This window comes from Dermacentor albipictus, chromosome 1 (genome assembly GCF_038994185.2).
Source record: "Dermacentor albipictus isolate Rhodes 1998 colony chromosome 1, USDA_Dalb.pri_finalv2, whole genome shotgun sequence".
NCBI lineage: Eukaryota > Metazoa > Arthropoda > Arachnida > Ixodida > Ixodidae > Dermacentor > Dermacentor albipictus.
Genome location: NC_091821.1, coordinates 110,022,146 through 110,083,093, shown reverse-complemented (window position 1 = coordinate 110,083,093; position 60,948 = coordinate 110,022,146). Strand labels below are relative to the sequence as shown.

The 60,948-nt window shown below is 46.6% G+C and overlaps 1 protein-coding gene and 1 long non-coding RNA gene across 2 annotated transcripts; both read right to left on the bottom strand.

The window, feature by feature from the left end:
* Window positions 1-4,542: 4,542 nt before the first annotated feature.
* LOC135907716 (uncharacterized) lies at window positions 4,543-18,455 on the bottom strand. Its single transcript, XM_065439431.1, has 2 exons — window positions 18,301-18,455; window positions 4,543-5,112 (listed from the first exon to the last, which is right to left on the bottom strand). Exons 1-2 carry the CDS (start codon window positions 18,313-18,315, stop codon window positions 4,582-4,584), a joined length of 546 nt encoding a protein of 181 aa, XP_065295503.1. The 5' UTR covers window positions 18,316-18,455; the 3' UTR covers window positions 4,543-4,581.
* Window positions 18,456-27,846: 9,391 nt separating this feature from the next.
* Window positions 27,847-49,808, bottom strand: LOC135907738 (uncharacterized). The gene is made up of 3 exons (XR_010566101.1): window positions 49,621-49,808; window positions 44,839-45,032; window positions 27,847-28,097 (listed from the first exon to the last, which is right to left on the bottom strand). It is a non-coding gene; the product is annotated as an uncharacterized lncRNA (long non-coding RNA).
* Window positions 49,809-60,948: the final 11,140 nt, after the last annotated feature.

The following is a 60,948-nucleotide window of genomic DNA, read 5'->3' as shown; positions in this document are numbered from 1 at the left end:
ACTTCCCAATAATCCTAACTACGCCGAAACAAGATCAACTTCCCCCGCAGGTCCCTCGGTGGAAGGTTGACTCAGCCGATCGGGAACAGTATCGAACTCTTACACACATGACCTGGTCTGAGATGTCCGGTATAACCATAGATGGCGATGTTGCATATTTTACAGCTTTTATACTTGATGCCGCATGTAAATGTATTACTCAAGCGAGCGGCATGGGTTCCAAACGGCGTGTTCCCTGGTGGAACGATGCATGTAGGCAAGCACGGAGGAACCAGAACAAAGCGTGGGCGATGCTTCGCGATTCTCCAACAGCAGAAAACCTGGAAAACCTTAAACATGTCAAATCCCAGGCGAGGAGAACGCGCCGACAAGCAAGATGAGAGAGTTGGGCGAAGTATATATCAAGCATCAACTCGTACACAGACGAGAGGAAATTATGGAATAGAGTGAGAAAAGTCAATGGGCAACAAACATATTCCCTGCCTTTAGTAAATAGCCACGGAGAAAGCCTGGAAGATCAAGCCAACTTTCTTGGTACACACTTTGAACACATATCCAGCTCCTCGCACTACTCCGAAACATTCCTAAATTACAAAACACGAATAGAGAAGCAAAAGTTAGAAAGAAAATGAGCAAAAAGTGCGGCGTACCACGAACCATTCTGCATAACAGAACTGCAAGCAGCTCTGAAATGTTGTAATACATCCGCCCCAGGTTCAGACCGCGTAATATATGAGATATTAAAACAACTACCATCCGAAACACAGAAAACCCTCCTTTCCCTTTACAACGTTATATGGTTTTCCGGCGAGATCCCCTCTGCTTGGAAGGAGGCTATAATAATTCCAATTCTGAAGCACGGAAATGATCCTTCCTCTGTAACAAGTTACAGACCTATAGCACTAACAAGTTGTCTCTGCAAAGTATTCGAAAAAATGGTTAACTGTCGCCTACTACACTTCCTCGAGTCAAACAAATTGCTCGACCCATACCAGTGCGGGTTTCGGGAGGGTCGATCCACCAGTGACCATCTCATACGTATCGAGGCACGTATCCGTGAAGCTTTTGTCCATAAGCAGTTTTTCTTATCAGTATTCCTCGATATGGAGAAAGCCTATGATACTACGTGGCGGTTCGGGATATTGAGAGACCTCTCACACTTAGGTATACGCGGTAATATGTTCAATGTTATAGAAAGTTATCTGTCTAATCGCACATTCCGCGTTCGAGTGGGCAATGTTTTGTCGCGGAAATTTGTACAGGAAACTGGAGTGCCGCAGGGTGGTGTGCTTAGTTGCACGCTCTTTATTGTAAAAATGAATTCTCTTCGTCTACACATACCACATAACACCTTCTATTCAACATATGTTGACGACGTACAGATAGGATTTCAATCAAGTTCTCTTGCAATCTGTGAGCAACAGGTCCAGCTAGGTCTTAACAAGGTCTCCAAATGGGCTGATGAGAACGGGTTCAGATTGAACCCACAAAAAAGCACTTGTGTGATTTTCTCTAGAAAAAGAGGCCTGCACCCTGATCCTGAAATTGTGTTGCATGGTGAGCGTCTGCCTGTAAACAGGGAACATAAATTTTTAGGCATAATTTTAGACGCGAAATTAACCTTTGTACAGCACATAAAGTATCTTAAAAACAAATGTATGAAAACAATGAATATCTTAAAGGTGCTCTCACGCACAACCTGGGGCAGTGATAGAAAATGTCTCATGAACTTGTATAAAAGCCTAATACGCACACGACTAGACTATGGAGCCATAGTCTACCAGTCGGCTACTCCAACTGCTCTAAAGATGCTAGACCCTGTCCACCACTTAGGAATTGGCCTGTCCACAGGCGCCTTTAGAACCAGCCCAGTGGAAAGTCTGTACGCTGAATCGGATGAATGGTCACTTCAACTGCAGAGAACATATACATCTTTCATGTATTTTCTTAGAGTGAACGGAAACAATCAGCACCCCGCGTATTACATCATAAACGATTTGTCCAGTTGTCAACTGTTTCGCAACCGTCCCACAGTGGCAAAGCCTTTCTCACTGCGTGTTAGAGACATAGCTGAAGAAACAAGGGTTCCCCTGCTTGAATACCACCTTATGTCCCCTGCTATACGGCCCCCACCGTGGCAGTGGCAACCAATAGATTGTGATACATCCTTCGTAGCTGTTACAAAGCGCGCGCCTCTCGCGCACATACGAATGTACTTCCTGGAATTACAGCACAAATACTCCTGTCCTGAATTCTTTACAGACGCATCAAAGTGTAATTCTGCCGTATCTTACGCAGCAGTCGGTCCATCCTTTTCGGATACCGGCGTTCTGCACACGAGCACAAGTATCTTCACAGCGGAGGCCTACGCGATATTGGCTGCCGTTAAACACATTAAAGAATTGAATATCCCAAAGGCAGTTATATATACAGACTCTTTGAGCGTCGTAAACGCATTGAAAACTGTCAAGAAATATCAAAATCCTATAATTGTATCTCTCTGTTCAGCATTATGCACCACCTATGCGTCCAAGCAGCATATCGTAGTATGCTGGGTGCCGGGGCACCGCGAGATTGAAGGAAACGTGCTGGCTGACCAGCTAGCCACATCCGTCCACGCGAACGCTGCAGACACTTCCACGACTGTCCCTGTAATGGAGCTTAAGCCGTCCCTAAGGAAAACGCTCAGGGCTTATTGGCAGCGGTTGTTGGATAAAGAAACAGATAAACTGCATACTTTCTTATTACGCTCATTGATTTGAATTACATTACGAATTACCGTTATTCTAAAGACTAGCGCAAAAAGGAGGGACAAAGACAGAGTAGACGACAGGACGACGCTAACCGCTCGTCCTGTCCTGCGCTAGTCTTTAGAATAATGATGACACACCAACTAGCCCAGCTTTCTGCCTTGAACGAATTACCGCTTTCAAAAAAGCAATGATATTACTTTACGATTGCTTCAAAGAAGTTTTCATGCAAACAAGAAGCAAAAAGCAAAGTATAAAGGGACGCCAACCTTTCTTCAAGGTATCGTACACTTGCCAACATTTCATGCCCTCCCCATGCATGTGCCTCCACGACACCTCACGACACTACCAACGTTCTGGCGCCGTACACAGCTTACTGGTACATATTTAACGCAATTAATAAATTACTTTAGCCATTAAATTACAGACACCAAATAATTCGCATTACTAAATCACTAGACAACTAATTCATCACAAATTACTGAAAAAGTATTTCAATTACTGTAAGTAATCCAACGGTTGTCATGTTTGCTGATATGCATGATATGCTGAAATTCATGACATCCATGCCTTGCACTCTTTCAGGTTCTAGCAGAGCACCTTGAGAACCGAACCCCTGATAAACCTGTTCCACTACCATCACCAATCGAAGAGTTTGAAGCAGCCAGTGTGACACAGGCAGATAATGTTGAAGAGTTTGAAGTAGCCAAACGCGGCACTTATGTTCGCGATTGTGTATCAACACGCAAAAAACCACGGAACTTTAGACAAGCAGCGGCAAGGTGCATGACATCGCGGAACTGCACCCGTGTTTACAATCTAGTGAGATGTTAGTGCTTCGGCATTCTTCCAGCAGCAAGTTCCAGTTCCCAGTGACACTTTAGCGCGTTTTTTCACCCGTCATTGGAACATGCAGCTACATGAAAATACATATGTACCGGCTAAGATTTCCAACGCGCGAGAAGGTGCACACATCGCTCTCGCTGTTGGCACACTCAACATCGTCGTTGCCCCCGTTGCCGTCATTGTTTTCTGTATCGGCTGTCGGTTCGAACATGTACGGCGAAAATACAAGCTCTCCGAGAAAGCGAGAACGTTCCATAATGCTTACAACTCAGCTGTGAAGCCAGAACAGAACAGCGTGCTACGCTCTGAAACGGCGGCGCCGACCGGCGATTCCCGTGAATGAAGTCAAAGCGGTCCCGACCAATCACGCGCAACAGCGGTCATAATCCCGAACATATTTCTCATATCGCAGGACAAGCGGTTTAATCATGTTCAGTTTATTTGTATAGTGTAGGCGTGAGTTGCATTGTGTAAGGATGTTGTAGCATATGTGTTGCGGTGATGACTGAATTCTTAGTACGTAGGAAAAAGTGAGTAATGCTCTGCGCTGCTGTAAGGAGGGTTCATTACACCCGACGTACAAACTTTGAATAGGTGAAGTTCTGTAGGCTCCGCTTGCCAGTCGCAGTCCAAGGTTATGTACTGGATCAAGTCGTTGGATGTAGGACTGTCTGGCTGAGCCGTAAACCACGGAGCCGTAATCTAAAAGGCTACGCACGAGACCGGTAAATGCGTAAAAGGCACGTTTGGTCGGAACCCCGGTGCTTATGAGATAAAACTTTCAGGATATTCAATGCTTTATTTGCTTTAATCTTTAGTGTTTTTATGTGAGTTAGGAAGTTAAGTTTGGTATCAAAGGTTACTCCTAAAAACAAGGCATGGCAAGATGAAAACCGCTTGTGACCGCACGGACGTGGTGGTACAGCTGCCAGATGGAGTGATGCGGTGATAATAAATAATTTTTTATTGTGGATGCACGCAGCGGTTAGCGCCCACCGTAGCCGGGCGCAGCCACGAAACCCGCCTGCTGCTGTCCTTGCTGCTGGAACTTGCCGGCCGAGTGCTGGTTGAAGCCGCCCTGGAAGCCTCCCGTGCCCGAGCCGTATCGATTGAAGCTGGTCTCCTCGAATCCCATCTCGGTGCGGTAGCCTTTGGTCTCGCGGAATCCCTGCACGTTCTTGTACTTGTCCTGTCCCTCGAAGGCCTGGCTGCCCTGGTTGAAGCCCTGCGCGGCCTGTTGGTAGCCGTGCTGTTGGCCGCCCTCCACATGGCCATAGTGGGCGCCGCCCAGCGGCACCTGGTGCCCGCCGTGGTTGTGCTTGTGGCCTCGTAGAGGAGAGCCGATGCGGCTGGGCCGTTTGTTGTGCAGGTGCCTGAGCAGTTTGCCCAGGGTTCGCCCTTCGACGCCTTCCTCCTGACCGGCTTCTGCGGCGGCAGGAGAGGGTGGCGCTGGCTTTACGGGGTCGGCGGCTTCCGACCAGCAGGCGACTGCGGCCACGAGGGCAACCATAAGAACCTACAATACACGTAGCGTATTTAGTCAATTGTAGATGGTCTCACAGAGTGCCAATTTGGCCCGGTTGGTACATATATACAGGGTGTCCCAACTTAAAAGATTAAAACTCCCAAGATTAAAAAAAACGAAGCCGTTTATGGCTAGGCTTCCGTACATTTTACGTGAGCGTGTGCAAAATCCTGAAGATAGTGGTGAAAGGGTACAAACGCAATCGCACATACCACTGTAGGACTCCGGGTGGTGGGCTCCGGGACCTGTAACTCGCCTTTGAACTACCCTCGTCACACCTGGGACCCAATGAGGTCCCAGGCACAAGGGCAAGAGCAGAACGATTTTTATTACGCGATTTACAAACATCATAATCATTGGGTTACAAAAACTAAAGCGATAACAAGCTAAAAGTGTATACAATAAAATCCAAACAGAATGTCTAAAAGAATGTAGTTAGTAGTGTTAGTAATTAAAAGGTTAAAACTGTAAAGGTGTAAACAATGATTATCTTAAAAAAACTATAAACATATTAAGATGGGCCAATAGGGGTTACTACGATCGGATCTTGGCCCAAAAGGCCGACCCGCGTCGGCCATGTCTACGTTCGCACCGCACTCTCTTCGTCGGCGCTCCATGCGTTTGCGTATCTAGTTTTTTTTTCTTTCGGCTGTCCTATGGTGGCGGCCCCGTCGAAACGTTCACCAGGGAGCCTACACACAAGCGCTGTTTTAGCGTGGGGACACCCTTTGTAAGGGTACTTGTCGCCGCCAGCGGGTTAAACTTTCTGACAAATTATAAGATGTGGTCGACAAAATGGCGAAAGACCAGCCGACAGACCATGTTTCCCGCAACCCTCTGTGATGGGAAACTCGGGAAACTGAAAAAGATTTAAGATAAAGTTTGGCTTCAGCAGCCAGAGACATAAAGCATATCTGAGCGCAATACACGGCACGTCTACGTTTTAGTTTACCAGGCTAGTAACCACAGTCGTTATTACAGCACACTTCGAAAAACACCCCTCATGTATTACGTACAAGTGGAAGGCAACGGCAGTGCTTCATTGAGTTCAAATTCTTGGCGTGAGATAATACTGCCACGAGCACGCTACCGTGCCTTATAACTTGGTATTGTATACGTGTCCACGACATGCAATAGAAAAAAAGAAATTTGATGTGTTAAAATAAAAGGAAAATGCGTTTAGTACAATAAAGATGTGTGCAGGTTTCGTGTGAACATCGGTAAAAACTAATAAAAGAAATTTAATTGATCGCGTGCCAGCATGGGTAGATCAGAGCATGACAAAAAATAACAGGAATGCGTCATGACTTCTTGCGAGATTGGGGACCAATATGGCTGCTCACCAAATTTGGCGGTAAAACTCTATTTTATCACCACACACAGGTATGTCTTGATGTAGACGTTCTCGAAAACCGTGTTGTAGATACGTCAGCCTTACTGGTTCCCCCAGCGCGCCGGCCGCGCGCGTTCCAATAATGTGTCGTGGGATGCGATAACGGCGTCATTTCTACCTGACCGCCTACGCGACTTCATGTGGCGTCTAAGGTGGCAAATGCTTCCAACTCGTGACAAGCTAGAGCGGCGGGGCGTAGTCCCATCTTCGCTGTGTCCCAATTGCCCCCTTCAAAAATCCAATAAACATGTGCTGCTGCAATGCGTCGTTGCCAGATTATTTTGGAGGGCCGTGCATACCGGTTTCCGCGGCCTTGGAGTTAACCGCTTTATTACATCTGGTCGCTGCTCACGTGGCCGCGTTGCGAGACTTTTAATTGCTCCAGAGGCCTTTTGTCTATGGCGTAACCGGTGCGAGGCAGTTGCCGTGGGGCATCGTCGCCGCGCTCTGTTCCCACTTCTGGGGAGGCTCTACTCTGAGCTACTGTCGTTTCTGTCGGGGGAGTTGTTCTTCCTTGGAGAAGAAGAGTTCCTTCGACAGTGGTCATGTAGTTTCCTGTCGGTGGCTGATGGACGCGTATGGATGAATTTTGGACCAGCCTGGTTCTTGTAGCCAGGCCATCAGAAGTATTCACTGAATGTGCATAGAATACAGGTGCCCGTGATTTCTCTATGTGTGTGCTCTCGTATACATGAATATTTTTGTATTTACGCATTTCATAGCATAACTTCAAACTTATGTAAAGTGCCCCTGTCACATCATCATCGTACATAGCCATTGTGTCATCATTTTAGACATCATTTTATACATGTGACAATTAGTTTATGTGTAACTCTGCCTTTCGTTGGGTCTGTGTGGTTATATGTTAGTGAGTGAGGACTCGGACACTACTTTGAAAGCACTCCATCTATACAATGCTTCGTTTTGTATATATGTTATCTTTCTGGTGGAATTGTGCCGTGTTTGTCACTCAGTGTTCGTATCATCTCTTGTTGAAGTAAACTTTTTCTAAATACAAATAACGGTCACAATTTTGATGTCGTTACCACCCTGAAACGGGCCTTGCATGTAGGTTCCCTAAAGATCACACGTGGCTAGTTTCCTGCGGCTCCTCGGGGCGGCGGTCCTGTCGACCACGCCAATGACGAAAATTTGGAGGACGCTTAAGCTTCGCCTTTAAGAGTGGAACGCGAAAGCATTCAAAGGTCTCTGACTGCTTCTCACGCTTCCCGGCAACTGCAGCGTATGTAACCGTAATGTTTACGGGGAAACGCTTGCGGCGAACGCTATGCACGAAGACGGGCTTTCTGTTCGAAACGCGGCCTCTTGCATGGGCCGCGAGGCGGGCGCCGGCGTGCATAGATGGCGGACGCCGTCTCTTGTCTGTGCTTTGTAGAAACGCTGGAAAAGAGGTTTGAGTTTTCGCGTAACAGGATTATGTTTTCTCGTATATTCAAATTACAGTCCAAGAGCTATCATGTCTGTAGGTTGTGTGTAAGTCGTAGTTTACGTTTGTTACACGTATTTTACCTTGAGAAATGAAATTATTTCAGTGAATTCCTTGCGTCACATGACCACACATGTGTTCACATGTGTGGTACAAAAATCTTTTTACCGATGCGACATCCGACAGCGGACGCCGACGTCAGCTTTTCTACGACACGGGCTCCTTAACGCTATCACGTTAATAAATGTGTGTGCGTACCTTTCGTGACGATTACCACCGATCGAGACAATAAATGAGTTCGTACCTTTGTTCAAAATTCTGTGTCACCTCTGTATCGTGTGTTAAAGAGCTTCGCTGGTCATCCACCCCACAGAGTGGAACGGCTCCTCTTCATTTCTTTTTTACTTTCCGCCTACTGATATAATGAGTCTTAATTAATCAACTTCTCAAATAGTATAATTAGATGCAAAGTGTAAATGAGAAAACTGTACAGCAAATGAAAATCATGCAGATCCCACGCACTGTGGGAGTCGATGTAAGCGAAGCTTTCTGTGCTGTTTGCTTTGATTGACGATAATTAGCGGTGATGTTGACGGCGAATGTTTAATTTCTTCAATGTGTTGTCTAGCACAAGAGCGGTGAGTTTACGTTAAACGTTACCTTGCGTGCACCACTGCTGTTTGTCTGCGTAGTACACAAAACACAAAGGGCGAGGCATTTGCTTGAGGCGTTGCTTTGCGCCATATAACCTCTGAGAGGGTTGAGCATTGTCATTGCCTCACATGGCACGTGCATCGCATCGTGGCAGAAGCATTAAACTGGTATTAGATTATGGGGCTGTAGGCGCCAAAACCACAATCGGATTATGAGGCAGGCCGTAGTGGCACACTCTGGGTTAATTTTGGCACCGCGGTGTTCTTTAACGTGTCCCTAAATCAAAGTGCGCAAGCGTTTTTTATTTCGCCACGTCGATATGCGGCTGCCGCGGTCGGGATCAAATCCCCGACCTCGAGCAATTCCATAGCGGCAAAGCTACCGCGGCGGGCACAGAAGTGTTGATTTGACGCGCGACCTTCCGCTGTGTCGCCTAGACCTTGTGGTGCACTTTAATTAATGCGGTTCTACTTCTGCACGCCCAGCATAACTTGTCCGCTAGACATATTAGCGTGGTTTTATTTTTGACAAATAGCAAAAACGCACCGTACCGTCCCTTGAACTTAAGTTTATCCAGCGTTTCCTTGCCTTCTCACGTCACCTTTTCCCTATCCCCCCGTGAGTGGCAAGGTCACTCGCTTCGCGACTGCGTCTGTTCTACCCATTCTCTGCCTCCTCTCTCCCCTCCTTTCATCCATTATAGCTAGCTTCCGTCTGGACTTGCACGTTGGTAGAAAGGTAAGCGCTTGCTTAGGGGGTCACGGATAATTACAGCTGTCAAAAGACTACTGTGGTGACGACTCGAGAGCTCCACAGGGCATTGTGAACATTCGACGCGGTGCGGTCCAAACGATTTCCTCGCGTCTCTTTTCTTCTCTACCACACTCCTGACTGACACCCCCCGACGCCGTATGCCGGACAGCAGCAGCCACAGCAGCAGCAGTAGGAAAGTCGAAGGAAAAGGTAAAGGAAGCTTCGTTTAAAAATTCCCGGTACAGCTTTCTGTCACTCAATATGTGCTACATAAATGTGTTTTTCCGAGCGTGAAAGAAGCCCGCGAATACACGCAAAGTGCCTCGAGCGGGCTTCTTTCACGGCCGCAAAAAACACATTTATGTAGCACGTACTGAGCAACAGAAACTTGTATCGGGAGTTTTTCATGTTGCTCTACAAATTTCTCATTGACACTTTTCATTCAATTATAGTATTTGAGAAGTTGCTTATTAATTAAGCATAATTATGTAATTAGGCGGAATGCAAGAATATGAATGGATGGATGTATGGTGTTTATTGGCACAAGGGCCAGGTATGGCCAAAGAGCGCCAGGTCCGTGGTGATGAGTTCGCAATGTAGTTATGAGTTCTATGAGGTTGATGTGACGTGGCTGTAAAGGCGCCTTAAAATAGTCACTCTAGAGCGCGTAAAATCTATCTGTAGTAAGATTATCTCGATGACAAATGACGTTCTATGTACAATAAAATCCATCGTGAAAGAATGATGCAATATAGAAAATATGTTAGATGGTAAAATTACCTGGAACACTACTGCCTCGCCAGAGCCCTTGAAACACAAGGGCCTAGAGGCATGTGCTATACGAAACAGCTATCACAGCGGCATCCTCTCAAGAGAGGAGACACTACGAATGTGTGGGGCTAATAACATGTAATAAAACATCTTTCAGGAAGTCTAGGACTGCGTTGATGTCAAAGAGCGGTTCTGGGCCAAGTAACATTGCAGGATGAAGGGGGATGTGCTGCCTGTATGCTAGGGAACAATGTTTCTTTCTCTCAGACTCGGCTTTCCGACACTCCAGGATTACATGGAGGACGGTCAGCCTCTCCCCGCATCTACCACATGTTGAAGGATCATTTCCAGTGAGTAAAAAGTTATGCGTGCCAAATATGCGTCCTATTCTGACACGACAGAATAGACATCTGTTCGCCGTGATATTGTTACGGAGGGCCGAGAACCTAACTGTGGCTTTATCACGTGCAGTTTGTTATTTATTTCTGCGTCCTACATGCGTTGCCAGTGGTTCGTAGTTTTTTTCTTAAGAAGGGATTCATGTATGTGGCAGGGACCGAAGCAGTAGCATGCAATGAAATTCATGTGGCCATCTGGTCCGCTAGAACGTTACCCTCGATGCCCCTATGGCCAGGCACCCAACATATAATCACATGTTGGTTAGATATATATGCTTTGCACAGGACGGAATAGAGTTAATTAATTACTGGATTTTTGTGCTTACAGAATTACATCAAGGCCTTCACAACACTTAGGGAGTCCGTATATATAACTGATTTTTGGAGTTTTGGTTTCCTTATATGCTTCACTGCCGACAATAGTGCGCAGGCTTCAGCCATAAAGATACTTGTTTCCGGGTGCAGTACATCGGATTCCGAGAAGGATGGACCGACGGCTGCACAGGACACTCCGGTTTGTGACTTGGAAGCATCTGTGTAGAACTCTGTGCACGACTGCTTATACTGAAGTTCTAGGAAATGCATTCGGATTTCGACCTATGGCGCGTGCTTTGTAACTTTTAGAAAAGATACGTCACATTCTATCACCTTCCACTCGCAAGGAGGTAAAAGCTTGGTTAGGTGCATTAAGCGATGTTCGAGGAGTGGAACTTGCATTTCATCGCTAAGCTCCTTCGCACGCAGCGAGAAAGGCTGTCTTATAGAGGGACGATTGCGGAAAAGTCTAGCACACGTCATGTCGTTAACGTTATTAGAACATGGATGTTCAAGGTTAGAGTGCACTTTAAGGAAATATGTAAAGCTGATGTATGATCTCTGCAGGTGGAGCGACCACTCATTCTATTAGGCATATAAGATTTCAATCCGGCTCGTTCTGAAAGCGTCAGTGGCTAAGCGGATACCTAGATGGTGGACAGCATCTAACATCTTTAGCGCGCTCAGGGCGGCAGAGTTATATACTACGGCACCATAATCCAATCATGACCGAATTAGGCTCTTAGGCTCTTAAACACTTTCTGTCACTACCCCATGTAGTCTGAAATATAAGTTTCAATAAGTTCATTGTTTTTAGACATCTTTCTTTAACATATTTAATGTATGGAATGAAAGTGAGCCTATAGTAAAGTATAACAACTAGAAATTTGTGCTCTTTGTTGACTGGTATTTGTTGTCCACACAGTTCTAAGCAAGGATCCAGAACCAGGCCTCTCTTTCTTGTAAAAAGAACGCAAGAACTTTTGTGAGGATTGATTTTAAATCCATCTTTCTCTGCCCACTTTGACACTTTGTTCAAGCCATGCTGTACCTGTCTCTCGCACACTGCGAGGTTACAGAATTTGAAACCTATTTGAATGTCGTCCACGTAGACGGAATAAAAAATGGTCGGTGGTAATGAAGCACGAAGTGTTGTCATCTTAACAATAGAGAGTGTGCAGCCGAGCGTGCCTCCCTGGAATACACCAGTTTCCTGTATAAAAGGACGTCCGTGACTGTACATTGCCGATTTTTACTTGGAAGGTACGATTGGACAAATAGCTTTCTATTAGATTTAGCATATTGCCATGAATGCCCATTTCTGACAAGTCTCTCAAGATTCCGTAGTGTCAAGTTGTGTCGTACGCCTTCTCCATATCGAGGAATATGGATAAGAAAAACTGTTTGTGTACAAATGCGTCACGGATATTTCCTTCAATACGTACAAGATGATCGGTTGCGGAGCACCCTTGTCTGAAGCCACACTGATAGGGATCAAGCATTTTGCTCATTTCAAGGAAATGGATGAGTCGCCGATTAATCATTTTCAAATACCTTACAAAGGCAACTTCTGAAGGCGATCGGGCGGTAACTTGCCACTGAGGAAGGATCTTTGCCTTGTTTTAAAACAGGAACCACAATGGCTTCTTTCCATGCAGTTGGAAGGTATCCTGCAGCCCAAATGGTGTTGAAAATTGTGAGTAGTGTAACTTGCGTGTCATTGTGTACGTTTTTGATACCTTCATACATGATTCGGTCAGATCCCGGTGCAGAGCTCTTGCCATGCGATCAAGGCAGCTCTCAACTCGGCAGTACTAAAAGGACGATTGTATGGCTCATTATGTCAGCATTTTCTTATGTATGGCTTGCATTCTTCTATGTGTTCATATCTGAGAAAGGATTTTGAAGAATGTGTTGAACTTGACACGCTCTCAAAGTGCTCCCCAAGTGAGTCTGCCCGATCTTTCAGTGTATCGCCTTGTGTCTTTACCAAAGGGAGTGAATATGTTTGTCGCCCTCTTATCCTATTAACCCTGTTTCAGACTTTGGCCTCATCTGTATACGAGTTGATACCCGATAAAAACTTCTGCCAGCTCTCTCTTCTGGCCTGTCGGCGTGTTCTTCTGCCTCGGGATTTTACTTTCTTAAAGTTAATAAGATTCTCCGCAGTGGGAGAGGCTCGTAGCAACCCCCAAGCTTTGTTCTGTTTCTTACGAGCGGTCCTACATTCGTCGTTCAACCACGGTACACGCCGTTTGCATGCCAAGCCACTTACTTCAGATGTGCATTTCGATGCGGCATCTATAATGAATGCTGTAAAATACTCCACAGCAGCATCAATTCCTAACGAAGACATGTGAGCTCGTGAGATAGTAGTGAGATTTCGGAAGTTCTCCCAATCGGCTGTATCAATCTTCCACCTAGGAGCCAGTGGTGGATATCCATTTTCTTTAGATGTTCTTAGCAGTATGGGGAAGTGGTCGCTCCCGTAGGGATTGTTGGTAACTTCCCATTCAAGTTCAGGCAGTATTGACGGGGAAGCTATGCTAAGGTCAATTGAAGAAAAGGTTTTGTTTGCAAGACAGTAATATGTGGGTTCCTTCTTATTCAGAAGGCACGCACCAGAAGAAAAAAGGAACTGTTCAACAAGATGACCTCGCGCATCTATACGAGAGTCGCCCCACAGGCAGGTGTGCGCATTGAAATCGCCAAGAACAACATAAGGTTCTGGCAATTCATCTATAAAGGACTGAAACTCATGTTTGTTTAATTTGTAATGTGGGGGTATGTAAAGCGAGCAAATGGTGATGAGTTTGTTTAGGAGAACAACTCGAACCGCCACTGCTTCAAGGGGCGTGTTTGCAACTGTAAACGTTGATAGGCAATGCTTTTATGAATAACAATGGCAACACCGCCCGATGATGCGATAGCGTCATGGCGATCTTAACATACTGTCGGAGAAAGTTTGTGTGTTTTGATTTTAAGTGTGTTTCCTGTAAACACAGCACTTTTGGATTGTGTTCGTAGATAAGTTCTTGCACATCATCAAGGTTTCTAAGAAGACCTCTGATGTTCCATTGAATGATTTGTGTATCCATATTGAAAGTAAGTTAGTGCTGTGTGTACAGAAACAGAAGTGATGCCTTAGATTACAGAGCTCTTTGCAGGCCCTGTAACGGGGGTTTTGTATGTTCTGGAGCGTTCGAGGGAGTCTCGCCGCTCCTTAGGCGCTTGGTGCGCCGTGGGGATTGGTGTAGTGTCCATTGCCTCTTGTGAGGCGCCGGACGCGCGCTTTGCGAGCGAGAAGTTATCCGAGAGAGTCCCGCCTTGGACGGCAAGACCCCTGTGCCCACCAGCCCGGAGGTCGATGGCGCTGCCTTTGGGTCTGAGCTGCGCCGGCTGTTGCCAGCGCTGGAAGGGGCCGGGGAGGTTCGGGCAGCTTTGGCTGCGCCCACCTTCGGGGCCGCTATCGGTCCTGTGGGATCGCTGTGTGTAGCGCAGGTTGCCGCAGATAACTTTTGTGAAGCCGGCAACCCAAGGGTAGCCTGGCCTGTTTGCTGGTTGGATCGAGTAGTCGTACGTATACTTCCACCCTGGGAGCAGGAGCCAAAGGTGCCAGCTCGCTGCACGCGGGCTGGGCACTTGACATTGGCCGCTGCGACGCTGCCCCCCGACGCGCCGCATCAGCATAAGGTCTGCTGTGGAAAGGTGGGCATCTTTTACGGGCTTCTTTAAACGAGATGTTTTCTTTGACTTTGAGCGTGATTACATCTTTTTCTTTCTTCCACTTCGGACAGGAGCGTGAGTAGGCTGGATGGTCACCACTGCAGTTCACACAGTAAGGTGTGCCACTACAGTTGTCGGAGGGGTGGCCCTGGACTCCACACTTTGCACAAGTTATTTGACCACGACAGCTCTGCGAGCCATGGCCGAACCTTTGACATTGTAAACACCGTCTAGGGTTGGGGATATATGGTCGGACAGTTAGCCTTATGTATCCTGTTTCAATGGTTTCCGGCAGAACGCTAGATGCAAATGTTAGGACAAGGTGTTTGGTGGGAGGAGGAGGAGAGGTCGGCCTGGAGAGAATGTCTCTAGCCTGCTACTCCTCACTGGGGAATGGGGAAGTGGGAATTTCTTTGTTGTCCCGTCTTAAGATAATACGCTTTACATTGATTACATTTTGGTATTTCCACCCTTCCAAAAGTTCAGCTGCAGTCAAATCCTGGAGGTCTGCCGCTGACACGACTCCGCGTGAGCTATTCATTGTTCGGTGTTGTATAACAGAAACAGGTATGTTACCAAATGTCACAAGACTGCCTAGCTCTCGTACTGATGTTTCTGAGGGATCTCAAGAAGAAAGTCTCCGCTAGCCATTTTCGTTACTTTATAACCTGACCCTATGGCTTCGGCTAAAGATTTTGCAACTATGAAAGGAGAAATGAATCTGGCCTGTTTTTCAGAGTTCTCGCTGTGTACAACATGGCATTTCGGATAGGTCTCTCTTGTTCGGTTGAAGCATGTGCTTAGGTCATCGGTCATCGACTCCCGCGAATGCACGCAGAGTGCCTCGAGCGGCCAGTCGCGCGGCAATTTTGCGTGCATTTGCGGGCTTCTTTCACGCTCGGAAAAAAACACTTTGATGTAGCACGTATTGAGCAACAGAAGGTTGTATTGGGAGTTTTTCATGTTGCTCTAGAATTTTCTCATTGACACTTTTCATTCAATTATCATATTTGAGAAGATTATAAATAAATAATACTAATTGTCTAATTAGCAGGAATGAAAAACGTAATTTGAGTATCTCCGAGCGACGGCAAACAACCTTACCTTGGTTCTGTCCAGCTACGTGACATTTGCGTATTTTCAATTCTTGGTGCATGATAGCTGGGACACCCTGTACGTAGAGCAAGTGCCTGATGACAGCGTCCCTACAGAATCAAGTCTGCGATTGTTCGCCACAGTTTAGGACTTGTTGGCTTAGACTGCAGTACATTGTAAACTCTGAAGTTTGGCAGGTCTGAACGGGCCGAGAGCATTTCATCATATACACGTGTTGTGCTCGTTGAAGGAGGTGGCAGCGTAATACTACTGCACCGCACATGCTTTTAAAGGAATGCAAGTATGGTGAGACTAGAAAATAATAATTCGCTTTCCTTAAATCGAGAGAACAAACTCGTCGGCTGCCCATAAGCGATGCATATTCTTATTGAATCAATGTGAATTAGTCAACAGAAGTTACCTGACCCATGCGTTCGCTCAGTGCCCTTGCGCAACAACTGCGCCTCTCCTGCAGTAGAATCATTCAGAAAAAATATTTGCATCAGTTTTCTTCCCCTTAAGCTCCAATAAAGAATTTTATTCCTTGTATTTGAATAAAACCGAATATTCTTCAGATGGATAGTGAATTCTCGAATCGGATCGAATAGCAAGAAGTATTCGATTCGTGTTCGAAATTTCCAATATTCGCACACTCCTATTTAGACTGCAATGTAGCACTTTCTTACTAACAAATGATTAACCATAGCCAAGTAGACGCTGCTAAAGTTCATGAAGTCACGGCAGTGGAAACTCTCGTTTTCTTCCATTAAACCTGCTCTCACGGTAGGAGTGGCGGCTTTTCTATCATAGAAGCGTAATTTACTAACGCAGCTTAACCTAATGTTCATATTTAGTGTAGTATGGGGGAGATCATGTGCCGGCTGCTAAGCAAGCACACGACGTCAATTATGGATACTGTCGCAGCTGCCGGCCCTCAATTCTGCAACGCCTGCCTCCGAGCGCGTGGTATCTTCGTTGAGCAGGCAACTCACCGTTGCCTCTCTTGTCAGAATTGTACTTACGCGCCCGTCTCACTCTTTCACCAGTCTTTTTTTTTTTCTCTCAGCGTTGGCTGCGTTTGAGTACGGCGGATGAAAGTGCTAACGCTGGCTATACTAGACATTATATATATGCTACAAATTTCATAGCAGGAAAGCATAAAGATAATTAGATGTGGTTGAAATTGAAATGCAGAAAACAATGAGGGAAAAGAGAAGATGAAAGGGGACGAGAAGATAACTTGTCGCCGATGGGAGACAAACCCATAACCTCACACAAATATATATATATATATATACATATATATATATATATATATATATATATATATATATATATATATATATATATATATATATATATATATATATATATATATATACGGTATTTCAACACTTTCAAAAATTCTTAGCAGTTGCCTGCGGCAGATAGCGCAATTCTTGTTCATGAGGCGGTCTACTCGAAGCGGCGGACACTACTTGCACAAGAAATTGAAATGTATAATCGACTTCTATGTTTTTAACTCATTACCTTATGGCCCACGTTGCAATTTACAAATTCTATCCGTGGAGTTCGCGATGCGGATCCACTTGGAACGAATTCTCAGGATGACACCAGTTTCAAGATATTAGTTCCCGAACGTTGCGCAGAAATGCATTAGCGTTCCAGCTACTTCTGTGCTTGAATGCATAAAACGACGTTTTGTTAAGAAAGTAACTGAAACGCGAGTGCATTTCTCCGCAAAGTTCAGGAATTAATATCTCAGAACTGGTATCATCCTGAGAATTCGTTCCAAGTAGATGCGAACTCCACTGCTAGAATTTGTAAATTGCAACATGGGCTATAAGGTAATGAGTTCAACACTTTATTAGTAAATGTTTGTTAATTACTCGATTATGCATTTCAATTTTCTTGCCCAAGTTAATGTCCGCCTCTTCGAGTAGACCAGCTCATGAACTAGAATTGTGCTATCTGCCACAGGCAACCTTTAAAAATTTTTGAAGTGTTCGCTGAAACACTCTGCATATGAATGCGTACAAAAGCAAGATACTAGTCAGGGGGTACAACTAAATTACAATAAAGATAAGATAGCGGACAAAACGCTACATGTTCCTTAATTATCCTGCATGAGCTCAAATATTGAACGACGTCCTTCGTGCAGAGTGCTTGCGTTTCCTTTTGTGTTATCAGTGAATGCCAAGCACCGTAATATGGCATCTGTTAAAAAATAATAAACATTTAGTGAGATCATGTCGAAGCTTCAGGCGCCGCAAAGTTCCTTCCAAATTCTGTTCACATTTAGTGTGCTTGTTACTTTCTTACTCTTCCGTTCAAATCTACTTTTAAAGCTATTTAAGCTTTTAAAGCTGTGGGGCTAGCCACTTTTAAGTGGCCAGCACAGCTGCTTCGCGACTCCAGCCCGTCGGTTTTCGGGGCTGTACCAAGTACCAGAAGTTCGAAACTCCCACCGATACTTGCCACCCTAATGCCAGCTCGAGAGCCCAAGCTTCTTCCCTAAATCTATATACTTTAATGCCACTCAATGCGCTCTCTGCCTGCAGTGCTGGACATCGCGTTCAGCGCTGGAAGCGGCGGAGAGCTTATGCAAAACCGCCAAGCGAACTCACCGTTCTGCCGTTCATCGTGAAGAGTCCTGCTCGCTGAAGACCAATCCTTGAAGTGCGTTTCTTCGCGCTATCCCCGCGGGCGAGACGGTGTGTTGGACACGTGCCGCATCTTTCATTATAAGCCGTCCATGTTCGAACCGGTTCGGAAGCGCCGGAGGAAGACCTTCAGGCGCCCCGTCAAGGTTGAATGGTGTAAACGGCTTACTCTCCGCCTCGTATTTTCGCCGCTCCATCCAATCCCCCGAAGAAACATGCCATTCCGCGCGCACCCACGAAGCCACCGGGAACGCTTGCGACGGCACTTCACGTCCCTCACTTGACGGTATTTGCGCAACACTTATGGCAGCTCACGGGCGGCCTCTACTCCTCGGACTCTCGTTTTCGCGACACGGTCTGGCGTCATAAACGTATGCGTCAAAACTAAACACGCAGTTTCTTCGTCTGAGTCACGATGGGTAACGACGGGTCGCTCGTTTGTTCCGCGGAAGGGTTTTCTTTGAGAATATTCATGGCGTGATGTCTTCTTTCCTGGTAAAAACGAGGCGGAAAACAAGTAAACATAGGAGCGTACTTTCTCGTGCTTACAAATTGTCGCGAAAGCGAGCAGATTGCTCGAAGCAAGAGCGCGGGGTTCGGGGGAAAAAGAAAGAAAACGCGCGCAGGGTGAATGGGAAGAGGGGCGTCGTTTGTTTTTTAACTGTAATGTTCAATTTATTCATTTATTTATTTATAGTGCTGCCGCTCACGATTGATAGCGTTAGTATTGCTCAAATTAGAGGCACAATTTTAAAAAATACCCGTCTCCACTGTGCAGGATGATTTCCCTTAATGACGCTGACTGGACAGTGCAGCAGCCCTGTCTGTGGCTGATGTAACCTCTTCTCGTACCACCTCGCCCTTTTCTTCCACAAACTTACCAGGAGCTTCCGATCCTTCTACCCACAGCACACGCAACAGCCACGGCATGTTACTCTGTAGCATGGTAGAAGAAAACTTTATTCACCTTCGACTCTAGTGTGGGACGTCTTTGTGAAGGTGGCGTTCTCTGGTGCTGGAGGGCCGGCGACGATCAGTGCCATCCTTTCGCGTACAGACGCTGTCAGGCTTTGCTTCTTCACTCGTATCGCCGCACCCTTTGTGGTAACTCGGTAGCTATGGCGTGGCGCTGCTGAGCTCGAGGTCACGGGTTCGATCCCAGCCGCAGCGACCACATTTCGATGCAGAAGCGCTCGTGTACTCAGGTGCATGTTGAAGAACCCAAGGTCGTCAAAATTAATCCACAGTCCCCCCCTTCAGCATGGCTTATAATAATATTGTTCTTGCACATAAAACCCCAGAATTGAGTTATTTAATTATAGCCTTGCACGCAGCACTGATATATTTAATATAAACGCTTTTCGCGGAGCAGTTTGCTCTAGAGGAACGAGACGGCGGTTTCCACTGCGCGCTGCACGTTGCCTCTGCGAAAGCGCGCGAGTAGAAAACCATTGCCCCTGCTACTGCGCGATCAGCTGTAGGAAATGCAACTGGGTGTTCGCTAATGCACTTTGATCCATTCATGCTGCAAATGCCAAATGTGGAACGGTAGAGAGAAGGTGTGTGCAGTGGTTGGCTGTGAAAACCACCTTAAAGAAAGGAATTGCGCTAAAAAAGATACGGACGAGTAAGGACATGGACGGGCGCAAACTCGCGACTGATTTTATTCAGAAAGAACATACATATATATATACCTAAATTTTTATTCAATCATTGCCTATGCGCACATGCCAAGAACGTTTTCTCTTTCTTATACAAATTGATACTAGAATCGCTTACGTATTTATCACCTGACTTATCAATGTAGAAAGCCTCTGCGAGTTCACGTGCTACCTGGTTACGACTGCGCCTTAAGATTTTGGTTCTAGCCAGCAAAGGCTGGCATGCTTTATCAGGCGTAGCCAAAGGGCATGCGCCGCAATGTAAGGGCAAATTTCACCCTTTTTCGTTAACCATAGAAAGCTTATGTTCCCTTAGTCGTTCATTTATACAACGGCCCGTCTGCCAATGTAAACTTTTCCACATGTCAGGGGAATTTCATACACAGCCCCGACCGAACACCTGACAAACTGGTTACCGTGCAAGAGACCTTACCTGTCTTTAAACGACACGGGAGGGGTCTAACCTTCACCCACGAATTACCTGAACAAGATAGATTGCAGTTTTGAGATATTAACATCACTTTAACACCAGATCACACGTGTTGGATGTACTCACCACGAGCCCGGAAAGACCTGTTGCCTTTTGAGTCCGCTCATTCTAAGACGGTAAAACGCGCCATTGTTATGCTGTGCCTGAAGGAAGCCCTGCAGAAATCATGTGTTCACCTGGTAAAGGACAGCCTCAACAATCAGATTGGCAGGTTACAAAGGGCTGGTTTTCCCGTTTCCGTCGTGGCTGCTGTGGCAGAGAAGCTTCTGCAAAGCTTGAAACCTAGAACACCTCAAGAAGGTGGCGGTCAACCGAAGACCAGACCGGCGGTTCTCCCCTATATTCATAGGGTCTCCCACAACCTAAAGAATGTAGCCAATCGCTACGGTGTGCCGGTGGTATTTTCTGCCCCGCGCAAGTTGGCCTCTTTGTGCCCCCGCATTGTCTCCGGCGAGGAATGCGTGCGAGACTGCACGAAACGTCACGCCACCCAGTTTGTCAGGTGTTCGGTCGGGGCTGTGTATGAAATTCCCCTGACACGTGGAAAAGTTTACATTGGCCAGACGGGCCGTTGTATAAATGAACGACTAAGGGAACATAAGCTTTCTATGGTTAACGAAAAAGGGTGAAATTTGCCCTTACATTGCGGCGCATGCCCTTTGGCTACGCCTGATAAATCATGCCAGCCTTTGCTGGCTAGAACCAAAATCTTAAGGCGCAGTCCTAACCAGGCAGCACGTGAACTCGCAGAGGCTTTCTACATTGATAAGTCAGGTGATAAATGCGTAAGCGATTCTAGTATCAATTTGTATAAGAAAGAGAAAACGTTCTTGGCATGTGCGCTTAGGCAATGATTGAATAAAAATTTAGGTATATATATATGTCAGGTCTTTCTGAGTCAGGTCTTTCTGTTCTTTCTGCATAAAATCAGTCGCGAGTTTGCACCCGTCCATGTCCTTACTCGTCCGTGTCTTTTTTAGCGCAATTCTCTTCTTTAAGTATGTACGACCGACTCGCCCAACAACGTGCTCTCCTGAAAACCACCCTTCGCAATGCACGGCTTTCCTCGAGGATAGAAAATTCACTCTTCCGTTGTATCTCTAACCCACAAAGGAAGTACTTCAAACCCGTAACATCGACAAGAGTGAGCACCACTCGTTCCCCATTGACAAAGAGAGTAGCGCTGCTTCCTGGCATAGTAAATTTCTCGCATGTTATTACCGCATATCTACCCCATCTCACACGCCCATACTTACGCCCGTTCTATCGACAACCTATCAAGAATAGCTAAAGGGGCGCACACTTAAATCAATGCGGCGAAGCGCGCGTGATAGCGACTACACCGAATACACACGAATGTTCATGGCTGAATGTTTGGTCCACAGAGTAAGCGAGTGACAAGCGATAATACGTATTCGCTACAAGCTATTACATAGTACAGAACAGCTATGTTCCAAGCCTTGTGCGCAGCAAGAACAACCCTATTCGACTGAGCAAACCCGCGAGCGATTAGGCAGCGAATAAACAATCAGATAGTGACCGCACCAAGGAATTTTGCTGAGTCAGAAACATGACAAGCCGCTGCTTCAGAGTGTTAGCCAAATAAAGAACCAAAAGAAAAAACACACTGTTCCTTATTTAATTGATAAGCGGAAAGTTTGAACAGCTTGGCATACATTTGTAGTCCCGATTCTAGTGCAAGCACCCTATACGCTGCTCGCGCCGTTTGGACGATGCATAACGAGCTCCGAAAGTGCTTACATGTCCTCTGAAGCTGCGTGGCCAAATCTTCGTGTCATACACCCAATCACCTTCTGCGACATTCGCCGAAATAGAGGTTTGGTGAGCCGTACGGAGGCGTCATATAGATGCATTGTAAGCACAGAGGAAACGGAGGCAAGCAATGGACGCGTCACCACGTGATCAAGCAAGGCGGCGCCCACGGTATCGCCGTGAAAAGAGCCTATACCGTATGCGTTGTTTTTTTTTCTTTTTTGGCCATACAATATTTTTATAAACCACCTAGGATAATTATAGTCATTGAGCTGGAATACTCAAAGAGGCGGACATTACTTGCACGAAAACTCGAAATATATAGTCGAGTAATTAACAAAAAATCACGAATTAACTTCTTAAGTAACTGCTTTACGGCACATTTCGCAATTTACGAATTGCAGCCGGTGAGTTTGCAAGGTATATCCAGTTGGGAGGAATTTTCAGGATAACACCAGTTTCGAGATATTCATTCCCAAAGGCTGCGATGAAATACATGGGCGTTGCAGTTTACTTTTGCGTTTCGATGCATAAACCACTGGTTTGTTAAAAAAAGTAAGTAGAAAAATATAGTATTCTTAGCGCAAGTTTCATGGTGCATGTGTAGAGAACCGTTAAATCCTTAGAATTCGTTCCAAGCGGGTATGCTTTCCAAGCTCATCGGCTAAATACACAAATTCCAATACATGCCGTGAAGTAATCTTTTTAAAATTTAGTTGGTGAATTTTCGTTAATTATTCGATTATACATTTCGATTTCTCGCGCATGTACGTCACTTCAAATAACCCATCTCAAGGATTGCAATTGCGCTATCTGCTACAGACGATCAAAAAAAAAAAAAACTTCTGTATGGCTTAAAAAATAATAATAAGCACCCCGTATAGAGATCTAAGAGATGTAGCCTCACTTAAGGGCAGAGTTCCGTAAGTGTCTCGGCAAATGACATGGAGGATAAGTACTCTTGAATCAGGCAGCGAATCTTTCACGTCGTTTCATTCCAAGGGGTGAAAGAAGTTCTTTGGGGGATGCGTATTCACGATATTTGCGACTTCATGTTGAGTTTATTTGTTATTAAGCTAATATCATACACGTAAGCACGTTCCCACGTTTCGAAAAACCTCGTAACTTCGCATAAGCAGCTGGCCTCCGTAAAATACAGTGTAACTACGAAAAAAAATATATTTTCTCCGGTCCTTCGCCGACAGCATATAAAAATGATGTCGTTCCCGAAATGGCGCCATGCGGTCAGTCCTCCTATTTGTTCCTCTCTGCACTCCCGCACCTATAGTTCGTCTGAAACACGCGTGCACGCTTAATAGGTGCCTTGCGTGTCAACCGGACTTAGGTTGGATACGGACGCAAAATCGCAATCATTTCGCCCTTGCTGCGCACACGGAGTACGCACTGCGTCCCCTTTGTTTCCGACTACGTAGAGGCGCGGAATAACCACTATGGGCTCAAACGACCTGGGATATCCCGCATGCCTCTCCAAAATGGACCTTCGATGGCCCGCAGTATACGGGCGGCGAGACGAGCGCCGCACCTATTAAGAAAGCGAGCAAGAAAGCAAAGCTGACTCTGAGCTTCGAGAGAGTTCGGGGAAAGGATATAGTGGCAAGGCAATGGCTGTTTCAACGCAAGAAGAGAAACAAGCGTTCTATCCAGCCCATCGCCTGGTGCGCACTCAATACCGGGAAGCTGACCCCACGTTCATGAAACTACTATACGATTTGGAATGAAGTGCTGCGAAGTTCTTGCAGGCTGCGGAAAAAATATTAGCTCCCTGTTATTGGACCCTGCAAACTCTGTATTCTATGATATATATATATATATATATATATATATATATATATATATATATATATATATATATATATATATATATATATATATATATATATATATATATATATATAGAGAGAGAGAGAGAGAGAGAGAGAGAGAGAAAGAGAGAGAGAGAGAGACTGCCTGCGGGAAGAACCGACGTTCGTTGTATTTCCTCTTACCGCAAAGAAGGGGCTCCTACTAGCGACAAAAGCAGAAAGTCTCGGCTCGACGGCGAGACGCACTGGTACAAGAAATGTTTCATCGTTCCGCTCGGTACAAACCGTGAAGCGACAGAAAGCACTGAGCTCAGCGGTGGAAATGGGCAAGTAATTACACCGGCTCCCAAGAAATGACTGAAATACAGTTTTGCATTCCTGTCATGTTTAATTTCAGCTTTCAATTACATTCGCATTTCATGTAGGCAATCATACGCGCAATCTGTTCAGACCCGTAGCCAGTGGCTAGTTCTAATTAGGTAGAATTTATATTCATGCGCTTAATTAACAAGATCCTAAAGCAAGTGGACAAATCAGCCTACTTAACGTTTACTTATGTAGCAATAATCTAAATATGAATTAAATATAACCACAGAAAGACAACGAAAAGCGCCACCAAGCTTTCTAAAGAAAGAAAATAAAACAGCTAAACGAAACATGAAATAAAAGTTGGCGAATACAGAGTGCACGAAAAGAATAAACATACATAAATGAGTAAAAGAAACATTCAAGAGAGTCCACAAATAACGTGAAACCATTAATACCAGAGCGGCCAATTCACATACACGAGGACCTCAGACGAGTCCCGAAACACATAGAAAGTTATAGGGAAAAGGAATCAGCATCAGTTGTATGTTGAAATAAACTTGATTTGATTTGAAAAAAAAATAATCATAAGGAAAACATAGAGAAGAAAGCCTGGAATCATAAATAGGCCCTCGGTGTACTCCTGTGCATATGAACTGAATAGAATGCGTAATGCCGTTTGTTATTGCTTCCTGCCGACGACCGTTTATTTGTCTAGGAAACAAATAGGAGGTACGATAAATTGTTGCGGCACAAAAATCACAGTGTTGCCCCTATATTAAGTGTACACCGTGATCTACAGCATCGAATTTCTTCTGCAGGTATTGGAATGCCGCTGTCCCCTGTAGGTTGTGACCCAACCCTGTGTCTATCTTTCCATTAGAAATAACGCTGCTGATGCTATTGAGAGATGTGCATGGAACCCAACGAACTCAATCACGCTGTTGAGGGCATGTTGAACTTATCTAAACATTCTTGCATTGGTGTTGAAACTTTTTCTAGGGCAATGCTAATCGAAACTGGTCTGATCCGCACCTTTATATGCTAAAACGATTTTAACTATTCCAGCCCATTCAGTCCCGATTTATGATGCACTGTCAATAAATTTGTCAAATTTACATAATATTATTCAAAGTTGCTGGAGACTCGACTAAAAGAAAGTCAGTATGGTAGTATGAACCTTGGTGCATTTCTAGTGAGTCCTCGCAAATAGAGTAATTAAATTTCTATTTATTGTATAGTCAAGCTTGCCCATTTCTTCATTAAAATATTGGAATCACAGGCCCAAAGTATATGCACTCATTAATAATCCGGTACAGACATTGCGAGGAAGAAAAATCTATTTCTTCACTATTGCACGGCGCGTCGAACACGCCGGCAAGCACAGTAGTGTATTTAGCACAGTGGTCTGTGTAGCAATACTCTGTAGTCAGAAGTGCAACACCGGGGCTTCGAGGAACGCCGTATTAGAAGGCTTCGGATTTACTCTGACCACCGGGTACGCTGTTTTTGCATTCCGCCCACACCGGAATGCGGCAGCCACGGCCGTTACTCGAACCTGCGACCTCGTGTTCGGCAGCAGCAGCACAACGACAGGACCACTGAGCCATAGTGGCGGGTCGCGTGCTTCTATTGCGTTCATTATATGCGCAGTTATCGCTCTTTATCGGTTTGTCCATCCGTGTCAAACCATTATGAACCGTGAACGTACTTGGGCAGCGACTTAGTGTGGAACCGCCACGCGGGCGGCACATTGAAAGCGATCTGCGATGCCGACAGAGTGCCGACTGCTCATAGCTTTGCGCGCTGTGTTCTCGCCGCTTAGGCTACCTTGCGAGGGCCCCTGCAGGTGGATTGAGCGGCTCTGTGCACGTACCTTATTTGGAGAAGGACTTGCAGCACTTTCCTCTCGAAGAGGCGATCTCGGGTCCAGTGGAATGTTTCGCAACACTCGTGCGACCGCTTCGCACCGCGTAGACGCGCGCTCAGGAGCCACAGCTGGATGTTGCGACATGCAGTACCGGCGACCTTGAACGCGCGACCGCTGATAATTAACGCTTTGAAAATAGCACTTTTTAACCTATAGGTGTACTCTCAACGGTTTGTTCTAATATCTCCAGCATAAATGCGCAAAGCTTCAAGATAAAACGTTTAGCTGTTTACTTACAGCAAGTCAGTAACAATCATGCAATTTAATGCACTATTTGAAGGAGCGTTTTCAGGCTTCAATGGTGATTTGGAAATTATCTACGGTGCACTTTCAGTGCACCTACAACTTTGAGGTTTATCGGGAAAGTTCCCCGAATACACATTTTATTCCCACCAAGCTTCACCTCTACACGCCCGACAGTTTTGAAATGACGCGCTGTTGGAGCTACAAAGCGGAATTAGCAAAACTGGTTACTTCCCCACACTAAGCTTAGTTAGCACATCATATTATAAGATGGCCCCAAAGTCATGTTTGACATCCCCTCCAATTTTCATTGTGCTAGCTCTGATATGTTATGTCTGATAAGACCTGTTGAATGCAAGGTCCAGGTTTAGTGAACAATCCACACGCGTTAACCATGCGAGCATAGGCTAAAAACCGCGAGGCACCGAGAAACTATAGTCACTCGGCAGAAGGCGTTTTCGCGAGATGCGTATACGATTCGCTTAAACATCACAACCGACATGGCGCATGTTGTTGACTCCTTGTTCACTATTATTATTATTATTATTATTATTATTATTATTATTATTATTATTATTATTATTATTATTATTATTATTATTATTATTATTATTATTATTATTATTATTTCCAGTAGTAGTAGTAGCATCGAAGTGCCTTCCCTGCGTGATGAGCTCGCCACGTATAGCGCAAGCCGTTTTCGTCTATATTTCCCCTGGCTGTGCTGCCGGTCCACCCGTCCAAGGCAACTTACGCTGCGACCGCCCGGACTATACTTCGCCGGTTAAAGGTGCCTTACGACCGAAGGCCATTTTTGAAGCCAGGCTCTTTCCTGTAGCTGATACGATCGTCTGCTGGTGGTGGTGAAAAACATTTATTGATGAGAAGGCCAAAAGTAAAAAAAAATTAAAAAATTAAAAAGCAGCGTTGTGGGCGGCCTTCAGGCTGCCGGTTGTGGCGTCCAGGCCATGCTCAACTGACTGCGCACCTCTCAAGCGGCGGAGCACGGCCCATTGCCTTCCAACGCCCCAAGACGAGGCATGATTAGTATGCCTCGTTCCACGTGCGCGCCGATGAACGAACATTTCTGCGCCTGCAGGACCGAGCAACCTCTTTGCCCTTCAGAACCTCAGCGTGTGGCCTAGGAAACTTTGAATGACCTGAAAATGAAAGAGCCATTTGAATTACCTCTCCGCGACAGTCTGCTTCACGCAAGGGATTTGGAATGCCTGATCATGAATATAAATCGTAATTCTTACTATCAAAATGTTCGCGGTCTGAGGACAAAAGCTAATGAATTTCGTTGCAATTTATTTTCATCAGCTTCTATATTAGTTTTGACAGAGACGTGTATTTCTTCCGATATATCCTCATCGGATTATTTTCTCCCTAACTATAACGCCTACAGCAGCTACCGTGACAGCAAGGGTGGTAAGAGCATCGGAGGAGGAGTCCCGATCGCTGTTCGTAGTACGCTTGCGTGCTACGGCGCGCCGACTTGGAATCCATGCCCGATCTGTATGGGAAGGTCTGTCCTGCGGCGGGAGAGAACACATACTATTAGGGAAATTTTGCATATCACCCTCTACGAATCCATCTTCATTCCACTAGCATCTACAATCAATTGAGAACATCATCACTTCCCACCCTCAGCATAACTTTGTAGTACTGGGAGCTATTAATGTATTCCTGGAGTACAATGGGACAACCTGTCGATATCTCAACTTAACAACTATATTACACACAAAGGATCCACTCACCTTCATTTTAGTTCTTTCAACAACCTTTTAGCGTTTGAGCACGTGCCGAACTCGCATGGCAACATATTGCAGTTATTATTTGTCGGACATGAAAAGCGTATACGTGTCTCCCATAATGGCAGAAAAGCCCACAAAAGAGTGAAGAGCAGATCTGAAAAGTGGAAAGCTGAATTCAAGGAGTACCGATACCTCAGTAAGAAACTATAAGGGCCGTGATCACACTACTGCATTAGCTCTGTCGATAATGATTTTAAAAAAAGACCTAGAAATATCTGGAAATATGTGCAACTGAGGTCGACGCCAAAGAAGACACATACTGTCTCTCTGTTGACAAGCAGTCCTGAAACTATCGACGATGTCTCAAATGCGTTTGCACACTTTCAGTCACTTCGTCTGACCTGCCGCTGCAGTGGTGATGCGCCAAGCACTGCCTCCATTAGTGAAGAACTTATCGCCAGAAGCATTCGCAGCGCAAGACCATCGCTGTCATGTGGCCCTGATGGCATTCCTATGGCTTTATTTAAATAATTCAGTTATGTACTTATAGTCCAATGCTAACTTGCATGTACACCTGCCTCAGAACACGAACATGTCCTATACCATGTAAAATCTCTCATGTTACCCCCGTCCACAAATCTGGCTCGTCTGCTACCGGCCTACTATATACGAGGTGATCACTTTTAAGTTTTCCGGAATTTTTCAATATCGCCTGTGGCAGACGGCATATTTCTTCTCCTTGAGCTGAATTATTCGAAGAGGTGGACATTACTAGCACGAGAAATCGAAACAACTACCGTATTTAGCTAATTAGCAAACATTCACTAATTGTCTTCTTTAATAATTCCTTTACGGCACATATTCCAATTTGCGAATTGTAGCTGGTGAGCTCCCAAGACGTATACACTTGAAATGAATCTCCAGGATGACATTAGTTTCGAGATATTATTTCCCAAAGTGTCAGACGAAATACATGGGCGTTCCGGATACTTACGTGCCTCAATGCAATGAAGAGCGTTTTGATAAAAAGTAAGTGGAATAACAGTGAATTTTTACGGTGAGCTTGATGGCGCATGTCTCCAATTTGGTGCCGTTCTGGGAATTCATTCAATGTGGATACATCTTACAAACTTTCCGGATACAATTCCTAAATTGCAATATGTGCCCTAAAGTAATTAATTAAGAAGTTAATTAGTTATTCTTTGTTTTTCATAAGTTGAATATGAGTTCCGATATCTTTGTGCAAGTATAATATCCGTCTCTCTGAATAACCCAGCTCAAGGACTAGAATTATATTATCCGCAACAGGCGATTTCTAAAATTCTGGAAAATTTAAAAATTATGTCTGCGCTGCATTTAAGTGTATGTACTGCATCCCCTGCTTTCCGTTAGTGCTAAAACCATGTTCATAGTTGAACAGCATGGCTTTGTACCAGGGTGCCCCACAACAACAAACATGGTTACATTTATGACTTATGCTTTCAGTGTGGCACATATATCGAGCATCGCACGCGTAATGCGAAGATGTGGGGTCGTTACCTACCTGCGGCAAGTTGTTTTTTCATCCACTTTCATTGCCATTAATTTATCATTTCTTTATTTCAATTAGTAAGTACAGGTAATTTCCCCTATGTTGTCATTGCGTCTTTGTTTCTTGGCTTCTCGTAATACGATTAATAAAGATCAGGCCCCTCGGTTAACCCCCTTTCTTCTAGTTCAGTGTGGTACATGTTAAGGTCCAATTAAAGTAAGGTGCAATTAATTTGACGTGAGTAAAGCGTCTGATGTAATTTGCCATGAGCTCCTCATTACAAAGCTCACGCAAATGGACATACTTTCTTCCATCACTGCTCCGGTTTCAAATTATCTAAGCAATAGATCGCGTTCCGTCGGCATTAATGGACAGCTGTTAGCTACGAGGTCACCATCGGAGCTCCTCTAAGATCCGTTCTTGGCACTCTTGTTACGTTTTGTAAATGATATTTCGTCAGCAATTCAACACTCTTCATTCCTCTTATATATGCTGACTACTTTAAGCTATTCAAGACTGTCGACAGTGTTCACTGCTGCGTTTACATGTGGGGTTTGGAGTGATCTCAGTGGTTGCGGGACGTCATTGCGTTTCCGAGAACTTCACGTCCCTCTCCTCCCTACCTGGGCGGGATGGCAGCGGGTCATAAAACATTGACACTCGGCTGTCGTCCCGCCCACGGGGAGCTCAACGGGCTGCCCCCATTGGCTGAATTCTTGGCGGGATTCGGGCCCTTGCTAGCGCGCGCGCAACACGTGTGCACGTGTTCCTCTCTGCCGGCGGCGGCCCCCCTTGTCGGCCGACTTTTCGTCGGGGCCCCGCTCGACGCGCGCGCACACCTGCGCGCTGCACTGAAGCTCGTGGTGATCAGAGCGCGGCGTGGGAGACCGCAACCTCCAAAAAGGCACTTTATTTTCTTACTCTCAAACTGGTGCAGAGACCTATTAGCTGCACTCTTATATGCTTTAAGTTATAAATGCTCAAATGCTTTAAGCTATACGCGGCAAACACACCGTGTGCAACGTTCATACAACCTTCGTGATGTTCTATCGCCCAGGGTCGGTGAAGTGAAGGTTCTTGGTGTGTAATTCGAGAAAACGCTGTGCTTTTCTTCTCACGCTAAATATGTGACATAACGTGCCCTTGCACTCTTGGTATTGTTTGTCGGAATATCGCACAACTCCCATGCTGTCTTTCTGAAATTGTGTTCTACTGTATACTGAGGGTCTTGAGTATGCCTCTGTTTGGGGCGGAGCGTGCAGATGTAATTATCACCTCGTTAAACGCGTCCAAAATAAATATATATTTATTTTCAAGCACCAATTTCGCCGTTCTGGTAGTCCAGCCCTCTGATACACAGGGTGCCTCTGAGTCTCCGAAGACTTTGAGTAATATTTAAAGATAGGACGGTTGCTTCGGAGACATACAGTCAGTGGTGGCGACCATGGGGTGACGGGGGATACGTGGTAATGAATCGCTAATTAACAAAAAATATTAATTACATATGCGAGCTGCCTTCCCGCGCGCCTAGTGTTGTAGGTCACGTGGTTTGAGTTTTGGAGGCGTGTCACAGTTGAAACGATGAAGCGAGCCGCATCACGGAACGTTCACTTTGGGCGCTCGTCATCACGCCAGCGTTGTGAGAGCCAATGCTCGCGTTCATCGACTGAAATTACAAACATTACTTTGTGTAATCGTCTAGTATGCCTTACTGCTGCTCTCAATGCTTCGCCTTTCGAGCGAAACTCTGTCTTCATTATCAGTTGTTATTTTTATTTGTTGTTGTTTGTTCTCGTTGTTGTTGTTGCTGCTACTGTTGCGGCGTGCATGTGGCAGGACGTGTTACGAGCATCTGTACAGTGCACTGAGAACTTGTACAGGCAGCGATGGGAAAGCAGTCGCGTATAGGGCTCCTAGTCGAGGACTTTATACGTGGAGCCTGCTGACCGCTAATCTTTCTGAAGCTCGGCATGACCAGGTGTCCTTGTACTCGGTGTAAAGTGCCCAGCAAAAGGTGGGACAAGTCTTAGCTTGTTCTGGCTACAACGTTGGCGCAGCTGAGACAAACGACGGGCCCGAAAAAGGTATACGGCGGAATACGACCACTGCGTGCTCGGCATATAATGGATGAAAACTATCGGTTCTTGTGCTGTAAAGATAAAAAAAAAAGAAAACTTCTGTTAGCAAGAGCGCACACAAGCTACTAAACACGTACGATGAGGAAAACCTAGAGCAAGGCATCGCAAAATAACAAGCTACACACTCGTTCGTGCTGACGACCGAAATACGAAAAATCAGCGAGTATGTGAAAATACGTGAAAGTGTATAAAGCGGCGAAACTGCCCGCAGAAGCCGAGGGAAAGTCGGTTATCTTTCTGTCATTTGTGTACGCCAGTCTTGCTGCTTGAAAATGCGTACGAAGACTCCAAGAGGCGGGTCGTCGCCGCATTTGGTATGGATGGCACATTGAGGTACAAACATTTTCAATGGGAGGTGATCGGCTAAACTAGCGGGAAGAATGCCTGTCGCTCCAGGCAATGCGTCGGATGCCACGTCACACAGGAGTGAATTTATCCTCAAAAGTTATATCAACCGAGAATCAGACCATACAGCCTTGACGCACGCCTGCTCATTATTTTGGAGATGTTTATTTATTTAGCAAATACTGCCGGCCTGTATTACAAGCCTTAGGCAGGAGTGGGGTACAGAAGTAACAGGAACAAAGAAATCGTACATTGCAACAAAAGAAGCAAACAACGAGACTCGGCTGGAGTGCAAAACACAGTAGAATAAAAAAAAAAAACACTCGATTCAAAACGAATTACATGTGTGCCCTATTGTTCACTCGGGGCTTGTAAAAACAAGTTAACCGTTTCGGAACTGACCACGTTTCCAGGCAGATCGTTCCATTGAACAATGGTGCGGGGAAAAAATGAGTATTTAAAAACATTTGTTTTGCACAAAATTGCGCCGACTTTTTTGGAATGATAGGAACGCGTAGGGCGGTGGGAAAAGGGCTCAACTAGAATGCCTTCCTCTAGTTTTATTGTATTATGACAATATAAGTAAAATAATTTTAGTCGATCGCGATGACGTCGGATGTCCAACTGTTCGAGTCCTGCGGTGTGCAGCAGGGCCACCCGCCGTGGTTGCTCAGTGGCTATGGTGTTGGGCTGCTGAGCACGAGGTCGCGGGATCGAATCCCGGCCACGGCGGCCGCATTTCGATGGGGGCGAAATGCGAAAACACCCGTGTGCTTAGATTTAGGTGCACGTTAAAGAACCCCAGGTGGTCAAAATTTCCGGAGTCCTCCACTACGGCGTGCCTCATAATCAGAAAAGTGGTTTTGGCACGTAAAACCCCAAATATTATTATTATTATATTGCAGCAGGGCTGTTGGGCTTATACTCCAGCTGTAACAATTAAATATGAACCTGACTGCCTTGCGTTGGACATTTTCTAGTTTCACTTTGTTACTTTCGGTCCAGGGATCCCATACTGCCGCAGCATATTCTAATAGCGGTCGTACATAGATTTTATAGGCTAAAAGCTTTATTTCCTGAGTAGATTGAGCTAGTGTTCTCCTCAAGTAATGCAGTTGTCTTAGGGCTTTTTTTTCGATATACGAGATATGTGCATTCCATCGAAGATCAGAGCTTATGTGAGTTCCTAAGTATTTGAAGGTATTTATAAAGGTATCTACAGAACAAAAGTGTTGTGCTGTATAGCAAGAGCAGCCAGTTAGCAGTGTGCTAGCACTTTTGGATTTCTGCTGTCGTGTAAGCAGGAAAGTATGAAATCTTTAACGTGGTATGCGCGATGAACACAGCTGGAGATGCATTCACACGATCCGTCGAGCATGACGTGCCGCCGCGCACGAGGACATCGTTGACGCGCTGCTATAGCGCTGGGATTCGTCACAGCTCAGCCACGTCACGCTACAGTCTGCGAATGGATCAGGGACACGGGGCGTCGTGTGAATCCAGCTGAAGACCTGCGTACTTCCTGCATGACGTGCAGCACGGCAACAAAGGCTTCAGCTGCCACTTCGCTATATGAGCGTAAATGTGCCCTGGCCTGTTGCCAGACGCCATTCGTTGTGATTGACAGGGGTGTTACGGCGCGCGGCGCACATAAATGCTATCATCAATCGAGGTTCCCATTTTGACTGAAAGATAATAACTGCCATGGCTCCGAGGTAAGGTGTCCAAGTAATGACTCCGCGTCACCAGAAGACTCACCTCCGTATTCTAGAACGTTCTTCCACTCAACACTCTTCGACTCAAGAAAGTAGTTTTGTTTTTGTTTTAATTATGGGGTTTTACGAACCAAAGCCACGGTCTCATTGTGAGGCACGCCGTAGTGGGGGACTCCGGATTAACTTTGACCACCTGGGGTTCCTTAACGTGCACCTAAGTACCACGGGCGTTTTTGCATTTCGCCCCCATCGAAATACGGCCGCCATGGCCGGGATTTGATCCCGCGACCTCGTGCTCAGCAGCGTAACACAAAAGCCACCAAGCAACCACGGCGGGTCCAAAGAAAGTATATGTAGCAGGGCCGTCGCTCGACAGAAGTGTTCACTGCGTTTCACGATCATCCACGGAAATATTCTTGAGAAGTGGAGCGTCTTCGTCCGTCGAGGGGCGGCGTTGTGTTCAACTTGGCAGAGTGGAGGAAGAGTTTCGAGTCGAGGATCGTTTGAGAATACAGAGGTCTGAGCTAAAGGATACCTAAGGCGCCGATGACAACGCTGCGACAGAACACGAGAAACTTACCGCACCCGTTGAATTTCGTTGAACTCATTACTGTTTCAGTGCGTCTACCGAGCACCTGAGTGACTTACTCACCTTATAGGTGGTAACTAACACAAGAGTTGTTTGTTTTTTAGACCACAGAGAAGTTTTAAATATCACCTGTGGCCGATAGCGTGATTGTAGTCCTCCAGCTGTATTACTCGAAGCGACAGACATTACTCGCACGAGAAATGGAACTGCATAATCGACTAATTAGCAGAAAAGCTATAATTAACTTTTAATTGAATACTTTACAACACATATTGCAATCTACAAATTTTAGTCGGTGAATTTGCAAGGCGTATCCACTTGGCATCAATTTCCAGAATGACGCCAGTTTGGAGATATGCGCCACCAAACTTGACGTAAAAATGCATTGTTCCACTTACTTCTTTAAGAAAACGCTCTTATACATACATATATATATATATATATATAGTGCAATTGACAGTGGCGAGGTTTAAGTTACGGATCCGGGACCTCAAAAAGGTGCGACGTAATGCTAACGCATTTCTCTCGTATTTACCGCTAAATCGCCGCTGTTTTTTTTTTTTCATTAGTCGATTATGCATTTAGGTTTCTTGTTCAAGTAATGTCTGCCTCTTTGAGCGATCCAGCTCGTTGCCTACTGTATGCTATCTGCCACAGGCGTTATGTTCTTTTTTTTTAATTTTGTAGGGTCTACAAAACAGAAACTCCCTTATATTATCTTGTGTACTCCGGCTGGCGTTTATGGTAATTATTATCTGATCACCATCCTATTTCTGTCGCTACTTAATGCCGATGCCCACCCAACATACAACTACAAGAACAACTAACATAGATCACAACGTTTTACGTAACCACATTTTGATTACTTAAGACACATTTTGCATATATTGAATATACAAACCGGTAACACGACCACAAAGAAGTCGACAAAAAAGCCTGCAATTTAATCGAAATAATGTCTACACTCGCAACGTAGTCGAATAAAAAAATGTACACTTCCGAATGAAGCAATCTTATGTCTCTGAATAAGTACTATACTGAAATATTTACTTTTATTATTTAAACAAAACGATTACATGAATCGGAAATTGAAAAAAAGAAGAACACACGCATAAAAACAAATAATGTCTGGGCCAATTTAAGAGGTTGCGGAATAAATGTGTGTCTATTATTGTACTACAGGACGAGTATAATTATCCAGCCTTAATGCATATGCTAACCTGATCAGTAACGAGAGAGAAAGAGAAAAAAGTAAAGAAAAAAATATTTAAGAAACCGGTTATTCGTGCCGGAAGAAGTGCGTTCCAGCTCAACTCGAGTTTTCCCTGATGTCATTGATGAACGTACAGTAATGTTATTTAAATGCGTATTTGACAAGCATAGGACCCGCCAGTGTGTTTCGATTTACGCCCAAACCCTGCAGTGTTCGACCGCTGCGCCACCCGCACGCACCACGTCCCTAGGTACTTCTTTGCCGAAGCGCCACGGCACACGCCCTAGATCCTTCTTTTTTTAATACGTATTTTGTTTTACATCCTTAGGGGCTAGGGAGGTGTGTCTGGGCGCGCAATCTGCTCGGCCCAGCCCGCATTCGCAGAGTTTAGGCGGTGCAGGTAAGTTTTAATTTTAAACGCGTAAGCATGTCTATGCTTACCCAACGAGAAAACCGACCCACCGTCTGTCGCGTAAGACCACCGCTTTCGAGATAGCGCCCGCAGCAGCGATCGAATTTACGTTTGCGCTGCCTCTCGCTTTAACGCCAACGTAGCGGCGAGAACACGGCGGCGACGGAGCTCTCAGCAAACGCTTCACTCTCCGCCACTTTCGAAGATCAAGATACGGGCGCGCGCGCCTCTCTTCAAAATGGCGGATTCGGAAAATCGCAGCGGCGCGCACTGGGGCGCCCTGGGGCGACGATGATTGTATGAAACGGCGCATTGGGACGCCCCGGTGCGCACTGGTGCGCTTTGGTGAATTCGCAAGCGGCGAGAACACAGCGCGCGAAACTATGAGCAGTCGGCACTCTTTGTCGGCATCGCAGATCGCTTTCAAGGTGCGGCCCGCGTGGCGAGTCCATACTATAAGTCGCTGCCCGAGTACGTTGACGGTTCATAATGGTTTGACACGCATGGATAAACCGCTAAAAAGCGATAACGGCTCATATAATGAACGGAACGTCATCAGCGCACCTGGCGCCTCCACCTGTACTTTGCTTGCGCCATCAATGCTTCTTGCGCCGCCGTCGGCACCAGTTCGTGTCGCCACAGCGCTGTCGTTTGTACTCCATGGCCTAATCAAGTTTCATAACATTGGTAATGACACCGGGCGGTGTGGGGATGAGCAGGTGGCACAATGCTTGCGCATAGCCCCCGTATTCAGAAATGCAACTTAAGTCGAAGCCCATGCTCGACTTGATTTAAATGACGCCTGGCGTTAACGTGCCGGAAGACGAACACTGCGTTCCCTTCGGCGCGTTCACGATAGGCGTCAGTTAGATCAAGTCAAGCATGGGCTTCAACTTAAGTTGTATTTCCGAATACGGGGGCTACAAAGTCAGTCCGTCCTAGTTCAACCAAAATAAAAACCCTCAGCAATCAGGTCAGATACATTCGTCACTCAGAAGCAAGAACAGCTTGTCATTTTGGTGCTGCTGTAATGGCACATACTCATGCAATGTTCAAAGGATTCAAAGTGAACAAGAATGCCGGCTGCAGATGCATATCCCTGCCAAGTCCTAATATAGTGCAAGATGCACAGTTGCAATCTTCACAACTATAATAAAATTTTCAAGGATTCTGCTAGCTTTGCAGATTAATAACGAATCTGCATCCTAGAATAACTGCAATTTAACAACTAAATCTTCCACCTATAAGAGATGCTAGTTCCCTGGAGTAAGAAGAAGAAGTCCCTCCAAGCGGACGCTGCAGTGCTTCTTCGGTGCGATATTATTTTCTGTTTTCTTCGAAGAATCAGTGCTGTGTTGAGATTTCACTCTTGTCCAGAGAGAACAGACATCCCGTGGGATTCCTATGTGCTAAAGATCACGTACAATATCGCTTGGTTTAGCTGCGCTTCGCAGCGCATCTACGCCTACCGCGGTGGTAGGCAGCAAAGAATACCGGCACGAGCCATACGTCCGACAGCGCGTTCCTAGGCGCATGAGTGCCGCAGAATCGGCGCCGCACTCGGAAGTGCCGAAACACGCGCCTAATGTCATCAAGCCGGCGACGCTAGTTTTCAACGCTGCCCTACCTTCCAGCGCACCTTCAGTGAATATGGCTGAGACAAGCGAAAGTGAAGCAGCCAAGAAACCACGGGTTGACAACGACAGGACATCTACCTACCAGCTAAGTGAAGATGAAGACATAAACTGTGATGAAACGCCGTTCTCCTTGGTAACATATAAAAAGAAGCGGCCTGAGGGGATTCCAGTTGTTTTTAGACCTTCACAGGAAGGACGCAACTTCTGGCAAATTAATCCAAACCGCGCTGCGTTGGAAATTGTCTCCGCGGCAGAGGAAAAGGTACAGTCATTCCGCGTGAATAGAGATAGAAGTTTCTCTGTCAACGTTACTTCAGTCTCATCTGCAAGACATCTACTGTCGATGAGCGAAGTAGCTGGTTTGGGAGTCAAGCCATTCATTCTGCCATCTTATACGAAGAATGTTATACCAAGATACGCCATGTGCCAGTTGAGTATACGGAAGAACAACTGGTTGACTTCCTGAAGGATTTTGTAGTGACATCTGCCCGTCGTCAGGCGCGCTACAATCGCCAATTGAGAAGACGGAGCAGTAGAATCACGCCTTCTGAGAACCATCATTCTCCATTTCAGAGAAGACAAACCATTGCCGCAACGAGTGCATTTAAGTTTCACGAGTCATCCCGTAGAAGAATATCATGGCCCTGCTCTAAGATGCTACAACTGCCAGAGATTTGGACATTTATCGAAGAACTGCCGCAGTCAACGTCGCTGCAAGATATGCTCAGAAGACCACAACCATTCAGAGTGCAAGTCTGTGTGTCAGCCAAAGTGTGCCAACTGTGGCGGAACCCATACAGCTTCCTACTCCGGGTGCCCTCAAAGCAGAGCTGCCGCAAGGTTTCGCAGACATGAGTTGAAATACGGAAGGCTACCTCCTCGTAACGCGCCCCGGCCCACCCAACCTTGATGCTGTAAGATGCGCACCTCCAACTCCTAACAAAGAAAAAGAGCAAGGGGTCAATATAAACTATGCTGCAGCTCTAAAGCACTCTGGTGGACAACGTTCTCACAGTGAGCGACATGATCCACCTTCAGAGAATACTACTCATCTTGCCCAAGCTTCGAGTGAAATTCGCCGACCTTCTCAGCAACGCCCTCAGCCATTGACACAGCAACCTCATCTAACATCTGAGCGACTACCTCAGCATTCGCCTCAACCACACCAGTCATCCCAGCGACCATCTCAGTCAATTCTTCAGCCACCTGCTTCGAGCACACATGGAGCTTCAGCGTCGTTTGGTGATTACGCGTCTTTACCCGTGGCACAGATGATCCTGCCCATGCTATTCACAGCTCTGCGTGCAATTATCAGTGCCATTCCACAAGCAAACAACCTACCAGATGTAAAAGCACTGCTTTCTATGGAATCATTGGTGCTTCCACAACCACCAACAGCTCCACGGCAGGCTTACTATGAATAATCGTTACAACAATGTTTTCGTATTTCAGTGGAATGCTAATAGCCTTCGAAGTAAGTCAGCTGATTTACGCAAACTACTGAGCTCAACATAACTCTCCTGTTTTATGTATACAGGAGGCAGGCGTACGAGATGACTTTCGTCTTTCAAACTATGTTATATATAAATCATCGCGCATTGCTGGAAGTAGCAGAGCGATGTTATGCTTGAGAAAAGACCTGCCGTCCTATTTAATACAGTCGAGCGATTTAAGTATACCAGTGTTCGCAGCATGCAAGGTATCTTTTAGAAATACAAGCGTCACAGTGATCAGTCTTTATCTACAATGTTCTAGCAAAATATCAGTAGACAGCTTGGTGAATGTGTTTGGTATCGCAAACTCACATGTGCTGGTTTGTGGGGACTTCAACGCACATAGCGTCATCTGGAGCAGTGAATATAACGATTCCCACGGAAGCATTATAGAGTCTGCAGTAGAAAAAAGTAATTTATCGTGTTAAATGACAGCTCTCCAACGTTCTTGCGGGGGTTTCGTTACTCAAGCTGTATAGATGTTACGTTCTGCTCACAAGACCTTCTTGATGGCGTTGAATGGTCAACGGACATAGAAATACATGGTAGTGATCATTTTCCGATCCTGGTAAAACATCACCTCGTACGGAGTGAGGGGACGCGGCGCTACTCAAGATATACTAATTGGCAAAGTTTTCGTCACCGTTTAAGTAACTCATTGAACGAAAATCCGAACTTTCAAAGTTTTGCAAATATATTGTGTGAGTCTTACAAGATCCGCACAAACCAAGCCATTGTTCCAAATGAATACGCTGCAGTCGACGGGGAATATGAATGTCTAAGAGCAATTAGAAGACGCGCTGAACGGGCTTACCGCCGCAGTGGAAAGCTGGATGACTACAAGATGGCACAGAAAGTTCAGTCAACTTCGCGCAGACGCTTACAAAAATTAGGTACGAGATAATGGCGAGGAACACTGCGAGTCGTTGTCTCCTTTCACTCCAGTTCCCAGAATATGGTCAGTTGTCCGATCTTTTAGTGGTCCAGTTACCCAGGGCAATCCTTTCCGATCACTTGCCGTAGCTCGACGCACTCCGGAAACATCTGCTGCTGACGAATTCTGTCGACTTATATCCAGACCAGGAATTCCATTCACTCGCCTACAATTTACAAGTTCGGCAAAACTAGCAGAACAGAAGGTTCGTGCGTGCTTTATGTCACAACATCCTCAACTTGACTGTGAGTTTAGTTTAAATGGATTGAAATGTGCTCTTTCGTCATGCCGTACAAAGACAACCGCAGGCCCAGATAGTGTTACGTATGTGATGTTAAAGAGCCTAGGTCCAGTAGGAAGAATGGCTCTTTTGGAGATACTTAATGATATCTGGATAAGAGAGGCTCTTCCAGATTCATGGAAATTAGCTCGGGTAATTCCAGTACTAAAACCAGGAAAGAATCCCCTTTGTCTTGACTCCTACCGACCCGTCAGTCTCACAAGTTGTTTTTCCAAACATGGAGAAGATGATAGACCGTCGACTGCAGTGGTGGTGTGAACACACAAATGTGTTTTCCAACTACATGACCGATTTTCGACAAAATCGGAGTACAATGGATTCAGTATTAGACACTGACACATGCGTCGAACATGAACGAAGCTGCGGAAATGTGACCGTAGCAGTATTCTTAGACATTCAAAGAGCATTCGACACTGTAAGTCACATACACATCCTTGCTGGTATGTTAGAGCTTGGCCTACACGGTCGAACACTGCGATGGGTATCAAATTTCTTGAAATATAGAAAAATATTTACGGAAACAATCAAAGGAGAGAGTAATTATTACAACATCACCCAGGGCGTTCCGCAGGGCAGTATTCTAAGTCCGTTTTTATTCAACTGTGTCATGGCAGCCTTGCCACAAAAACTCCCGTCTGGTCTGCAGTATTCTCTGTACGCAGTTGACACCTGCATATGGGCCTCTGTATCTCATATGCAAGGCATTCAAACAACGCTGCAAGAGGGTCTTGATAGTATTGACACCTTGTTAAAAGAAAGAGGCGTGAGTCTTTCATACGCAAAGACAGCCGTACTTCCTTTCACTTGACGACAGCTGAATAATTTCCAACTTACGCTTAATGGGCAAACTTTGATGTTTGTGAACAAGCATAAATTTCTTGGAGTTATTCTTGACCGCCAGCTAACATGGGCTTCACATATCCGCGCAATTGAAAAGCAGACCAATGCAGTAATAAACGTACTTCGGCGACTCGCTGGCACAACGTGGGGAATCAGTCTCTTCACTACTAGAAGTTCATAACACACTCATAAAAGAAAAGATTGCTTACTCGGCACCTATTCTCCATGGTTTATCGCAAACTTCTGAGGAACGTTTTCTACGTTTACTGGTGAGAGGGCTGCGAATGTGTCTTGGGGTTCCGCAGGCTACCTCGAGTTCTTTAGTAATTTCTGAAGCTCGTCACTTACCATTTCTAGTCATAGGAACGGTTGAAACATGCCGACATATTTATCGTATCTTAACCCAACATGAGAAGCATCCATTAAACCTCGCGCTTACTGAAAGAAACAAAAGCAAAATTCACGATGTTGTTCGAGAACATAAAGCATTGTTACCAAGATTTGAATTATACAAAGTGAATGTTTGTTACCCTCCCTGGATGTTAACATGTCCTAAAATAGAATTATCTGTTGACGGGATTATATCTAAGAGAGACATGTTCATAGTAGCCGCACAACAACTGGCACTCTTCCAAATTTACTTCTTATATCCCCAGTACATCCATGTTTATTCAGATGGTTCGCGTCACAAAAATTCCTCGACTTCAGCATTCGTGATTCCACATTTAGCGCTGGAGCAAACATTCAAATTATCCTGAGAGACATCTTCCACCGTGACAAAACTGTTTGCAATCCTGTGCGCTTTGCATTTTACAACATCAGAAAAACATACGCAAAAATGGGTTATCTTTAGCGAATCACAAGCCGCTCTCACATTACTACAGAGCAATAAGAAAAATTCTTTGAACACTTTGCTATTGTATGAGACACTCGAAGAACTTACAAAAGCAAGCGCAATAAACCACGTAATTGCATTTCAGTGGATACCTGGGCACTGCAATATTCCTGGTAATACTGCAGCGGACGCAGCTGCGAATCGGGCGCACAATAACGCAGAGACAACCAATCTTCCCCAATTGCGTAGTGAAGTCCGTCTGCTCCTGAGACAGATTTCTTGTCGCCTCAGCAAAACTACCTGGTTTGATCAGCAAACTAAAAATCGGGGTTATACTCTATAGACCCATGTATAAACTTATCAATGCCGGAGAATCCAAGAGACAACAGAAAATTTGAAACATTGGTACGCCGCCTGCGTCTTGGTACTGCATTTACGAAACACTTCTTGTACAGGATAAAACGTGTCTCTAGTCCACAGTGTTCTTGTGGCCACGCAGACGAAGATGTGCATCATCTTCTTCTCGAGTGCACGAAATACGATCCACAATGAAGGGTACTGCAAGCAAATTTGTTGATATTACACAGAAGACCATTCACTCTAAAGAAGATACTTGGCTCATGGCCAACTGCGGGCCTTCAAAAAAGATCACTTCTTGCTCTGAAAAAGTTTTTAGAGGACACCAACATTTTGGGAAAATATTAAGTATCGGATGATCCGAATGCGCTAAATGAGTAACATAAACGTTGCTCGTGATTCATAATTGGTTTATGTTGTGATTGCAATTTTTACGCAATGTGTATAATTATGTTCTGTACTTGCAGTGTATTACATGTGTTGTGTGTTTTGGCTGTTCAAAATATCTGACTTTATTCATGAGTACGTGGACTGAACTAATGCACAGAACTTTGCGAGTCATGTACTGTTGGACTGTATATTTTTTATTCGTCCAGTGTTCTACTGAGTGCCATATTTTGTGTCGCTATTCTCCCTTTTTACGCAAATTTGTTTCCTTTGCCAAGTGACAAGGAGTAGCCGGCGCCACCATAAAGGCGCCAACCTCTCCTAATATTCATTTCAATAAAAAAAAAGGCAACTCCCAGAGTAGTTTCTGCTTTGCATATTTTTTTGTTCCTAGATGTCGCGCGATAGTTTGTTTAACATGCGTCGCGTTTGGCGCCTGCGCCTTGCTACGGTTTTCGGCTGGATGAGAGATGGTGATGTAAAGAAGCACACTTGATTGCAGCAATGATATGGCTCATGGTGCGAGAGACCCTCCATGCCCCACGATTTATCCCAGCTTTTGTAGATCGAAGCGCCTAGCACGCCACGACCAACTTCTTATCACGTCCCTTTATCTCGTTATCCAGACAGAAAAATTTCGTCCAGTGTTACTCTACCTTCCGCACGCGACTTTTATATGGAAATAGCCTGGCGCGTATTGAAAAAAAAATTATTTTCTCTTAGCGACAGCTGGCTGAGCAGATTGTGCGCCCGGGCATAACATCTCCCTAGTCCCACCAAGTACCTATAGGGACCTATGGAAAACACGGGGAATGCGGGAGATGGGAATTCAAGACGAAAAGCAAAACGAGAACAAGGTGAAAGCAGGAGCCAACGTTTCGACAAGTGGACTTGTCTTCTTCAAGGCCTTGCGAAACGTTGGCTCCTGCTGTCACCTTGTTCTCGTTTTGCTCATCGTATAGGGACAGTAAAGTTTCGTTCGTTCTCCGTCCTCGCTTCACCGTTGGAACTTGAAGCTTCTCGGACGATGATCGGCAGTTGTTGATCAAACGCAGGCAAGAAACGATGAGGTCAGATGTACAAGAACTATTTATACGTAAACTTTTCTATCTACATAGCAGGTAAAACAAATACATTACAAATTTGAACAATTGAGAAACAAAGTCTCACTCTTCGACTGTCTCAATGACTGTTAGAGCCCGGACTCGTTTTAACGTACATAGTACGGAGGCTCACTTATCTATGATCAGGCATGATCAAATGTACCCGGGTATGTGCCGGTACTTGAAAAGATGCAAACAACTTTTCGACCTCATCAAACCATATCGGAACGTCAGCGTCACACGGCAACCGGTATGCCTTAAGCACTTTAGCACATTGTGCTATTCCATCCGTGATGGCACCGCGCCGATCGCTTCCTTCCGACACCGAAGGCGGCCTGCTCGACTGCTCGAGCTCCACTCTCCGCAGAGCAATGCGCTCGCACTCTAGCTGTAGGCGCACCTTTTCCAGCTCCATCTCCAGGCGTCTCACCGCCATGGCCTCTGGATCTGTCGTGCTCAGAGCCTGAGCAGCGCCTTGCGTCTCGATATCCATTTCAGTATCCGACGTCTCAGACTCGGTCTCTCCGATGCGTTGTAGTTCCTGCCGTCTCTGACCCTCTCTTTGTTCAGATGCCGTATCAATGTTTACGTTAGCCTCACTCGCATTTGCTGTTCTGCGCGTGAACACCATTAACCTCACTGAACAACAGCCATGCAAACCTAGACAAAACGCAAGGAATCCCGCTCACCCGTTGCTGCTGGGGGCGCCGCCTGACGTCCTTGTCCAGATGAATTGCAACCCTTGCGGAATTCGCTGGTGGCCCTCTGATTTCTTGCGCCTGGCTCGCTGCTCGTTGCTCGTTGTGGGGCTTGCCGATCCTGTCGGCTGCGCCAGTAATGTTTCGTTCGTTCTCCGTCCTCGCTTCACCGTTGGAACTTGAAGCTTCTCGGACGATGATCGGCAGTTGTTGATCAAACGCAGGCAGGAAACGATGAGGTCAGATGTACAAGAACTATTTATACGTAAACTTTTCTATCTACATAGCAGGTAAAACAAATACATTACAAATTTGAACAATTGAGAAACAAAGTCTCACTCTTCGACTGTCTCAATGACTGTTAGAGCCCAGACTCGTTTTAACGTACATAGTACGGAGGCTCACTTATCTATCAGCAATCCTGATTTCAGCCAAGTCTGAGGGACAGCATGTCGTCCCGATTTTTATAGCCCAAATATACAAAGAAAAAAAGGCGGTAGGGCCGTTGGCCCGTCCCACAGGTTCAGTTGCCAATCAGAGTCAACCGTTTGTTAAGCCACAACCCACAGGGATGGGCTTACTCTTAAAAATAAACATATTGGAAAACAATTCTCTTTTCCTTCTTCGCCAAAAACTCCGTTGCCCTCTCATTTCTCCGTAGTTAGTGACGGGCTCAGCAAAACACGCCAGGCCCGAACAAGTTATCGCTAGACCGTTTCAAATCCCAACGGCGTCTAGGCCGCAAATGTCTCGGAAGAAGGGGCATCGACACCACGTAGTGCCGCTGTACTCAAAGTTTGGCCATGTGGGAGACGGATGGCCCTCCTTTTCCTTCAAAATTATTGTCTACAAGACAGTTCTCCGAGTGCGTGTTTCCAAGACGCCGTCGTCCGAATGCACTCTTTAAGTGTGCACCCCATTCCTACAGCGTGCACTGTAAGCTGGCCTTCGACACCACACAGGCAGTCGCACCCAACAACAAGGCTGGCGATTGCGTTCCGGACGCGTAGAAGATTAGGTCCATGCTCACTGCATGCGGCACGGGGTCAGAGTTGCTAAGCCCTTCTTAACCTCGGCGGCGCCTCCAATTAGTCAGGCACTCGGGCGCCAGACCCGCAATACCTTGTACAGCGGTCCCTTTCAAGGCTGGTCCGTGTGACCGTCGGCGGACTGCCAACACCGTGCGCACAATACCGACTTCCCGGAATCGGCACTCGCCCGCCTGGCGCCTGCCACGACGCGTCACCCAACCCCGCGCGTTGCCTGTGACCCCACATAACACAGCAACTGTCGCCCCTCTGACATGGGGGGAAGTGAACCCCCTCTCTATACACAAAGAACGAGGCCGATTCGTGACACTTAAGAACACGAACAATCAGAGCGACCTCACACGTCCCTCCTAAAGAGTATACTGGGCTCACAATGTTCCCAGCTATACTACAAGAGCCAAAGGGCGTTGTATCGTAAGATTTAGGCTCTGAAGGTTCCGTCGTCAAAGAAAATTGACATACGCTGCCCAACACGGGTGCTGCGGAGTCCGTAAGGAACAGGAAAATGAACTGAAAGGACCACGAAAAAAAAAAACAATTTTCTCACAGCGATAAAAGAAAAGGGCGAAAGCTCAACACAGTCATGGCAGTGAGCATGCAAAAGAAATACTCTACATATGTAAGTACAGGAACACTTTCCAACGCACTGCACTGCACAACAGCAGAAAAGTGACATATGCAGGTTATATACATAGTATGTACACAGTCTTATAACCCTCACGCACATGGACGGCCACAACCACAGAACGTTCCATCAAGGCTGAACTGTCCCACGGACACGTCCTTCGGGTGAACGGGAACATTCACGCCTGTCCTAGCTGGCATGGCTGTTTCTGTCTATCCTTTCTTTTCTGCTCTTTTATCGGTTGGCTCCCATGAACGATTCGAAAGCCTTGACAATGCATCAACACTGGCGTTACTTGTTCCTTTCCGGTGACGCACCGTTACATTGTAGCGCTGTAGTGAAAGCGCCCATCTTGCTAACTTGGCCCCCTGTGGGGTGCTGGTTGTCAAAATATGACAATGGGTTATGGTCAGAGACAACATTCACCACTGCTCCGAAAAGCCAGTAGTCAAATTTCTTGAGTGCCCAAATAATAGCAAAGGCTTCCCTCTCTATAGTCGACCAGCGCGCCTGTGTCGGGTTAAAGCGATGGCTAGTAAGAGCGATCGGCTTTTCTTTTCCGTCCGCTGACATTTGAGCTAAACAGGCACCGGCCGCCGTCGCCGACGCATCAGTGAATAGCCGGTACGGCTGATGAGGCTCAGGAGTGTTCATGGCGACAGCCAGACAGAGAGTTAACTTTTGACTTTCGAACGCGCACTGCGCATCTTCCGACCATGGCACTGAATTAGGAACCCCTCGCCTTGTCAAAGCTGTAAGTGGGCTCGCCACGTCGGCGTAGTTCTCTCTCAGAGTTGAGGGCACCGCAATATCACCCATCCAAGTTTGCTGCAATATTGATAGGGACCCATTTGGGTTTCCACCGTACCATAGCCTGAACGGCGCCACCCCGGTGGTATCATGCGGCACTTCGTGATACGCCCACAGAACAAATGGGATCAGCTTGTCCCACTTTCTTCGGTCCCGTTACATTACATGATACAACATATTTTTGAGGACTCTGTTCCATCTCTCAACCACTCCGTCGCCCTCAGGGTGTTCGGCAGTGGAGAAACTGGGTGAACAGCCCAGTTTTTCTAACATTATCTGTGTCAGTTGAGATTTAAAGTTAGTACCTTGGTCTGAACAGATCGTTCCCGGCACTCCAGTACGACTGAAAATTTCCAGTAAAGCCTCGCATGTGGCCCTCGCTGTCAGGGATCGGAGCGGCACTGCCTCATTGTGTCTTTCTTCTGGTAGGACCAGTTGTCTCACTTTGACTCCCGCTAGGAATCCCAATGGTACAAAGGTCCGCCTGACACGAACATGCCAGCTTTGCCGTTTCTCGCATCATTCCAGGCCTTTTTCAGGCTTTCATCGGCAAGCTGAGCAGCTCGAAATTCCTCCCGCTGACTGGGCACCCAGTGACATCTTGTATGAAACTATTCTCTTGCAATTTAGGGATTTCCTCTGTCGTTTCTTCGAAACTTAGACCGCAGTCCGTCTCAGTGTTATCGACCATTTCGACTGATCGGACCCCAACGGAACCGGCTACTCGGGGAATATTTTCTCGTCCAAACTCCTCTTTTTCCTGCGCCTGTAGTAGTTCCCAATCTTCCTTTGACAGCAGGCAGTCAACCCCGTTTGCAAGTTCGTCTGTAACCGCGCACACCAGTTCGATCCTCTGCGGTTGTATCACAGCCCCCGGGCAATGTATGCCTACGGGCAGCGTAGCTAGGTTAGCTCGAATGGTCTTTCCGAATGCCGACTCGAGTCTTACTGTTCCTGATGACTCCTGTAAAACGACGGGCAACATACTTTTACGGACGACCGTTATCTCACCACCTGTGTCCAACACAGCTTCCGTTTGCTATATCCCCGCACATGATAGGGATAAGATCCAGCTTCGACCTCCCTGAGCTAGCATTTTGAGCTACGACATGTACTCTAGCGCTTAGCACCCTTTCTTGCTCTGGTGGAGGTTCTTCACTTACAACAGCAACCTTCTGTACCCTTTGTTTTTGCACAGTCGGTGGCTTCCCCTGCGGTTCTTTATCTGAAGCTTTTGGGCAGTCTCTGGCTAGGTGACCCTGTATATGACACACGTGGCATCTTAAATTTGTCCTCTGCGGGCCAGCTAGTTTTGCGTGCTGCGGCAATGAGGCTGTTGCGGCTGGCTTAGTTGCTCGTCCTTTCCCTTTAGCTTGCTCGAAAGTCTCGAGCACTTTCGCCTCCTCCACTGGCTTAAACCAATCTTCGCCCTCCCGCAAAAGAACATATTCAAGGGCTTCTGAGCTTAGACTGACTTTCATACGGTCAGCAACCATAAGCTCCGTCATAGCTTCTTTGGTGTTTGCATTTCGAGATTGAAGGTAATAGGCCAAATAGGTTCTAGCGCGGGACGCGAACTGAGCCCAAGTTTCCTCCTTTCGTTTAGAAGCCTTTTCAAACCTCTCCAAGTATTTAGCTGGCGTGAGCTTAAGTTCATCTAATACCGCCTTCTTTACAGTATCATAATCTGTACATTCCTCGTCATTGAGGCCACGCAACAGATAACGGACCCGCTCGGCCAGCGCAGGCATGATCAAATGTACCCGGGTATGTGCCGGTACTTGAAAAGATGCAAACAACTTTTCGACCTCATCAAACCATATCGGAACGTCAGCGTCACACGGCAACCGGTATGCCTTAAGCACTTTAGCACACTGTGCTATTCCATCCGTGATGGCACCGCGCCGATCGCTTCCTTCCGACACCGAAGGCGGCCTGCTCGACTGCTCGAGCTCCACTCTCCGTAGAGCAATGCGCTCGCACTCTAGCTGTAGGCGCACCTTTTCCAGCTCCATCTCCAGGCGTCTCACCGCCATGGCCTCTGGATCTGTCGTGCTCAGAGCCTGAGCAGCGCCTTGCGTCTCGATATCCATTTCAGTATCCGATGTCTCAGACTCGGTCTCTCCGATGCGTTGTAGTTCCTGCCGTCTCTGACCCTCTCTTTGTTCAGATGCCGTATCAATGTTTACGTTAGCCTCACTCGCATTTGCTGTTCTGCGCGTGAACACCATTAACCTCACTGAACAACAGCCATGCAAACCTAGACAAAACGCAAGGAATCCCGCTCACCCGTTGCTGCTGGGGGCGCCGCCTGACGTCCTTGTCCAGATGAATTGCAACCCTTGCGGAATTCGCTGGTGGCCCTCTGATTTCTTGCGCCTGGCTCGCTGCTCGTTGCTCGTTGTGGGGCTTGCCGATCCTGTCGGCTGCGCCAGTAATGTTTCGTTCGTTCTCCGTCCTCGCTTCACCGTTGGAACTTGAAGCTTCTCGGACGATGATCGGCAGTTGTTGATCAAACGCAGGCAGGAAACGATGAGGTCAGATGTACAAGAAATATTTATACGTAAACTTTTCTATATACATGGCAGGTAAAACAAATACATTACAAATTTGAACAATTGAGAAACAAAGTCTCACTCTTCGACTGTCTCAATGACTGTTAGAGCCCAGACTCGTTTTAACGTACATAGTACGGAGGCTCACTTATCTATCAGCAATCCTGATTTCAGCCAAGTCTGAGGGACAGCATGTCGTCCCGATTTTTATAGCCCAAATATACAAAGAAAAAAAGGCGGTAGGGCCGTTGGCCTGTCCCACAGGTTCAGTTGCCAATCAGAGTCAACCGTTTGTTAAGCCACAACCCACAGGGATGGGCTTACTCTTAAAAATAAACATATTGGAAAACAAAGCTCTTTTCCTTCTTCACCAAAAACTCCGTTGCCCTCTCATTTCTCCGTAGTTAGTGACGGGCTCAGCAAAACACGCCAGGCCCGAACAAGTTATCGCTAGACCGTTTCAAATCCCAACGGCGTCTAGGCCGCAAATGTCTCGGAAGCAGGGGCATCGACACCACGTAGTGCCGCTGTACTCAAAGTTTGGCCATGTGGGAGACGGATCGCCCTCCTTTTCCTTCAAAATTATTGTCTACAAGACAGTTCTCCGAGTGCGTGTTTCCAAGACGCCGTCGTTCGAATGCAAGTGTGCACCGCATTCCTACAGCGTGCACTGTAAGCTGGCCTTCGACACCACACAGGCAGTCGCACCCAACAACAAGGCTGGCGATTGCGTTCCGGACGCGTAGAAGATTAGGTCCATGCTCACTGCATGCGGCACGGGGTCAGAGTTGCTAAGCCCTTCTTAACCTCAGCGGCGCCTCCAATTAGTCAGACACTCGGGCGCCAGACCCAGAATAGCTTGTACAGCGGTCCCTTTCAAGGCTGGTCCGTGTGACCGTCGGCGGACTGCCAACACCGTGCGCACAATACCGACTTCCCGGAATAGGCACTCGCCCGCCTGGCGCCTGCCGCGACGCGTCACCCAACTCCGCGCGTTGCCTGTGACCCCACATAACACAGCAACTGTCGCCCCGCTGACATGGGGGGAAGTGAACCCCCTCTCTATACACAAAGCACGAGGCCGATTCGTGACACTTAAGAACACGAACAATCAGAGCGACCTTACAGGGACCTAGGACACTCGCCGTAGCGCTTCGGGGGAAAAAGTGCCTATAGAAATGCAGTACGCGCGTGCGGCGCGTGGTGGCGCAGCAGTCGAGCACTGTGCTTGGACGTAAATAGAAACTAGAGTGTACTAGACTCTAATAGAAGCTCGCGACCCGCCACCATGGCTCAGTGGTCCTGGCGTTGTGCTGCTGCTGCCGAACACGAGGTCGCAGGTTCGAGTAACGGCCGCGGCTGCCGCATTTCCGGTGTGGGTGGAATGCAAAAATAGTGTACCCGGTGGTCAGAGTAAATCCGAAGCCTTCTAATGCAGCGTTCCTCGAAGCCCCGGTGTTGCACTTCTGACTACAGAGTATTACTACACAGACCACTGTGCTAAATACACTACTGTGCTTGCCGGCGTGTTCGACGCGCCGTGCAATAGTGAAGAAATAGATTTTTCTTCCTCGCAATGTCTGTACAGGATAATTAATGAGTGCATATACTTTGGGCCTGTGATTCCAATATTTTAATGAAGAAATGGGCAAGCTTGACTATACACTAAATCGAAATTTAATTACTCTATTTGCGAGGACTCACTAGAAATGCACCAAGGTTCATACTACCATATTGACTTTCTTTTAGTCGAGTCTCCAGCAACTTTGAATAATATTATGTAAATTTGACAAATTTATTGACAGTGCATCATAAATCGGGACTGAATGGGCTGGAATAGTTAAAATCGTTTTAGCATATAAAGGTGCGGATCAGACCAGTTTCGATTAGCATTGCCCTAGAAAAAGTTTCAACACCAATGCAAGAATGTTTAGATAAGTTCAACATGCCCTCAACAGCGTGATTGAGTTCGTTGGGTTCCGTGCACATCTCTCAATAGCATCAGCAGCGTTATTTCTAATGCAAAGATAGACACAGGGTTGGGTCACAACCTACAGGGGACAGCGGCATTCCAATACCTGCAGAAGAAATTCGATGCTGTAGATCACGGTATACACTTAATATAGGGGCAACACTGTGATTTTTGTGCCGCAACAATTTATCGTACCTCCTATTTGTTTCCTAGACAAATAAACGGTCGTCGGCAGGAAGCAATAACAAACGGCATTACGCATTCTATTCAGTTCATATGCACAGGAGTACACCGAGGGCCTATTTATGATTCCAGGCTTTCTTCTCTATGTTTTCCTTATGATTATTTTTTTTTCAAATCAAATCAAGTTTATTTCAACATACAACTGATGCTGATTCCTTTTCCCTATAACTTTCTATGTGTTTCGGGACTCGTCTGAGGTCTTCGTGTATGTGAATTGGCCGCTCTGGTATTAATGGTTTCACGTTATTTGTGGACTCTCTTGAATGTTTCTTTTACTCATTTATGTATGTTTATTCTTTTCGTGCACTCTGTATTCGCCAACTTTTATTTCATGTTTCGTTTAGCTGTTTTATTTTCTTTCTTTAGAAAGCTTGGTGGCGCTTTTCGTTGTCTTTCTGTGGTTATATTTAATTCATATTTAGATTATTGCTACATAAGTAAACGTTAAGTAGGCTGATTTGTCCACTTGCTTTAGGATCTTGTTAATTAAGCGCATGAATATAAATTCTGCCTAATTAGAACTAGCCACTGGCTACGAGTCTGAACAGATTGCGCGTATGATTGCCTACATGAAATGCGAATGTAATTGAAAGCTGAAATTAAACATGACAGGAATGCAAAACTGTATTTCAGTCATTTCTTGGGAACCGGTGTAATTACTTGCCCATTTCCACCGCTGAGCTCAGTGCTTTCTGTCGCTTCACGGTTTGTACCGAGCGGAACGATGAAACATTTCTTGTACCAGTGCGTCTCGCCGTCGAGCCGAGACTTCCTGCTTTTGTCGCTAGTAGGAGCCCCTTCTTTGCGGTAAGAGGAAATACAACGAACGTCGGTTCTTCCCGCAGGCAGTCTCTCTCTCTCTCTCTCTCTCTCTCTCTCTATATATATATATATATATATATATATATATATATATATATATATATATATATATATATATATATATATATATATATATATATATATCATAGAATACAGAGTTTGCAGGGTCCAATAACAGGGAGCTAATATTTTTTCCGCAGCCTGCAAGAACTTCGCAGCACTTCATTCCAAATCGTATAGTAGTTTCATGAACGTGGGGTCAGCTTCCCGGTATTGAGTGCGCACCAGGCGATGGGCTGGATAGAACGCTTGTTTCTCTTCTTGCGTTGAAACAGCCATTGCCTTGCCACTATATCCTTTCCCCGAACTCTCTCGAAGCTCAGAGTCAGCTTTGCTTTCTTGCTCGCTTTCTTAATAGGTGCGGCGCTCGTCTCGCCGCCCGTATACTGCGGGCCATCGAAGGTCCATTTTGGAGAGGCATGCGGGATATCCCAGGTCGTTTGAGCCCATAGTGGTTATTCCGCGCGTCTACGTAGTCGGAAACAAAGCGGACGCAGTGCGTACTCCGTGTGCGCAGCAAGGGCGAAATGATTGCGATTTTGCGTCCGTATATCCAACTTAAGGCCGGTTGACACGCAAGGCACCTATTAAGCGTGCACGCGTGTTTCAACGAACTACAGGTGCGGGAATGCAGAGAGGAACAAATAGGAGGACTGACCGCATGGCGCCATTTCGCGATGCCATCGGCCTCGCATGCCCTTGAATTAAGCGTGAGCAGTGTCACCGGGAGGAACGGGTGGGGAGGTGCACAAGATTGTTTCGGTTACCGCGCTTCCGCGCCACCAGCGGTACACTGCGCACTATAGTGTTTTTATAGCCTCACTCCAGATGTGAACTGTCAGTGGTCGCGCTCTGACTACCAACACTGCACGTAAATGTTCTTGTGAATTTTTACCGTAGGTGCTTTATTGGTCGTCATTACTCATGCGTTAATTTTTTTTTTGCTCACGCATGCCTGAAATTAGTAAAGAGAACCCTTTCTAATTTGTCAGCATACCGTTTATATGCGTACACGCATAACTTATTGCACACATGCGGTTCTTCCTGCATCTTCGAAAGATTAGGTCGAGGCAATAAGCGACACGATAGCGAAAGTAACGATATGTAGTGACCCGCCGTTGTTGCTCAGTGGCTGTGGTGTTGGGTTGCTGAGTACGAGGTCGCGGGATCGAATCCCGGCCACGGCGGCCGCATTTCGATGGGGGCGAAATGCGAAAACACCCGTGTGCTTAGATTTAGGTGCACGTTAAAGAACCCCAGGTGGTCGAAATTTCCGGAGTCCTCCACTACGGCGTGCCTCATAATCAGAAAGTGGTTTTGGCACGTAAAACCCCATAATTTAATTTAACGATATGTAGTGCCGCAGTGCCGCCGTCGCGCTTAGGACCAACTTGGGTCGCGTATAGTGAAATACAACCGTGAGCGATGACGGGATGCTCTGAGGACGAAGCGATTTGAATGTTGTGATTTTTGCCCGCGCACTGCGGGAATCCTGGGAACGACTCAGGTCGCCAACCTCTTAGCCCTAGGTTCTTTGAACCGGGCTCTTGCAGCCTCCGATCCGGGATTCACGAAGGAGCGCGCGCACACTTTCAACGAGCTGACGAATGCCTTCAAGGCCGTGCGTCAGCTGTGCCCCGCACCGCCAAGCAACTCTTTGGCGCCGATTACAAACACACACTCTCCCCTCTCCTCTGACTCTTTCTCACTATCACCTACTTTTCCTCACATCAGCCTGTAATCTCTGTCCCGAACCTCGCGCTTCTGCTCTCCACCTCCTTTCTCATTGTCCGGCGGATCCTCACCCGCGGGGCCTAGAACACCTGGAGGACTGGGAGACCCTACTGCGCTCTGGAGACCCGGTCGTGCAGACCATGGTTACTGATCGGGCTGCCAGCGTTATGGACAGAAGCAACATAAACGCTTGAGTGCAGTGGGGTAGTGCGGGTGCTCGGGAGCCTGCGTGCCCCAAACTCCTGTCTTACAACAAATTTTTTATGGTGATGATCCGTAGGTGAACGTCAATGTGATTTTAGTGTAAATAGACTATCGAGATGGACAAATGAGAATGGTTTCCGCTTCAATACAGAAAAAACAACATGCGTACGTACTATTTACAAGAAAGAGGGACCCTCATCCATCCATTGACGTAATGGACACAAAGTGACGGTCAAAAGCGAATATAAATTTATTGGTGTCATTTTCGATAGCAAACATACATTTATTCCACACATCAAGAATTTAAAACTAAAATGCCTAAAATCGATAAAAACGACATAAAAAATCCTTGCTCATTACTCCTGGGGAACTGACTCGCAATCGGAAAAGGGCGGCCATGGAGGAGAGAGAGCTTCCTGTTTAGGGGAGGAAAGAGTTAATCAGTGTGCAGCACAGTAACTATCGCTCGTAGAGGACACCTCATTCGCGCTTTACTGGGGAATGAAGGATAAAAAGGTGGAGGGGGAGTGAGCGGCAGCAGCAGCAGCAGCAGCGTCGTGGACGCGGAGGCGGTGCCAGCAGACAGAAAGTAGGTCACCGGGGGAGCGGGAAAGGCGCCGCTGTGTCCCATGTAGGAAAGAGACAAAAACTAAGAGGGAGCATCACGTCGCAAGCTTGAGGCCTAGGGCCGTATAAGGTAAAACTATTCCAATATGTATTTATTCCAATCTCCTGACGTCAAATTTGCGTAACCACCGACGCAAGCATCGGGCGGGCACCCGCAGGGTTGTCCCAAGAAACCAATCAAATGCTCCCCTCTTTCATAAGAGGCCACTTTTGTTCTCTTGAAAAGCAAATAACATTGCCTGCGCTGAGCGGCTTGTCTTATCTAATTGGTTAACAATTAAGAGGCGAGGACCATGCTCAAGTGGAGAGGAATTCGATGGGGCCGAGCCACTGCAGTGAATATCGATAACCGGATGAAGAGGGTGGTGCCGGCGTCTGCGATTGGTCCGCTTTATCTTACTTAGCTTGCGGTGGCTCGTTGACAATCGCGGCGGCATGCAACGGAAGCTTAAGAATGACGCTAAAACGGATCCTCAGCAAAGAAGAGTTGGCAGAACGAGGTCGCAAAGGTGCCGAAAATTCTCAAAAACGTTACACGGCCACGCAAACAGCTTTATTACACGCAAATAAACCCATGCTCTCCGGCAGGGGTGAGTAGCCAGTGCCGAAGCGATCGGTGGCAGCCATCTTTTATTACTTTCGGAACGGGGCAGCCTGCGGCTATTCAGAAGAAAATTCAGTTTTGTTCGGTATATTAATGCATCTTTAACGCGTACACGTCACTTTGACGCGGTGAGTTTTCGCGGTATTGTGACGTCGCGTGAAAGGCAGGTGAAGTGGGTGCAGCCCAAAACCTTTTGACCAATAGCCGAGGGCTAATGGCAAAACGGCGTCGAATCAGAAATAACTATTTTTCTTTTGTTCGGTCCAATCATGCATAATCAGTGTGTAACATCATATCAGATGGGGAGCTATCGCGGTTTTCGTGACGTGACGTGGCGTGACAGACAGGTGAAGTGGGGGTGGTCCAAAACGTTTCTGACCAATCGCGGTGGGCTGATAGCAGAATTAGAATAGAAAAGTTTGGAATAGTTTTACGTTATAGCGCCCCTAGTCTCATAAAAAATAAAGCATCATGGGGAAAGCCCTCAAGCACATGATGACAAGCGGTGTTTCCATGTCACCCCGCGCGGCCGCTCGAAAGTTGTAACGCACGAATAATTACGCGTACGCCCTGGAGCAAGTGTCGCTGTTGTAGCGGCAACAATGTTTCCAGGTATTGATGCCGAGAACTAAAGGCATCAAATGCAGCAACAGAAGAGCGAGCGGTACGGGCTGGCCAAAGCAACGCAAACTCCTGCGCCCAGCGGCACTGTTAGGGTTGGCGTCTGACACAAGGTGTTGAAAGGAATTTCAACCGACCCTCTCACCCTGCCTCGTCGAAATGAGGCGTGACTTCGCCTGCTATTGTGGGCGTCCTGATCCGCGTGCAGAGAGAACTTTCTCTCACCCGGCCTTTTACCAGGCCTCGTCGAAATGAAGCGTGACTCTAATTCGCCATGACCGTTTCGAGTGTGCCTGTCTGCCGGAAGCCCCGCAGTGTACAGCCTCTTTTGTGCGTGTGTGTGTGTGTTTGTGTGTGTGCGAGTTTAGAGAGGCCCCTTCCTCGAATTGGACCTATAAAAAATAGAAGAGAACTTCCACGAACCCGCAAAGCGCAGAAGAGGCGGACAGGCGTCTACAATTCCGGGAGGCGGGACGACTTCTTCCTTTAGCAGGCTCGGTATAACCAGAGGAGGAGGGGCCCTCTTTCCGTGCCGGTCACGTGTCATCGACGGAAGCAAGATCCCGCCTACGATTGTAGAGAGCCTATTTAAGGGGCTCCCAAGTGTACTTTTAATGACTTCATGCTCTTATTTTCTCTCATCTGCCTTTGAATAAACCGTGCAAGTTTCGCACTAGAATGTCGGCGGTCTACCAGATGCCCGCAGCCCGCCGACAACGCCACGCTACCCAATAAGTAACGTCGGTCGAGCTTCGATAGGCAGGCGCCGCTACTTCTCGGCAGCAGTACGATACGCTATCCTGGAGTACGCAACAGCACTCAAACATACCAAGAAACGAGCCACGTACGGCGTGCTGTTCCTAGGTAACAACGCGCAAGGTGCGAATTTCCCATGATTCTCAGAGACAAAGTGGGGACAAGACGACGTCAGAAGAAATTGTCTTGCTAAGGCTAGGTGCCTATCGCCATGCTTTCTTTTCTCCGTGATGTCCACGCGTGCCTGGATGGTTGGTTGGAGAGGCACTCATGTCGCGTCAGAGATTAGCCAAGCTTGTGGGTCGGCGAAGAGGCGGCCAAAGGTAACAGGAATTAGAAAAGTCACGCAAGGATCGGCGTTAACGAGAGGCCGCCATGACCACTGAGGAACGAGAAGAAACGTGACAACGATGCAAGGATCGGCAATAATGTGCAGACGCCACGACTGCGAGGAACGAGAAGAAACATTGTGCCAACGACGTCGACAATAACGTGTGCATGCCACGACCGCGGAGGAACAAGAAACGTTAAGCCAACGACGCGAGGCTCAGCAATAACGTACGGACACTCCCACTGCAGAGGAACGAGCAAATGTTACACCAACGACGTCGGCAATAACGTGCGGATGCCACGACTGCGGAGCAACGAGAACAAATGTTACACCAGCGCTGCGAGGCTCGGCAATAACGTGTGGATGCCACAACTGCGGAGGAACAAGAAACGTTGTGCCAACAACATCGGCAATAACGTGCGGACGCCACGACTGCTGAGGAACGAAAAGAAACGTTGCGTCAACGACGCGGGACTTGGCAATGAAGTGTGGATGTCACGACCGCGGAAGAACAAGAAACGTTGCGACAATGACGCTAAGTTTGACAATAACGTACGGACATCTCGACTACAGAGGAACGAGAACAAATACTGCACCAACGACGTCGGCAATAACGTGCGGATGCCATGACCGCGGAGGAACGAAAAGAAACGTTGCGCCCATGGCATCGGCAGTAACATGCCACGACTGTAGATGAACTAACCCGCCGTGATTGCTCAGTGGCTATAGTGTTGGGCTGCTGAGCACGAGGTCGCGGGATCGAATCCCGGCCACGGCGGCCGCATTTCGATGGGGGCGAAATGCGAAAACACCGGTGCACGTTAAAGAACCCCAGTTGGTCAAAATTTCCGGAGTCCTCCACTACGGCGTGCCTCATAATCAGAAAGTGGTTTTGGCACGTAAAACCCCATAATTTCATTTAGATGAACTAGAAGAAACGTTGCGCCAACGACTTTCACAGGTAACTCAGCGGATTCAGAAATACATTCTTTACTCTGACCAACTTCAATGATTTCTGCCTTTCTTTAATGCGCTCGACAAAATCTGTTTCGACGACCTTGGCTGAATGTCTTAAAATTTCTGCGAATAAATGGCAATAATGCTCGATATGTAACGCCTATAGTAACGTGTCAAAGTGTATTTTGTGTTTCAATGTGTGACCTGTTGCGCACATGAGAGTGTGACAACGAAACGTTCTTTTAGCCCGGAAGCTCAAACTCCACTGATCATTTATTTCGCCGGTTCCCAGCCATCTAAGCTCCCGCGCCGCTCGTGGGATCGCCTGGCTTCATCTTCTTTCCTAGGGCGATCGCGTCGATGTCTCTGCCGCTACAGAACCATACAATATCCCTGAACATCGCCGTCTGTACTCAGAAGTTTCCTTCATTTTATTGCGATAGCAGTCGTATGGACACTCCAGATGAAGTTCTGCTGTCGGCGTCGCCGTGAGTATCCGTATAAAGTCCAAATGCAATAAGGCCGCGGCCGCGCGCCATACGCTGTATATACGAGGGAAAGCATCCGAAGGTGAGCGCAGGCGGATAGTGGCTTGGTGCGGCGGTGTCTTCTCGCACGCGCAAGGGAGAAAGGTGCAGAGGGTGCGCGTCGACTTTTCGCGGTCGCATGGGTGGGGCAGTGTGATTTGGGCTAGCTAAGAGGTGGGCAATGTAGCGCACGTCTATATTGGAGGTAATGTGCGGTGGGTTCAAATCCTAGCCGACCTGATGTAGCTGCTCGCTTCGTGTGCGCTGTGTTCTCGCCTGCCTAGTTCGCGTTCAAGCGAGAGGCAGCGTGAAAGGGAATTCGCTCGCGGCTGCTTCCGCTCTTCATCACGCCAGCGTCCTGACAGCGGGTGTCCGCGGTCGCCGAGTGAGACGTGTTCATGTTTGCCTGTGCGCGCACGACACCGTGCTTATTAATTTACATACTAAGCGAAAGCTTACAGCAGTTTATGCAGGTGATAAAACTCCTTACTGCGTATTGCTCTCTAATAATTAGCTATCGCAATCAATGCTTCACCTTTCAGGCGAAACTGCGATTTTTGATCTGGATTGAAGAAAAACATTTTAGGATCACACATGGGCCTTAAAAAACTCGCCACATGATATTTTAAATTATGCTTGCAAGACACATATTTAACCCCGAAAGAAGATAAGTTCACTGCTTAAATGATATTGCGCGACATAAATAATGACACGGCCGTGAGAGAAGACGACACACCAAGCGCTTGGTGTGTCGTCTTCTCTCACGTCCGTGTCGTTATTTATGTCGCGCAATATCATTTAAGCAATGGATTACCAACTTGCCCGGAATGCTGCTCTCATTAAGATAAGTTCACGCTTTTGTTTTTTGATGAAAGCAAAGAACTCGTAGTTTCTGCCGAAAAGCCAAGCACTGACAGCGATAGCAAAGTACTTGACTTTAACAGGAAGTAAGGGTCGTATAAATGTGGGGAGTATAAATTGCAGAATACATTCGTGTAGTAACTAAACACGCCTGATGTCACGCATCAAAAGAAACACATGAAGAAATTTCACCCGATGACCGCGTGCACATGCAGTCACAACGCTGGCGTTGTGAATGCCGGCAGTGGTAGTGATGTAAAATTTCCGGAAATTTTGAAGGCGGGGAAGAAAGCCCCGAAGAAAACAGGCTTTTTTCCGGAAATTTCGGAAACACGAGAAAAATATCCTGACCTTAATTAACACACAGAAGTAAAAAGAACAGTAAACGTAGGTACGTGCAACATGTTTCCAAAACTTATGGCAAGATGACATTCTGTAACAAATAACCCACTCATTTTGAATTGCGCAGCGATTGCGCTTTTTCGTCCTGTCTGGTGTCTTTCTGCGTTAGTATCCGTCTCAGTTTCACTCAGCGCAATCCAACATGAATGAACAGCGACTAGCTCAGTTCCTCTTGCTATATAGCTTTAGGAATTCTCATCTACGTCAAGGTACGTCATCTCGGCGCAGAGCCGTGTTGTGGGGTTCATTTTGCAGTTGCCTGTCCTTGTTGGATGTTTTGGGGCGGTGACATCATTACACAAGTGGTCGCTGCGAGCCAAGGCATCACCCCCTAGCCACAA